The sequence below is a fragment of the Homo sapiens genome, chromosome 10 (genome assembly GCF_000001405.40).
Source record: "Homo sapiens chromosome 10, GRCh38.p14 Primary Assembly".
In the NCBI taxonomy this organism is placed as follows: Eukaryota; Metazoa; Chordata; class Mammalia; order Primates; family Hominidae; genus Homo; species Homo sapiens.
The window spans coordinates 44,087,156-44,159,244 of record NC_000010.11 but is presented as its reverse complement, the minus strand read 5'-3'; the positions used below and the strand labels follow the sequence as shown (position 1 = coordinate 44,159,244).

The 72,089-nt window shown below is 40.0% G+C and overlaps 1 long non-coding RNA gene across 1 annotated transcript, besides 3 other annotated features; it reads right to left on the bottom strand.

Annotated features, from left to right (window-relative positions):
- Positions 25,257-25,426: an enhancer, noted in NCBI's record as "experimental_12804 CRE fragment used in MPRA reporter constructs". NCBI's record gives its function as "activates a minimal promoter by MPRAs in K562 erythroleukemia cells, with activity observed for both the introgressed and non-introgressed 10:44629352 variant alleles {active_cell/tissue: K562}" and the evidence as "EXISTENCE:reporter gene assay evidence [ECO:0000049][PMID:34662402]".
- Positions 25,714-25,883: an enhancer, noted in NCBI's record as "experimental_12798 CRE fragment used in MPRA reporter constructs". NCBI's record gives its function as "activates a minimal promoter by MPRAs in K562 erythroleukemia cells, with activity observed for the non-introgressed 10:44628895 variant allele {active_cell/tissue: K562}" and the evidence as "EXISTENCE:reporter gene assay evidence [ECO:0000049][PMID:34662402]".
- Positions 28,792-53,660, bottom strand: LOC124902543 (uncharacterized). The gene is made up of 3 exons (XR_007062368.1): positions 53,378-53,660; positions 38,461-38,504; positions 28,792-35,349 (listed from the first exon to the last, which is right to left on the bottom strand). It is a non-coding gene; the product is annotated as an uncharacterized LOC124902543 (long non-coding RNA).
- Positions 46,536-47,101: an enhancer, noted in NCBI's record as "OCT4-NANOG-H3K27ac hESC enhancer chr10:44607592-44608157 (GRCh37/hg19 assembly coordinates)". NCBI's record gives its function as "activates a minimal SCP1, AML or CMV promoter by ChIP-STARR-seq in primed H9 embryonic stem cells {active_cell/tissue: H9 hESC(primed)}" and the evidence as "EXISTENCE:reporter gene assay evidence [ECO:0000049][PMID:30033119]".
- Positions 53,661-72,089: the final 18,429 nt, after the last annotated feature.

Here is a 72,089-nt window from a genome sequence, read left to right as displayed (position 1 = left end):
TATACCTTGGTAACTATTTCATAGGCCCTTGAAAACTTGTGTATGCTGCTACTGTTGGGTGGAGTGTTCTGTGTGTGTCAGTTGGGTCCTGTCGATTGAGTTGTTCAGCTCTTCCCTACACTGACTGATTTTCTGTCTTGCTGAGAGGGAGATATTAAAGTACTTGACTATAAATGTGAATGTGCTTATTTCCCCTTTAAGCTCTGTCAGTTTTTGTTTCATATATTTTGGGACTTTGTTGTTCAACACATGCATACTTAGGATTGTCAGGTCTCCCTGATAGATTAATCATTTCTCATTATGTGATGTCTCTGCCTTTAGTAATTTTTTTTCTCTGAAGGCTATAAGTGGTTATGTTAATATCAGATATTAATATAGCTACTTCTGTTTTTTAAAAAATTAATATTTCCATGATATATTTTTTATCCCGTTATTTTCAACCTACTCATGTCATGGAATTTTAAGTGAGTTTCTATTAAGTAGTGTAGTTGAATGACATTTTTGCTCCACTCTGGCAAACTCTGACTTTTGATTATGAATTAGACCATTTATATTTAAGATGTTATTAATATTTAATATTTAAGTGTGCCATTTTATTTTTGTTTTCTATTTGTTTCCTCAGCTACTTGTTTCCTTTTTCTTGCCTTCTGTGGGTTAGTTGAACATTTTTTAGGGTTTCCATCTTGAGTTATTTCCAGTGATTTCCAGTGTGTCTTTGCTATAATTTTTGCAGTGATTTCTCTGGGAATTACAAGATAAGTATGTGACTTATAACTGTTATATATACTGATATTATCATCTTACCACTTTGAATAACATGTGGAATCCTCACTTCCATTTAGTTTCCTTCATTCTCCCACTGTATTTTGGGTAGCAGATGGTGACTTATACTTTTTGCTTTAATTATCAAATATAATTTATAATTCTCACATGAAAAAGATAGTCTATTGTATGTGTGCACATTTCTGCCATTTCTGCTATTTTTTCTTCCTTCCTGAGGGTCCAAGATTCCTTCTTTTATCAATTTCTTTCTGTTTGAGGAACTTTTAGCTAGTCTTTATAGATAGATCTACTAATAAGTTTCTTTTAGTTTTTCTTCATCTAAGAGTGTTTTTATTTCCTTTTTATTCCTGAAGGATAGTTTTGCTAATATAGAACTTATTATGGTTGACGTTTCTTTTCTTTAAGAACTTGGAAAATATTGGGCACTTCCTTCTGAATTCTGTCATTTGAATTGGTGTTTCCCTATGTGTAATGTGTTGCTTTTCTTTGGCTACTTTCAAGAGATTTTTCTTTATGTTTAGTTTTTCAAAGTTTAATTATGATGCTTATCCTGTTTCAGGTTTGCACAGCTTCTTGGACCTGTAACATTATATCTTTCACCAAAGTTGGCAAGTTTTTTGGCCATTATTTCTCCAAGTAGCCTTTCAGGCCCACTCTCTTTCCTTCTTGCACTCCAATTATACAAATGCTGGACCTTTTATTATTGTCCCACAGGTCCCTGAGGCTCTGTTCATTTTCTATAAGCCTAGTATTTCTCTGTTATTCAGATTGGGTAAATTCTATTGTCCTGTCCTCAAATTCATTGATTCTGTACTCTGTCATCTCCACTCTACTATCGAGCCTATTCAGCACCAAGTTCTACATGTTTTATCATACTTTTTAATTATATAATTTCCATTTGGTTCTTAATAATATCTATTTTTGTTGAAATTTCATACTGTTTCATTTGTTTCAAGAGAATTTGTCATTGATGATTGAAGCATTCTTGTGTTCACTGCTTTAAAATTTTTGTCAGAGAATTCCAACATCTGGTTCATCTTGGTATCAGATGTCTTTTCTTTTCTCATTCAAGTTGTCGTTTTCTTGGCTCTTGGTGTTATGGGTGATATTTTTATTGTATTCTGGAATTGGGTCTGTCAGGAGACTCTGGGTCCTATTTAAATTTTTTTTTTTTAAGCAGGCAGTCACCTTGTTTAGATTAACACCTAGGTTCTAGCCTATTTTCATTAGCTGCAGTTCCAGTGGAAGTTTAGTTTTCAGAGCCTATGAGTGCTGTTTTGGTCTGCTTGGTTATCTGGAGCCCCCCCAGGATCTTGCTGTTCCCTATAGATACTGCCTGAGAAGGTGGGAGGGGTTTCCCCACGCCAGCCCCTGGGGGTCTTTTGGGAGGCAGAGTGTGGTAGGATCCCTCTGTTGTTGCTTCCACAGCTATTTCTGGCAGGGAGAAGATAGTCTCAGGCCTGCAGAACAGAGGGGCTTCCTGGGCCAGGCAGCTTACTATGCCAGGGTCCCTTGCTGTCTCTGGGTGCAGGAGGCTGACACTCTCAGGTTCTCAGAGATAAGAAGGTTTTCTGAACCAGAGATCTGCTGTGCCTGGGTACCTTTCTCCAGTGTAATCTGTCAAGTCCATGTCTCCGGGTGGGGAAGGGGTCTCCTCCTACAGGGATAAAGGGGCTTGTTGAGCAAGCTGCCTGGTGTAGCCAGGACTCTCTCAACAGTTTTGCCCTCCAGCAGCCTCAGGGCCTCTGGTGAAGGGAGCCTCGGGCCTGACAGGAAAGGAGAGGGCCTCCCTGGCTGCTAATTTATTCAGGGATCCAGGTCAATCTTCCTCATCAGCAGCATCATATTTGCCTGATATTACTAGAGCAGGGGTCCCCAGTTCCCAGGCCACACAGCAGGAGGTGAGTGACCACCTCTCCTATACCCCATAAATATATAAACCTACTATGTACCCACACAAATTAAACATTTTTTTTTAAATTGCTTACTTCACAGAGCTTCATGGTACTTAAATGAGATCATCCACATAATGTCCTTGACACATAGAAGGGCTCAAAAAATATCTTTAGTCATTATTATTTCTGCATATAATCAACCATTAAAAGCCTTGATTTCCTTATGCATAAGTTAGGGATAATAGTAGTACCTGCCTCATAGCACTGTGAAAGATTTTGATTACCTATTACTATATAACAAACCCATCACAGCTTAGTAGCATAAAATATACAGCATTTTAAGTGTTCCCAGGAGATGCAGATCAGGAATTCAGAAAAGGCACAGCAGATAGGGCCTCAGCTAGGGAGACTTGAATGGCTGGGGCTAAAAAATTCTGAAGGTATCTTTGCTTACAGGACTGGCACCTACACTTTGGTTACTCAAAGGGTGGGCACAGATTCAGCTGTCCAGTAGAGCAGGGGTCCCCAGGCCATGGACCAGTACTGGTCCTCCGTGGCCTATTAGGAACCAGGTTGCACAGCAGGAGGTGAGCGGTGGGCAAGTGAGCATTACCACCTGACCTCTGCCTCCTGTCAGATCAGTGACAGCATCAGATTCTCAGGAGAGCAAACCCTATTGTGAACTGTGCATGTGAGGGATGTAAGTTGTATGCTTCTTATGAAAATCTGATGCCTGATGATCTGAAGTAGAACAGTTTCATCCCAAAACCATTTCCCACCTCCACAGTCCATGGAAAAATTGTCTTCCATGAAACTGGTCCCTGGTGCAAAGAAGGTTGGGGACCACTGTGCTGGAGGGACTTCCATTGGATCTAAGAAAGATCCTTCTGTGCGTCTGGGAACATGGCATCTGGGTGGCCTTCTAGTGTTCAGTGAGGGTTGCAGGGTGCCCTGTGCAGTGCTGCCTCCAGGCCTAGGCCCACACAGCTCGGGGCCTTCTATCCACTATCTTTCAGAGTCCTCATCAGCTTGTCTCTTCGGCCATGTCCAGGGTTTATAGTGGTGCTTAGCAAGAAGGAACAGGAAGAAAAAAGTCTTTATCATCTCTCAAAGACCAAAACTCCGCCCTCAGTTACCTTGAAGAGTGAATTTTCGTTTCTACTTTGAATTTTCCTGGTAGTTTCATTATTGTTTTTTTCTACCACCAATGCCCATTTCCCCACCCCACCCACCCCTCCTCTGGCTTTGTTTGGTCAGTTGAGAGATTCGCTGGGGTTTCTTGGCTTTTCAAAGATATGCTATTATTTAGGGATTTTTTTGGACATAGAGAAGTCTGCAGGGCTTGGGTATTCTAAATATAGAAATGCACTCGGCTACTTTTTATGTTATCACTAGTCATAACTGTCACACAAATATCTTGTGTGAGTGTTTATAAATTATGGCATGAATGTCAAACCACAACATAAAATCACTGCAACCCAAACTTGAAGGCTTTATAGACTTTTCACCATGACCTCTGGTAACAGTGGAACTCTAAATACCCAAACTCTTATGGTAGATTCTTCCTTACCTTCATGCTTTACTGTCTTATATCTCTGAAGCCTTCATCAGTACCTTGACCTACAGGCCATGTACTCTTCAAATCAAGTACAGCTTTAGGGCCGGCTAGTGATGTGTCCTCTAAAAATATTTACTCTGCAGATTTTTAAATAAAAGCTAATGTAAAAGGTTCCTTGGACCCCTGTTCTAGTGAAGTCATCTCCAAGGGAGAGTACACAAGATTCTCCACCAAGGAAAATAAAACTATGCCTTTTCTTTTTTTAAGAAAGAAATAAAAGTTCACTAATGTTTAATAAATTGACATGGCAGCCCTCTCAGCCTGTTAGGCCATCAGCTGGAGAATCCCTTCTTGCTTGGAAACGCTTTTTGTTCTTCTCAGGTCTTCAGCCGATCAGATGAGGCCCACCCACATTATGGTAGGCATGTGTCAGGTGCCATGTGTGCCATGTACAGGGCCTGCTGGGGAAAGACTGGGAGGAGCTCCACAATGCAGAGAGCATAACCACAGTGCTCTCATCTGCTCACATCCTCCAAGCAATTGTCTTGCATTGACCTTGTGTGCACTTCATTCAGGGTGTTTTGGGTGTTTTTTAAAGGATAAACTCATTACTTTCATAAAAATAAACAACAACCACATGTCAAAGCTTTTATTTAACTTATAATTTAATGAGGACCATAAGTGAGATGATAGAACTAATTCAAAGGAGAATACAAAAAACACACACATATAAACCATCAGCATAATTTGATGAAACAAATGAACAATAGATGAAGCCCTTGTCCACAGGGCAATAATCAATTACATTTTACTGTACATAATCATTTGCATTTCTATGAAATGGAGACTTTCATCCTTACCAACTTTTTATGACTCACAGAGTTGTAAAATAGTGCGATGGTAATAAAATGTTGCATAGGCAAGACACTCAATAATCTTTTCTTGCCTATTTCAAAGTCTTTCACAATATTTCCTGGCAAGTAGAATTACAAATTAAATTATCTGGTTTTTAACGAACTAATGCTTACATGAAGAAAAACCCTGTGCTTTCGAGATACCAAGCAAACAAGAAGAAAATGTCAGAGCTGAAATTTCTTTTTTTTTTTTTTTGACATTGTCACCAATGGGAAGTATTGGTATACTGAAATCACATTACCTTGTTGTACGTATCTCAGAATAATGTTTATGCTCATTACTACTTGAAAATTACAGAACTTATTAGACCTACTATTAGGTCTTGTTATTCAAGGCATCAATTAAGCACACTTATCACTATGGCACAAATTCACTTAGAAAAATATTCTGATAACTATATAAACTATAATGATTTTCACTGTAGTCCTCTGTGTTTTAACCTGTACATTTTTTTTTAACTTTAAGTTCTGGGATACAAGTGCAGAATATGTAGATTTCTCACACAGGTATACGTATGTCATGTTGGTTTGCTGCACCTCTCAACCCGTCATCTAAGTTTTAAGTTTCATGTGCATTAGGTATTCATCCTAATGCTCTCCCTCCTCTCGCCCCCCACTCCCAGACTGGCCCCAGTGTGTGTTGTTCCCCTCCCTGTGTTCATGTGTTCTTATTGTTCAACTCCCACTTGAGTGACAGCATACAGTGTTTGGTTTTCTGTTCCTGTGTTAGTTTGCTGAGGATGGTGGCTTTCAGTTTCATCCACGTCCCTGCAAAGGACATAATCTCATTCTTTTTATGGCTACATAGTATTCCATGGTGTATTTGTACCACAGTTTCTTTTTCCAGTCTATCATTGATGGACGTTTGGATTGGTTCCATGTCTTTCCTGTTGTAAATAGTGCTGCAATAAACATACATGTGCATGTGTCTTTATAGTAGAATGATTTATAATCCTTTGGGTATATACCCAGTAATGGGATTGCGGGGTCAAATGGTATTTCTGGTTCTAGATCCTTGAGAAATCACGACACTGTCTTCCACAAGGGTTGAACTAATTTACATTTTCACCAACCATGTAAAAGTGTTCCTGTTTCTCCACAGCCTCGCCAGCATCTATTGCTTTTTGACTTTTTACTAATCACCTTTCTGACTGGTGTGAGATGGTATCTCATTGTGGTTTTGATTTGAATTTCTTTAATGAACAGTGATGTTGAGGTTTTTTACATACGTTTGTTGGCTGCATAAAAGTCTTTTGAGAAGTGTCTGTTCATATCCTTTGCCCACTTTTTGATGGGGTTGTTTGATTTTTTCCTGGTAAATTTATTTAAGTTCCTTGTAGATTTTGGATATTAGGCCTTTGCCAGACAGGTAGATTGCAAAAATTTTCTCCCATTCTGCAGGTTGCCTCTTCACTCTGATGACAGTTTCCTTTGCTGTGCAGAAGCTCTTTAGTTTAATTAGATCCCATTTGTCAATTTTGGCTTTTGTTGCCATTGTTTTTGGTGTTTTCATCATGAAGCCTTTGCCGATGCTTATGTCCTGAATAGTATTGCCTAGGTTTTCTTCCAGGGTTTTTATGATTTTTGGATTTTACATTTAAGTCTTTAATCCATCTTGAGTTAATTTTGGTATGAGGTGTAAGGAAGGGGTCCAGTTTCAGTTTTCTGAATATAGCTAGCAAGTTTTCTCAGCACCACTTACTGAATAGGAGATCTTTTCTCCATTTATTGTTTTTGTCGGGTTTGTCAAAGATCAGATGGTGGTTGGGGTGGTTCCAAGATGGCTGAATAGGAAGAGCTGCAGTCTACAGCTCCCAGCATGAGCGATGCAGAAGATGGGTGATTTCTGCATTTCCAACTGAGCAAACAGCACACCAGGAGATTATATCCTTTGCCTGGCTCGGAGGATCCCACACACATGGAGCCTCGCTCATTGCTTGCACAGCAGTCTGAGATTGAACTGCAAGGCGGCAGTGAGGCTGGGGTGGGGCGCCTGCAATTGCTGAGGCTTGAGTAGGTAAACAAAGCAGCCGGGAAGCTCAAACTCGGTGGAGCCCACCACAGCTCAAGGAGGCCTGCCTGCCTCTGTAGGCTCCACCTCTGGGGGCAGGGCATAGCCAAACAAAAGGCAGCAGAAACCTCTGCAGACTTAAATGTCACTGTCTGACACCTTTGAAAAGAGTAGTGGTTCTCCCAGCACGGAGTTTGAGATCTGAGAACAGACAGGATGCCTTCTCAAGAGGGTCCCTGACCACCGAGTAGCCTTACTGGGAGGCACCCCCCAGTAGGGGCAGACTGACACCTCACACAGCTGGGTACCCCTCTGAGATGAAGCTTCCAGAGGAACAATCAGGCAGCAACATTTGCTGTTCAGCAATATTCGCTCTTCTGCAGCCTCCGCTGCTGATAACCAGGCAAACAGGGTCAGAGTGGACCTCCAGCAAACTCCAACAGACCTGCAGGTGAGGGTCTTGACTGTTAGAAGGAAAACAAACACAAAGGACATCCACACCAAAACCCCATCTGTATGTCACCATCATCAAAGACCAAAGTTAGATAAAACCACAAAGATGGGGGAAAAACAGAGCAGAATAGCTGAAAATTCTAAAACTCAGAGCGCCTCTCTTCCTCCAAAGGAACGCAGCTCCTTACCAGCAATGAAATGAAGCTGGACGGAGAATGACTTTGATGAGTTGAGAGAAGAAGGCTTCAGACTATCAAACTTCTCTGAGCTAAAGGAGGAAGTTTGAACTCATCGTAAAGAAGCTAAAACCTTGAAAAAAGAATAGACAAACGGCTAACTAGAATAACCAGTGTAGAGAAGTCCTTAAATGACCTGATGGAGCTGAAAACTGTGGCATGAGAACCACATGATGAATGCACAACCTTCAGTAGCCAATTCGATCAACTGGAAGAAAGGGCATCAGTGATTGAAGATCAAATGAATGAAATGAAGTGAGAAGAGAAGTTTAGAGAAAAAAAGAGTAAAAAGAAACGAACAAAGCCTCCAACAAATATGGGACTATGGGAAAAGACCAAATCTACATTTGATTGGTGTACATGAAAGTGATGGGGAGACTAGAACCAAGTTGGAAAACACTCTGCAGGGTATTATCCAGGAGAACTTCCCCAATCTAGCAAGGCAGGCCAACGTTCAAATTCAGGAAATACAGAGAATGCCACAAAGATACTCCTCAAGAAGAGCAACTCCAAGACACATAATTGTCAGATTCACCAAAGTTGAAATGAAGGCAAAAATGTTAAGAGCAGCCAGAGAGAAAGGTTGGGTTACCCACAAAGGGAAGCCCATCAGACTAACAGGGGATCTCTCGGCAGAAACTCTACAAGCCAGAAGAGAGTGGAGACCAATATTCAACATTCTTAAAGAAAAGAATTTTCAACCCAGAATTTCATGTCCAGCCAAACTAAACTTCCTACATGAAGGAGAAATAAAATCCTTTACAGTCAAGCAAATGCTGAGAGATTTTGTCACCATCAGGCCTTCCCTAAAAGAGCTCCTGAAGGAAGCACTAAACATGGAAAGGAAAAATCAGTACCAGCCACTGCAAAAACATGCCAAGTTGTAAAGACCATCGATGCTAGGAAGAAACTGCATCAACTAACGAGCAAAATAACCAGCTAAGATCATAATGACAGGATAAAATTCACACATAACAATATTAACCTTAAATGTAAATGGGCTAAATGCTCCAATTAAAAGACACAGACTGGCAAATTGGATAAAGAGTCAAGACCCATCAGTGTGCTGTATTCAGGAGACCCATCTCACACGCAGAGACACATACAGGCTGAAAATAAAGGGATGGAGGAAGATCTGCCAAGCAAATAGAAAACAAAAAAAAAGCAGAGGTTGCAATCCTAGTCTCTGATAAAATAGACTTTAAACCAACAAAGATCAAAAGAGACAAAGAAGGCCATTACATAATGGTAAAGGGATCAATGCAAGAAGAGCTAACTATCCTAAATATATATGCACCCAATACAGGAGCAACCGGATTCATAAAGCAAGTCCTTAGAGACCTACAAAGAGACTTAGACTCCCACACAATAATACTGGGAGACTTTAACACCCGACTGTCAACATTAGACAGATCAATGAGACAGAAAGTTAACAAGGATATCCAGGAATTGAACTCAGCTCTGCACCAAGCGGACCTATTAGATATCTACAGAACTCTCCACCCCAAGTCAACAGAATATACATTCTTTTCAGCACCACATCACACGAATTCAAAAATTGACCACATAGTTGGAAGTAAAGCACTCCTCAGCAAATGTAAAAGAACAGAAATGATAACAAACTGTCTCTCAGACCACAGTGCAAACAAACTAGAACTCAGGATTAAGAAACTCACTCAAAACCACTCAACTACATGGAAACTGAACAACCTGCTCCTGCGTGACTACTGGGTAAATAACAAAATGAAGGCAGAAATAAAGATGTTCTTTGAAGCGAATGAGAACAAAGACACAACATACCAGAATCTCTGGGACACATAAAGCAGTGTGTAGAGGGAAATTTATAGCACTAAATGCCCACAAGAGAAAGCAGGAAAGATCTAAAATTGACACCATAACATCATAATTAAAAGAACTAGAGAAGCAAGAGCAAACACATTCAAAAGCTAGTAGAAGGCAAGAGATAACTAAGATCAGAGCAGAACTGAAGGAGACAGAGACACAAAAAACCCTTCAAAAAATCAATGAATCCAGGAGCTGGTTTTTTGAAAAAATCAACAAAATTGATACACCCGCTAGCAAGACTAATAAAGAAGAAAAGAGAGAAGAATCAAATAGATGCAAAAAAAAATGATAAAGGGGATATCACCGCCAATCCCACAGCAATACAAACTACCATCAGAGAATACTGTAAACACCCCTATGCAAATAAACTAGAAAATCTACAAGAAATAGATAAATTCCTGGACATATACACCCTCCCAAGACTAAACCAGGAAGAAGTTGAATCTCTGAATAGACCAATAACAGGATCTGAAATTTAGGCAACAATTAATACCCTACCAACCAAAAAAAGTCGAGGACCAGACGGATTTGCAGCAGAATTCTACCAGAGGTACAAGGAAGAGCTGGTACCATTCCTTCTGAAACTATTCCAATAAACAGAAAAAGAGAGAATCCTCCCTAACTCATTTTATGAGGCCAGCATCATCCTGATACCAAAGCCTGGCAGAGACACAACAAAAAAAGAGAATTTTAGACCAATACCCCTGATGAACATCGATGCAAAAATCCTCAATAAAATACTGGCAAACCGAATCCAGCAGCATATCAAAAAGCTTATCCACCATGTTCAAGTGGGCTTCATCTCTGGTATGCAAGGCTGGTTCAACATACACAAATCAATAAATGTAATCCAGCATATAAACAGAACCAAAGACAAAAACCACATGATTATCTCAATAGAGGCAGAAAAAGCCCTTGACAAAATTCAACAGCCCTTCATGCTAAAAACTCTCAGTAAATTAGGTATTGATGGGATGTATCTCAAAATAATAAGAGCTATCTATGACAAACCCACAGCCAATATCATACTGAATGGGCAAAAACTGGAAGCATTCCCTTTGAAAATGGGCACAAGACAGGGATGCCCTCTCTCACCACTGCTATTCAACATAGTGTTAGAAGTTCTGTCCAGGGCAATCAGGCAGGAGAAGGAAATAAAGGGTATTCAATTAGGTAAAGGGGAAGTCAAATTGTCCCTGTTTGCAGATGACATGATTGCATATCTAGAAAACCCCATCGTCTCAGCCCAAAATCTCCTCAAGCTGATAAGCAACTTCAGCACTCTCAGGATACAAAATCAATGTACAAAAATCACAAGCATTCTTATACACAAAAAACAGACAGAGAGCCAAATCATGAGTGAACTCCCATTCACAATTGCTTCAAAGAGAATAAAATACCTAGGAATCCAACTTACAAGGGATGTGAAGGACCTCTTCAAGGAGAACTACAAACCACTGCTCAATGAAATAAAAGAGGATACAAACAAATGGAAGAACATTCCATACTCATGGGTAGGAAGAATCAATATCGTGAAAATGGCCATACTGCCTAAGGTAATTTATAGATTCAATACCATCCCCATCAAGCTACCAATGACTTTCTTCACAGAATTGGAAAAACTACTTTAAAGTTCATATGGAAGCAAAAAAGAGCCCACATCACCAAGTCAATCGTAAGCCAAAAGAACAAAGCTGGAGGCATCACGCTACCTGACTTCAAACTATATTACAAGGCTACAGTAACCCAAACAGCATGATACTGGTACCAAAACAGAGATATAGACCAATGGAACAGAACAGAGCCCTCAGAAATAATGCTGCATATCTACAACTATCTGATATTTGACAAACCTGACAAAAACAAGCAATGGGGAAACGATTCCCTATTTCATAAATGGTGCTGGGAAAACTGGCTAGCCATATGTAGAAAGCGGAAACTGGATCCCTTCCTTACACCTTATACAAAAATTAATTTAAGATGGATTAAAGACTTAAATGTTAGACCTAAAACCATAAAAACCCTAGAAGAAAACCTAGGCAATACCATTTAGGACACAGGCATGGGCAAGGACTTCATGTCTAAAACAATGGCAACAAAAGCCAAAATTGACAAATGGGATCTAATTAAACTAAAGAGCTTCTGCACAGCAAAAGAAACTACCATCAGAGTGAACAGGAAACTTACAGAATGGGAGAACATTTTTAAAATCTACTCTCTGACAAAGGGCTAATATCCAGAATCTACAAAGTACTCAAACAAATTTACAAGAAAAAACAGGTTGGGCACGATGGCTCATGCCTGTAATCCCAGCACTTTGGGAGGCTGAGGCAGGCAGATCAGAAGGTCAGGAGATCGAGACCATCCTGGCTAACATGGTGAAACCCTGTCTCTACTAAAAATACAAAAAAATTAGCTGGATGTGGTGGCGGGTGACTGTAGTCCCAGCTACTCGGGAGGCTGAGGCAGGAGAATGGCATGAACCTGGGAGGCGGAGTTTGCAGTGAGCAGAGATCACGCCACTGCACTCCAGCCTGTGCAACAGAGCTAGACTCCATCTCAAAAAAACAACAAAAAAGAAAAGAAAAGAAAAAAACAAACCACCCCATCAAAAAATGGGTGAAGGATATGAACAGACACTTCTCAAAAGAAGACATTTATGCAGCCAAAAAACACATGAAAACATGTTCATCATCACTGGCCATCAGAGAAATGCAAATCAAAACCACAATGAGATACCATCTCACACCAGTTAGAATGGCAATCATTAAAAAGTCAGGAAACAACAGGTGCTGGAGAGGATGTGGAGAAATAGGAACACTTTTATGCTGTTGGTGGGACTGTAAACTAGTTCAACCATTGTGGAAGTCAGTGTGGCGATTCCTCAGGGATCTAGAACTAGAAATACCGTTTGACCCAGCCATCCCATTACTGGGTATATACCCAAAGGATTATAAATCATGCTGCTATAAAGACGCATGCACACATATGTTTATTGCAGCACTATTCACAGTAGCAAAGATTTGGAACCAACCCAAATGTCCAACAATGATAGACTGGATTAAGAAAATGTGGCACATATACACCATGGAATACTGTGCAGCCATAAAAAAGGATGAGTTCATGTCCTTTTTAGGGGCATGGATGAAGCTGGGAACCATCATTCTCAGCAAACTATCTCAAGGACAAAAAACCAAACACCTCGTGCTCACTCATAGGTGGGAATTGAACAGTGAGAACACCTGGACACAGGAAGGGGAACATCACACACTGGGGCCTGCAGTGGGGTTGGGGGAGGTTGGAGGGATAGCATTAGGAGATATACCTAATGCTAAATGACGAGTTAATGGGTGCAGCACACCAACATGGCACATGTATACATATGTAACAAACCTGCCCATTGTGCACATGTACCCTAGAACTTAAAGTATAATAAAAAATTTAAAAATTTAAAAAAATTTAAAAAAAGAATGAGCTATGAGGAATCAAGTTTTCTCTGAAAGCCAGCAGTCTTTTTTTTTTTTTTTTTTTTTTTTGAGATGGGGTTTCCCTCTGGACCCCAGGCTGAAGGGCAGTGGTACGATCTCCGCTCACCGCAAGCTCCAACTCCCGGGTTCATGCCATTCTCCTGCCTCAGCCTCCGGAGTAACTGGGACTACAGGCGCCTGCCAGGATGCCCGACTAATTTTTTGTATTTTTTAGTACAGACAGGGTTTCACTGTGTTAGCCAGAATGGTCTCGATCTCCTGTCCTTGTGATCCGTCTGCTTCGGCCTCCCAAAGTGCTGGTATTACAGGGGTGAGCCACCACCCCTGGCCTGAATGCAAACAGTCTTTACAGAGGAGACAGACACCTGTGCAACTAAGCAGGACCTCTGATGGAGTTAAATGCCAATGTTTCATTAATCATAGAGTTCAATTTAGCTGACTTACGGATGCTCAGGTATGGCAGGAAGCTGAAAGAGAGAACTGCAATTTTCTCCGGGGTCAACAATTAAAAAGAAGTTCTCTGATGTGAAAAGGGTAAAAGTTTTAGAGAAAGAAACATTCAGAGTTAAATCTCAATTCTGCCTTTTTTCTGGTGTGTGGTTTCTAGTAAGTTACCCAACTTCTTTTAAGTAGTTTAGTCTGCAGTAAAATGGACAATAACACTTAAAAGCTTTTGTGAGGAGGGGAGATAATATTAGTAAAGTAACAGGGATATAGTAGACAATCAGTAAGTGAAATCATTCTCTGTTAGTTATTACATTAAATAATACTATCAGTCAACATCAGAATATGTTTTTGAATGTCCGCTCCTGCCAAGTGTGTGTGTGTGTGTGTGTGTGTGTGTGTGTGAAAAAGATCAGATGGTTGTAGATGTGTGGTGTTATTTCTGAGGTCTCCGTTCTGTTCCATTGGTCTATATGTTTGTTTTGGTACCAGTACCATGCTGTTTTGGTTACTGTAGCCTTGCAGTATAGTTTGAAGGCAGGTAGCATGATGCCTCCAGCTTTGTTCTTTTTGCTTAGGATTATCTTGGCAATATGGGCTCTTTTTTGGTTCCATATGAAATTTAAAGTAGTTTTTTCTAATTCTGTGAAGAATGTCAATGGTGGTTTGATGGGGATGGCATTGAATCTATATATTACTTTGGGCAGTATGGCCATTTTCATGATATTAAGGCTTCCTATCCATGGGGATGGAATGTTTCACCATAGTTTGTGTCCTCTCTTATTTCCTTGAGCAGTGGTTTGTAGTTCTCCTTGAAGAGGTCCTTCACATCCCTTGTAAGCTATATTCCCAGGTATTTTATTTTCTTTGTAGCAATTGTGAATGGAAATCCATTCATGATTTGGCTCTCTTCTTGTCTATTGTCAGTGTATAGAAATGCTTGTGATGTTTGCACATTGATTTTGTATCCTGAGACTTTGCTGAAGTTGCTCATCAGAGCTGACATTTCTCATACTCGTCAGAAGAGCTCATTATGAGCCATGTTAGGAAGACTATAAAGATATAATCATGGGTGACATAAAGTTAGCCAAAAAGTCATTTAAGATCATCAAGAGGTGGATTTGAAATATCATTAAGATACTATAGCAATAACCCTCTAGCCAAGTGTGTACTGACCTTAAGATAAAGCCATCAAAATGTGACATTTAGGAAGACTGTCTCTTTCCTTGTTTTTCTATTTTATGTATGCCTTATGATGTTTCATTGTGGGGTCTAATTTATAAATTTCCAAATATTAGGAGAGCACACTCCGAAACTTTTTATTGCTATTGATGAGGAATCAGAAAGTTTGGAGACCACGGATCTAAGTGACCTTAGCAGTCTAGCACAGAAAGTCACATATTTTAGAAGAAAAAAAGACATTCAGAGGAGAGAGTCAGACTAGTGGGTGTGGGAGTAAGGAAAGAAGTAATAACACCTGCTTTGTGGAGCAACCCGTGGTTGTCAAATTTTGTCCCAGGGAGGTGCTTCTGGATTGTTGCATACCATGAAATGCTTTCTACTGAACAGCATTTGAACCATCTCTGGGACCCCTTTATTACCACGACCTGGTGTGGTGGTTAATTCTATGTGTCAACTTGGAGGGTGTTTTTGGAAGATATTAACATTTAAATCAGTAAATTTTTAGTAAAGCAATTGCCCCTCCATAATGTACATAATGAGGGTTGGCCTCCTGCAATTGCAAACTGAATAGAACAAACAGAATGGCCTCCTCAGGCAAGAGGGAATTCTCCACAGATAGCCTTGGGACTTTATCCACAGGCTCTGAGCCAGACTGTATATGTTAGCATCATGGCTCATTACAGGCTGGCTGGCTCTGTGTGTCCTAGGGCAAGCCAGATCACTTCTCTTTGCTTCAGTTTCCTCAACTCTCAGTTGCAAATGACAACAGTATTCTATTTCATTGAATTGTTACAAAGATGAAATCAGTTCATTAGTGAAAAGAGTTATTACAGTACCCCTGGCATATAGTGTGCAGAATATATTATCTCTTATGATTATAATGGGATTTCCCCTAAAATTTTGTTTTATAAAGATTAGTCACTACGAAAAATGTGTGCAAACCACTGGAATAATCCATTTACTCAGGCTGCCGTTTTTAATTTATGCTTTCCACTAACCAATGTCGCAAGTATTTAGTGGCCAAAAAAACAAGAGGATGTTGTTCTAAACATACAGAGTAATAACTACTTCATGTTTGTGAATCAATTCAGTCAGTGAACCAAAAAGTTTCATTAGCCACCTTACTCAGAATTAGAATTCAAAATGGTGATTCTCGAGATTGTGGGTGTCCCTTTGCAAGTCATTTTAAGACCAATGGTTCTCCACTCATCAAAAGATCCCCTTCAGGTCTACATGATGAGCAGGATCCTAGCCCTGCCTACTGGCTGCTTGCAGTCTAACACAGGGCTGAGAAGACACATACCTAGTTGCTATGACAGATAGCAAATGAGTGTATACAGAGTACGTAGCCCTGTATGTTCCAAAATGATGAACTGAATTAATGAAACTATCAAGTGACTTACTGAACAAAGTGGCAAGGGCTCGCTCTCTTATACACAACCAAAAGTTTCACTTGTACTTGCAATCGGTTCAGTTTACCTCCAAACAAATATTAGTCCATTCTCTCTTAGAGGGTCACTAGATTTCTGCTTCACACCTGCCTCCTTTATCACATGGCCTATCCTGAAATAATCCAACTTGTATATATATATATATATATTTTTACTTTCAATTTTTTTTATTATTCTACTTTAAGTTTTAGGGTACATGTGCACAACGTGCAGGTTTGTTACATATGTATACATGTGCCATGTTGGTGTGCTGCACCCATTAACTTGTCATTTAGCATTAGGTATATCTCCTAATGCTATCCCTCCCCCCTCCCCCCACCCCACAACAGTCCCCGGTGTGTGATGTTCCCCTTCCTGTGTCCATGTGTTCTCATTGTTCAGTTCCCACCTATGAGTGAGAACATGCAGTGTTTGGTTTTTTGTCCTTGCCATAGTTTGCTGAGAATGATGGTTTCCAGATTCATCCATGTCCCTACAAAGGACATGAACTCATCATTTTTTATGGCTGCATAGTATTCCATGGTGTATATGTGCCACATTTTCTTTAACTAGGCTATCGTTGTTGGACATTTGGGTTGGTTCCAAGTCTTTGCTATTGTGAATAGTGCCGCAATAAACATATGTGTGCATGTGTCTTTATAGCAGAATGATTTATAATCCTTTGGATATATACCCAGTAATGGGATCACTGGGTCAAATGGTATTTCTCGTTCTAGATCCCTGAGGAATGGCCACACTGACTTCCACAATGGTTGAACTAGTTTACAGTCCCACCAACAGTGTAAAAGTGTTCCTATTTCTCCATATCCTCTCCAGCACCCGTTGTTTCCTAACTTTTTAATGATCACCATTCTAACTGGTGTGAGATGGTATCTCATTGTGGTTTTGATTTGCATTTCTCTGATGGCCAGTGATGATGAACATGTTTTCATGTGTTTTTTGGCTGCATAAATGTCTTCTTTTGAGAAGTGTCTGTTCATGTCCTATGCCCACTTTTTGATGGGGTTGTTTGTTTTTTTCTTGTAAATTTGTTTGAGTTCATTGTAGATTCTGGATATTAGCCCTTTGTCTGATGAGTAGGTTGCAAAAATTTTTTCCCATTCTGTAGGTTGCCTGTTCACCATGATGGTAGTTTCTTTTGCTGTGCAGAAGCTCTTTAATTAGATCCCATTTGTCAATTTTGGCTTTTGTTGCCATTGTTTTTGGTGTTTTAGACATGAAGTCCTTGCCCATGCCTATGTCCTGAATGGTATTGCCCAGGTTTTCTTCTAGGGTTTTTATGGTTTTAGGTCTAACATTTAAGTCTTTAATCCATCTTGAATTAATTTTTGTATAAGGTGTAAGGAAGGGATCCAGTTTCAGCTTTCTACATATGGCTAGCCAGTTTTCCCAGCACCATTTATGAAATAGGGAATCGTTTCCCCATTGCTTGTTTTTGTCAGGTTTGTCAAATATCAGATAGTTGTAGATATGTGGCGTTATTTCTGAGGGCTCTGTTCTGTTCCATTGGTCTATATCTCTGTTTTGGTACCAGTATCATGCTGTTTGGGTTACTGTAGCCTTGTAGTATAGTTTGAAGTCAGGTAGCGTGATGCCTCCAGCTTTGTTCTTTTGGCTTACGATTGACTTGGCGATGTGGGCTCTTTTTTGCTTCCATATGAACTTTAAAGTAGTTTTTCCAATTCTGTGAAGAAAGTCATTGGTAGCTTGATGGGGATGGCATTGAATCTATAAATTACCTTAGGCAGTATGGCCATTTTCACGATATTGATTCTTCCTACCCATGAGTATGGAATGTTCTTCCATTTGTTTGTATCCTCTTTTATTTCATTGAGCAGTGGTTTGTAGTTCTCCTTGAAGAGGTCCTTCACATCCCTTGTAAGTTGGATTCCTAGGTATTTTATTCTCTTTGAAGCAATTGTGAATGGGAGTTCACTCATGATTTGGCTCTCTGTCTGTTTTTTGTGTATAAGAATGCTTGTGATTTTTGTACATTGATTTTGTATCCTGAGAGTGCTGAAGTTGCTTATCAGCTTGAGGAGATTTTGGGCTGAGACGATGGGGTTTTCTAGATATGCAATCATGTCATCTGCAAACAGGGACAATTTGACTTCCCCTTTACCTAATTGAATACCCTTTATTTCCTTCTCCTGCCTGATTGCCCTGGACAGAACTTCTAACACTACGTTGAATAGCAGTGGTGAGAGAGGGCATCCCTGTCTTGTGCCCATTTTCAAAGGGAATGCTTCCAGTTTTTGCCCATTCAGTATGATATTGGCTGTGGGTTTGTCATAGATAGCTCTTATTATTTTGAGATATGTCCCATAAATACCTAATTTATTGAGAGTTTTTAGCATGAAGGTTTGTTGAATTTTGTCAAAGGCCTTTTCTGCCTCTAATGAGATAATCATGTGGTTTTTGTCTTTGGTTCTGTTTATATGCTGGATTACATTTACTGATTTGTGTATGTTGAACCAGCCTTGCATCCTAGAGATGAAGCCCACTTGATCATGGTGGATAAGCTTTTTGATATGCTGCTGGATTCGGTTTGCCAGTATTTTATTGAGGATTTTTTGCATCGATGTTCATCAGGGATATTGGTCTAAAATTCTCTTTTTTTGTTGTGTCTCTGCCAGGCTTTGGTATCAGAATGATGCTGGCCTCATAAAATGAGTTAGAGAGGATTCCCTCTTTTTCTATTGATTGGAATAGTTTCAGAAGGAATGGTACCAGCTCTTCCTTGTACCTCTGGTAGAATTTGGCTGTGAATCCATCTGGTCCTGGACTTTTTTTGGTTGGTAAGCTATTGATAATTGCCTCAATTTCAGATCCTGTTATTGGTCTATTCAGAGATTCAACTTCTTCCTGGTTTAGTCTTGTGAGGATGTATGTGTTGAGGAATTTATCCATTTCTTCTAGATTTTCTAGTTTATTTGCATAGAGGTGTTTATAGTATTCTCTGATGGTACTTTGTATTCCTGTGGGATCAGTGGTGATATCCTCTTTATCCTTTTTTATTGCATCTATTTGATTCTTCTCTTTTCTTCTTTATTAGTCTTGCTAGCGGTCTATCATTTTGTTGATCTTTTCAAAAAACCAGCTCCTGCATTCATTGATTTTTTGAAGGGTTTTTTGTGTCTCTATCTCCTTCAGTTCTGCGCTGATCTTAGTTATTTGTTGCCATCTGCTAGCTTTTGAATGTGTTTGCTCTTGCTTTTCTAGTTCCCTTAATTGTGATGTTATGGTGTCAATTTTAGATCTTTCCTGCTTTCTCTTGTGGGCATTTAGTGCTGTAAATTTCCCTCTACACACTGCTTTGAATGTGTCCCAGAGATTCTGGTATGTTGGTCTTTGTTCTCGTTGATTTCAAAGAACATCTTTATTTCTGCCTTCATTTCCTTATGTACCCAGTAGTCATTCAGGAGCAGGTTGTTCAGTTTCCATGTAGTTGAGCGGTTTTGAGTGAGTTTCTTAATCCTGAATTCTAGTTTGATTGCACTGTGGTCTGAGAGTTTGTTATAATTTCTGTTCTTTTACTTTTGCTAAGGTGTGCTTTACTTCCAACTATGTGGTCAATTTTGGAGTAGATGTGGTGTGGTGATGAAAAGAATGTATATTCTCTTCATTTGGGGTGGAGAGTTCTGTAGATGTCTATTAGGTCCGCTTGGTGCAGAGCTGAGTTCAATTCCTGGATATCCTTGTTAACTTTCCATCTCGTTGATCTGTCTAATGTTGACTGTGGGGTGTTAAATTCTCCCATTATTACTGTGTGGGAGTCTAAATCTCTTTGTAGGTCTCTAAGGACTTGCTTTATGAATCTGGTTGCTCCTGTATTGGGTGTATATATATTAAGGATAGTTAACTCTTCTTGTTGAATTGATCCCTTCATCATTATGTAATGGCCTTCTTTGTCTCTTTTGATCTTTGTTGGTTTAAAGTCTGTTTTATTAGAGACTAGGATTGCAACCCCTGCATTTTTTTGTTTTCCATTTGCTTGGTAGATCTTCCTCCATCCCTTTATTTTGAGCCTATGTGCGTCTCTGCACATGAGATGGGTTTCCTGAATACAGCACACTGATGGGTCTTGACTCTTTATCCAATTTGCCAGTCTGTGTCTTTTAATTGGAGCATTTTCTGTATTTCCTGAATCTGAATGTTGGCCTGCCTTGCTAGGTTGGGGAAGTTCTCCTGGATAATATCCTGCAGAGTGTTTTCCAACTTGGTTTCATTCTCCCCATCACTTTCAGGTACACCAATCAGACATAGATTTGGTCTTTTCACGTAGTCCCATATTTCTTGGAGGCTTTGTTCGTTTCTTTTTATTCTTTTTTCTTTAAACTTCTCTTATCACTTCATTTCTTTCATTTTGTCTTCCATCACTGATACCCTTTCTTCCAGTTGATTGCATTGGCTACTGAGGCTTCTGCATTCGTCATGTAGCTCTCGTACCTTGGTTTTCAGCTCCATCAGGTCCTTTAAGGACTTCTCTGCATTGGTTATTCTAGTTATCCATTCGTCTAATTTTTTTTCAAAGCTTTTAACTTCTTTGCCATTGGTTCGAATTTCCTCCTGTAGCTCGGAGAAGTTTGATCGTCTGAAGCCTTCATCTCTCAATTCATCAAAGTCGTCATCCGTCCAGCTTTGTTCCATTGCTTGTAAGGAGCTGCGTTCCTCTGGAGGAGGAGAGGTGCTCTGATTTTTAGAGTTTCCAGTTTTTCTGCTCTGTTTTTTTCCCATCTTTGTGGTTTTGTCTACCTTTGGTCTTTGATGATAGTGACGTACAGATGGGTTTTTGGTGTGGCTGTCCTTTCTGTTTATTAGTTTTCCTTCTAACAGACAGGACCCTCAGCTGCAGGTCTGTTGGAGTTTGCTAGAGGTCCACTCCAGACCCTTTTTGCCTGGGTATCAGCAGTGGTGGCTACAGAACAGCGGATATTGGTGAACTGCAAATGCTGCTGTCTGATCGTTCCTCTGGAAGTTTTGTCTCAGAGGAGTACCCAGCCGTGTGAGGTGTCAGTCTGCCCCTACTGTGGGGTGCCTCCCAGTTAGGCTACTCAGGGGTGAGGGACCCACTTGAGGAGGCAGTCTGCCCATTCTTAAATCTCAAGCTGTGTGCTGGGAGAACCACTACTCTCTTCAAAGCTGTCAGAGAGGGACATTTAAGTCTGCAGAGGTTACTGCTGTCTTTTTGTTTGTCTGTGCCCTGCCCCCAGAGGTGGAGCCTACAGAGGCAGGCAGGCCTCCTTGAGCTGTGGTGGGCTCCACCCAGTTGGAGCTTCCCAGCTGCTTTGTTAACTAATCAAACAACTAACTGGGCAATGGTAGGTGCCCATCCCCCAGCCTTGCTGCCGCCTTGCAGTTTGATCTCAGACTGCTGTGCTAGCAGTGAGTGAGACTCTGTGGGCATAGGACCCTCCAAGCCAAGTGCAGAATATAATCTCCTGGTGTGCCATTTTTTAAGCCCATTGGGAAAGCGCAGTATTAGGGTGGGAGTGACCAGATTTTCCAGATGCCGTCTGTCACCCCTTTCTTTGACTAGGAAAGGGAATTCCCTGACCCCTTGCACTTTCCAGGTGAGGTGATGCCTCGCCCTGCTTCTGCTCACTCACGGTGCACTGCACCCACTGTCCTGCACCTACTGTCTGGCACTCCCCAGTGAGATGAACCCAGTACCTCAGTTGGAAATGCAGAAATCACCCATCTTCTACGTCACTCACGCTGGGAGCTGTAGACCAGAGCTGTTCCTATTCGGCCATCTTGGCTCCTCCCTCCCAACCTGTATTAATAATGCCTGGTGGGTTTCCTCATCCATGAACTGCTTGTTTGCCTGTCAGTTTCATGCATCCCCTGGATTTTTTCCTTGAACGTGCCTCAGCTTTTCCACCAGATTATGATCTTCATGAGGGTAGGGATGAGAATCTTTCTAGACGTAATTCACACACAGTGGATGCTGAATCTTTGCTATTCATCCAGCTAGTTAATGGAGCTCTGTACTGGAATTTTGAATGTCTTTCAGCAAAGTATGTTTCTTACCCTGAGAACTGGGGTTTTGGGATGCAAATCCTATAAGAGAATGGGCATCTTGAAAAAATATTTTATTCACAATCCTTGGTAATCAACTCCAGTCACTGTCTCAGTGACATGTGTCATTCACATATTGGTGAAAAACCAAAAACAAGTTCTATTGAGAAGGATTTACCAAGATCACAGCAGCATTTGCACCATTTTTAATCAATTAGCCATCAATGCAGGGTAGAACATGGTTCCTGTTGTAAGAAACTCATAGGTGACATACACAGCTTTCATTTTCCCAGAGTCCTTCCCAAGATAGTTGAAATAACTGGAGACATTCAGAATAAAATGATGCAGGAGACAGTGGGTGTAGCAGGCAGTTCTCTCAGGAAGAAGATCCCACTTGTCTCCAACAACAGGCTGGGAAGGAATCCTCTTGGGCAAGTCCTGGAAACTGGAAATCATGGTCCAAGCAGCCTCGCCACTCACAATCCTGAGTAAAGGAACTTGTTCACATGCTTTCCCAAGTGCCTTCTGAGGAAGGGGGAGCTCACGAGGAAGTAGTGTCAGTTCATCTAAATCCCATTGTTGTACTAATTTGCCCAAGGACCAGAATACATGTTTTTGCCTTAAGGGAAAAGATAGTTAAGAACCTAACAAAATAAATATTCTTATTCACTCATGCACATCCACCAAAAGTTGTTTTTAAACTAGTTCAGATGACTGAATAAATACTAAGAAGTGCATTTTGGCTAATGCGGCCACCCACGGTATGCTTACCTGGCTGAAATCACATACTAAGTTACAGGAGAATGGAGGCAAGCAAGCACCATCAGATAACAAAGCTTTTAGAAAAATTCATGGGCAAGCTATGTCAAATTAAGAAAATTCTATTCATTAACAGAGCTTTGTTTCTTTTCCAAGTTGACAAAATACCAGTGGTGTTTGGTTCTAGCCCATAGAGTTTCTGTGCTCTAGAGGATTTACATAGATCAGGTAGGATGAGACACCATCCTTTTTTTTAATGGGAAATTCACTTTTCAAAAGAGAAGGTCCAAGAAGGAGGAACCAAGTCAAGGTGTTTTATTCCCTTAATGTTTGCTGTAGCTTCCTGTTCCAGAGGTTTCCCATTCCTCTAGTGTCCTTCCTTATTTTTGTCCTTACTGTTGATTTGGGCTTCCCAAAGAACACCTTTGATAGAGTGTGAACCTTGCAGTTTCTTTAGCTGTTGTTACACTAGAGCCTTGTTGGTGTGGTTGTAAGGTGTGTATGTTAGGGGATGGGGTACTTTCTGTAATTACAGGATTAAATCTCAGTCTGTTGTGTGCCTGTGTCCCTGGCCTGTGGCCTTCACAAGTGTTTTTTTTAGCTTCTACCCTACTCTTAAGAGATACAGGAAAGCTGGGAGGGGCAGTGGAGTTGGAGAAATGTCCTTTCCCCCAGTGGGAGAAGGCCCTGGTAAGTCTTTTACCCTGGAGAAAGCTTTGTTTTGGAGAACTCACCGGGCATACTTCTAAACAAGTACTCTTTTCTTGCCTCTACCACAGCCAGGAGGAGATAATTCTTGGCTCTTTACCATGAGAATCTGGTTGGATTATGAAAGATAAAGCCAGTAAAAGTGTGAAGACCACCCCTTCCCCAAGACTGTGCCCCCAGGAATTTCCCACTCATGCTAGTCCACATTGTTTCCAGCAATCCATCAAAATTACCACTGCAGTGCTCCCACAAGTGTATGGCCCCAGTAGCCTCAGGTCTGGGTGAGCAGACCTTGGCTATGACCCTCTGGATTTGCTGGTCCCTCCAGCACATTTCAGGATGGCAGTTTGCCCTATGACCTCCATTCCATGATAGATGTAAGAAAAGCTGTTGATTTTCAATTTGTACAGCTTTTTCTTGCTATAAGAATAGAGGGGATGATTTCCAAACTTTTCACTTGCTGGATGTCCCACATTCTCTTTGTACATTAACTATTTACACACACATGCACAGATGCACCTATATTAATATAGGTAAATAAAGTCTTATTAAAAGGAAAACAGGGTATTAATAAACACCAGGTACAGGAAGATGGTTAAACTAGGTGGGTTCAGGGTCAACTTATCTGTTAAACACAATAAGCACAACAATGCATAGGGTCCATGATAATGTTAAGGTCCCACACAAATGTTTTAATTTTAGTTACATTTAGAATCATAAAGAAAAAATAATATAATGATAATTATGCATATAAATATAATTTTTAATAAAGGAAGGGACTCACAAAGACAAAGTGCTTAGAGCCCAGCAAAGTCAGAATGAGATGAGTGGAAAGGATGGGGTGGAATACAGTTGTGGGCTATTGGTAAGGTCCCAGTTTTTGTGGTGGACAGTATCTCGTAGGTGTTACATTATCAAAAATATATAGCTAATTACATACATGAACACATGAATAAAAGAGGGTTATGCATTGACCAAAGATGATAGTGCAATGAGCCAAAAATTATGTTGTGCACTGGAGGTGAAGGAGTGAGGGGAAGAGAGAAAGAAAGGCTCAGACCCTGAGGCGCATCAACTGAGTGTGGGGAAAAGCTACAGATCATAATGGAAGAGAAGAAGACAGTGTTTTAATTTTGTTCCTGTTTGCTGTGGCCAGTTGCAGCCCACCATAATATGTTAAGAAGGCTGTCCCACAGGGCAGCCCACTCTGAGCTCAACCTGGAGCCAACTGAACATTGGAAACCATGCATCTCATCTGTGGCTCCCTCATTACCCCCATCTTGATTTCTGAGTTTACTCATCTATCGTCGGTCTGTTCCTCCTCCTCGTTACTTCAGCACTGTGCATGTGTGTTTCTGTTGTCTTGGTGTTTGACACTCTCCTGATCACACCTTTGCCCTGTATCTCAGCTCAGGGGCTCTTATCTTTTGGAACCTACACCTCATACAGGATTGGAGCTTTTCTTAAGAACACTCAGGTTTCAGGGTTCTGAGTTCTACTCCCAACTCAGTCCACTGAAGGAAGGACACAAATAGGCAAGGCTTAAAAATGTGCTTCAGTCTAAGTCTCAAGGATGAGATAAAGGTGTTAAATGCCATTTGATGTTAAAGTTTTATATATATGCCTGGACATTATCAGAAACACATAATTTTTAAAATTGTGCTTCAAAGACCACAACACTGCTTCAGTTGAGACATGTGATAATTCCACACAACAAAGAAACCATGGCATTAGCTGAGAGGGACCTTGGCACATCCGGATAGGCACTGCTTCATGGAAGGAAAGAGGAAGTTTAGACCAGGTTGCATGCTGGGACCAGTCTGTCCAGATTTGAATCATGGCTCTGCCACTTATTGGTGGTAAGTTGAGCCCCTGTTCACCTAAGTCTCCTTATCTACCAGATGGTGACACTAACAACCCAGGATTGTTGTAAGAGTGACCAAGATCATAGTCAGGGTGCATACAGCCATCAGAACAGTGCATTGCTTAAAGTGAGTGTGGCATACACATTGCTGTTATAATTGTTTGCGGAGCTGTCTCAGTCCTTTCAATTACAGGTCATCTGACCTGTCTCATTTCAGCTCTTTTATTCCTAGTTTCCCCTAAATGAGGGCCTTTGGAGTAGAGACTACTCCAATGTCTGTGCTTCAGGAGGAAGAAAGTGGTTGATTCTGCAGGTCTTTGCTGCTCTACCAGAGCCTGTCTACTGTTTTCTCAAATCTGATCGAACTTGTATGCGCTGCAGGGCCTAGGCAGGGCCCTTTGGAGACAAGATTTGTCCTGCCTGTGCTGCTCTCTGTGCTGTGCCTTCTGGGTGCTCAGGGGCTCACAGCAGACCCCTCAAGAGAGGTTCTACCCAGTAACCTCACAGCTTCTCCACTGGGCTGCCTGTGGTGAGTAGCAGATGTTCTGTTCCCATAGAGCAATGCCTGAGCAAGGCTTGAGGTGCCTCGGATTATGCCCAAACACTGACCAAACATGGGAGAAATCAGCCCTCAGATGTGAAATCAGCCAGACCACCCCCAATCTTTGCTACTGTCACTGCACATTTCAGTGTGTCAAAAACAGCCACCTGTACCAAGGTTTCTGAAAGGGCTGGTAAGCCTCTGCATTGGGCTACGGATAAGGCTGAGATCCATGCAGTGACATCTGGCATGAACAAGTGGCTCAGAGTGTTTTCAAAAACATCTTGTTCTTCACAAGGACCGCTTCTGCCAACCAGATCTCCTTCCTGAGATGAGAATGGACCTTCAGTCCATTCTATGTGGTTCTGACTCCTTTATCCTGGGCTCCATCCAGGTTGAGCAATGGCCATGGGATTATCTCATGTCTGAGAACTTTTAACTCCATGCTGCCCCCAAACTTTCATAATCCTCCCAAGTGGGTTGCATAGCATGGCGCAGCCCCTCTCACCTACCCGAAATGGACACTTTCCCAAGGTCAGTCACACCGCTGGCCAGTGCAGTTTCCCAATTCATGGTGTCATGACCTCCCATGTGTGCCCCAACTGCCCTCTCTATGAGTCCCCTGATACACTCTTGGTGCTTGGCAAGCATGAAATCACGAACGGAACTGGAATTCATGCAGTCAGCTCAAAGGGGATTTCCTCGATGTGAATTCTTTTCTAAGACCTCATTGATTGTTCTCCTGAGGCTGATTGTGGAAAAAAACTCTGAACTCACATGAATTTGGTGGACCAAGGACCTCCTTTAGGGGAAATTAGCAAACAAAAAAAAAAAAAAAAAGAGAGAGAGAAAGCTGAGAAGAGACAAGTCAAATGACCTGCAGTGGAAAGTACTCTGAGACAGCTCTGCAGTTGTTGGGAGATAAAGAGATTTTAAGATGAGAAAAGAGAAAATGACAGCCAGGTTACGGGGCTTCCAGGGTAGAGTCCATGGGGCAAGAGAGCTGACATTTATGCTGGATGTTTCTCAGGCCTGCAACCAGGATACTTATATTTAATCACATTATAATCAAGGTAATGCATGTACATAATTAAAAATCAAATTACTCTGCCCTCCAAAAAAGGCTTAAGATTTTATATATATATATATATATATATATGGAGAGACAGAGAGAGAGATTTCTTGTCCTTGTCTCATTCCCCAGGGAATAACCTTTGGGTCGTTTTATAGATGGTTGTCACCATTTATAAAATGAATTTGGACGTGTTCTCCCCTCTTCTATTTTATGAAAGAGATTGAGTAAAATTGGTCTTATGTATTTCTTCTTAAAATATTTATTCAAATTTTCGAGTGAAATTATCTGGGCCTAGACAATTCTTTTTCAGAAGAGTTTCAACTACAAAGTCAACTTGTTTTATACAGATTGTCTATTTAATTTTGAGTGAGTTTTGATAATTTTTGGTATTCAAGGAATTGGTCCATTTTTTTTTATTTATGTATTTTTTGAGACAGCGTCTTGCTGTGTTGCCCAGGCTGGAGTGCAATAGTGTGATCCTTGGCTCACTGGAACCTCTACCTCCCACTCTCAAGCCCCTGAGTGGCTTGGACTACAGTTGCATGCCACCACCCCCCGGGAAAATTTTTTATATTTTTTGTAGAAATGGGATTTAACCATATTGCCCAGACTGGTCTCAAACTCCTGAGCTCAAGCCGTCCGCCCACCTCAGCCTCCCAAAGCACTGGAATTACAGGCATGAGCCACCATGCCCAGCTGGAATTGGTCCATTTCTTTTAAGTTGTCAAATTTATGAACATAAAATTGTTCATAATATTCTCTCATTATTATTTGAATGTCTGCAGTGTTTGTAGCAATATGCCTTCTTTCATTCGTATGCTAATAAGTTGTGCCTCTTCTCCTTTCATCTTCATCGATCTTTTAGAAGTTTATCTTTTTAAAGAACTAGCTTTTGGTTTTATCAATTTTTCTCTATTAGTTTTATATTTTAAATTTTATTTATTTCTGGTCTTATCTTCATTATTTTCTTGCTTCTGCTTGCTTTGGGATTATTTTATACTTCTTTTCCTAGAGTCTGGAGATAAAATCTTAGATTATTTATTTGAAATTTTTCTTCTTTTCCAACATTAGCCTTTAATTCCATAAATTTCCTCTCAGCACTCTACCCACGTTCTGTAGATATAATATGCTGTATTTTCATTTTTCCTCAGTTCAAAATATTTCCTGCCTTCCCCTGAAATGTACATCCCGCTTTGTTTAGGTGGAGAATTTTATAAATGTCCATTAAATTCATTTGGTTAAAGGTTCAGTTCAGATCTTCTCTATCCTTGCCGATTCCCTTTCCATTAGTTCTATCCATTACTGAGAGAGTTGAAGTCTCAAAACTATGCTTGCAAGTTTGTTTATTAATACTTTATTTCTGACAGTTTTTGCTTTATTTTTTTAAGCTCTGTTTTTAGTTTTTATACACCTTGAATGTTATGTCTTCTTGGTAAATTGACTCTTATGGTTATGGAATATCCCTCTTTGTCCCTGGTAATTTTCTTTGCTCTGAAGCCTATTTTGATATTAATATAATCATTCCAGCATTAGATTAAAGCTTGCATGGTCTATATTTTTCCATTCTTTTACTTTTAATCTGCTTGTATCATTATCATTATAGACAGCATATAATTGGGTCATATGTTTGTTTATTCATTCTGAAAATCTATGTGTCTTAATTGGATGCTTAGACACTTTACATTTGATGTAATTATTGATATGTTTGGATTTAGGTTTACCATTTTATATTTTATTTCTGTGTATTACCTCTGCTTTCCATTTCTTTGTTCCTCTTTCCAGCTTTCTTTTGGGATAGTTGAACATTTTTAAAATATTCCATTTTTATTTATCTGTTGTATTTTGACCATACCTCTTTGTTTTGTTTCAGTTTTGTTTCTCTGTTTGTTTGTTTTTGTGGTTGCTCTAAGGATTACAGTAGACATATTTAATGTTTAAAAATCTATTTTTAATCAATGTTGTACAACTTCAAGTGGGATGTATAGACCTTACAGGAATATACAGGAATCAAATAAACAAAAGAAGTGCAAACTTATACTCTGAAAACAACAAGCATTATTGAAAAAAATTTCCAAATCTCTAAATAAATGGGAAGACATCCTATGTTTATGGATTGCAAGATTTAATATTGTTAAGTTTTGTTAAGATACTACCAAAAACAATCTACAGATTCAATGCAATCCCCATTAAAATTCCAGTTGCCTATTTTGCAGAACTTGACAAGCTTCTAATAAAATCCATATCAAAATACCTGGAATGCAGGATAGCCAAAATAGTTTTTACAAAGGAGAAAAATGTTGGAGGACTCGCACTTCCCAACTTCACAACTTATTACAAAGCTATAATAATAAAGACAGTGTGGTACTAACATACAGATAGACATAAAGATCACTAGAACAGAACTGAGAGACCAGAAATAAACTCTCACCTTTATGTACAACTGATTTTCATCAAAGATGCTAAGACAATTTATTGTGAAAAGAATCGTCTCTTCAAATGGTGTTGGGACAACTAGATATCCACATGAAAAAGAATAAAGTTGGATCCCTATCTCACACCATATTCAAAATTTAACTCAAAATGAATGAAAGACCTAAACGTAAGGCTTAATTCTATAAAATGTTAGAAGAAAGCATAGACATCAATTTTTGTCACCTTGGATTAGGAAATGATTTCTTATGTAAGATACCAAACCACAAGCAACAAACTAAAAATAAGTAAATTGAACTCTAACAAACTTAGAAACTTTCGTGCTTCAAAGGGTAATATTAAAAAGTAAAAATGCAATCCACAGAATGACAGAAAATATTTGCAAATTATGTATATAATAGGTTACTTGTACCTGGAATAAACAAAGAACTCTTACAACTCAGTAATAAAAAAAGCCCAATTAAACGTGGTCAAAGAATCTTAATATAAATTTCTTTAAAGAAGATATATAAATAGGCAATAAACTTATGACAGTATGCTCAACATCATTAGTGATCAAGGAAATGCAAATCAAAACCACAATGAGATACTACTCCACATATTAGGATGGTTGTAATTTTAGAAAGTCGGAAAACAATGTGTTGATGAAGATGCGGAAAATTTTGAGCCTTCATACATTGCTGGTGGAAATGTAATACAGTGCAGCCACTTTTCAAAACAGTCTGGCAGCTCCTCAAATCGTTAAACATGAAGAGAAATAAAAACATATGATTACACAAAAACTTGTATTATACAGACATTTTTAATGGCAACTTTATTCACAATAGCCAAAAAGTAGAAACAATCCAAATGTCCATCAATTAATGAATAGATACATAAAATGTTAGATATCCATACAGTGAAATATTACTTGACAAAAAAAAAGAAATGACATACTGATACATGCAACAACATGGATGAACTTTAAAGCATTATGCTAAGTGGAAAAGTCAATTACAAAATATCATGTATTATATAATTCTATTTATTTATATGACATGTTCAGAATCCTCAAATCTAAAAAGATGGAAAGTAGATAAGTGGCTGCTTAAAGTAGGGGAGGGGGATGATGGAGCATGGCAATAGACATGAAGTTTCCTTTTGTGGTGAGGACAATGTTCAAGTTTGATTGTGGTCCTGTGTTAGCATTCTACAGAGAAACAGAACCAATAGGAGATATAGATGATAGAGATAGATGGATAGATGATAGATAGATAGATAGATGGATAGATAGATAGATAGATAGACAGGTAGATAGAGATTGATAGCTAGATGATTGATGATTGGTGTATTGATGATTGGTTGATTGACTGATTGATTGATGCCCCAGTGTTGTCAATTTTACTGTGCTTTCTGGGCTATGTTCACAACAGAAGAAAATGCTAACTTTCAGTAAAATGTTAGTAAAATTAATGGTATATGTTTTTTCCTATATATATCTGAATATAATAAATATTTATATATATATAAAGAGAGACAGAGATATAGAGATATTTATTGTGGGAATTGGCTCATAAGATTATGGAGGCTGAGAAGTCTCAGAATCTGCAGTATAACCTGGAGACTCAGAAAAGCTGACGTTTAATTCCATACTAATTTGAAGGCTTGAGAAGCAGGGTGGGGAGCTGGGGGATGGAAGGCCACTGTTGTAAGTCCAGGAGTCTGAAGGCCCCAGAGCCAGAGCTTAGATACTTGAGGGCAGAAGAAGATGGATGTCTCAGCTCACGAAGAAAATTTGATCTTTCTCTTTCTCTCTGTTTTTGTTCTATTTAAGCCCCAACAGATTCAAATGATGACTACCTATTATGGTGACAGTGAGTCTTCTTCACTTTGTCCACCAATTCAAAGTCTAATTTCTTCTGGAAACACCCCCACACACACCCAGAAATAAGGTTTTTACCAGCTATCTGGGCATTCCTTGGCTTAGTCAAGTTGACACACAAAATTAACCATTACAGGTGCTTAGTGCATAATTTTGTAATTGTATTAAAAACTATTGAATTATACATTTTAAATGGACGAATTGTATTATATGCAAATTATATCTGAATAAAGCTGCTATAAAAAGGTTTCTGTTGGCGAAAAAGCCCCAGTGCTGTCAATCCTACTGTGCTTTTCGGACTGTGTTCACAACAGAAGGAAATGCTAACTTTCAGTTAAATGGTGGTAAAAATAACGGTATATATTTTTTTCCCATTGGTTTCACAAATCCCTGAATTCAATTTAAGATCCTCTGCTTTAGAGCAATTGTTCTCAAACTTTAGCTTGCACTGGAAGAACTTGTTCTATAACAGATCTCTGGACCCCATACCCAGGCTTTCTGACTCAGTGGGTCTGGAATGGAGCCCAATAATTTGCAATGCCAGCAGGTTCCAGGTGATGCTGCTGCTGCAGCTGTTAAAAATCCACACCTCAAAAATCACTGCTGTAAAGGAAAGGTGGGGAAAAATTTTTAACCCTCATTTGCCATACAAAGCTCTTCAAACAGAACCATTCATTCTGAAATATTGGCTTTCTCTGGCTCTCTTCTCTCCAAGGGCTTTTCTGGATGGGTCTATTCTATTTACAGGACCATGAATACAGACTTCCAGAATGGACAAATTAGTCAATTGTGCTTTTTCTTGAAGCCAGAGAAAGTTTAGCCAGCTCTTCTAAACACAGGGGCATGCTGGTACTGTGAGGTTTTCACGCTTTCGTTAACTCAGATACGTTGATGATTGTCACAGCTCCTTTTCAGTCAAGACTTAGGTGACTTCTAGGCTTCACTCATCCTGCCTTGAGAGAGGAACAAAAGAAAAACCCACCTGCTCTACCTAGTGACTCCTGCAGAGAGCTCATCTCATCAACCACACAGACACAGCCTGCTGCTGCCTGGAGTTCCCTTTTGGCTTCATAATTCCCCAGCCGCAATCCACATGTCCAAAAGCAGGAACAATTTTGTCAAGGCAATGGCAGAGAAGTGTTACGTCATCCAACCCCATTGTGATAAAAAAAAGGAAAATCAGACATTGCTCTTTGGCCTTTTTCGATTTTCTGTCACTCCAGAGCCCTGTTGTTCTTAATCATGCCTTCCCACGCGGTTTGATTCTTCTCTCTCCACTTCCCTCCTGGACTTGTCTCTGTAGGAACATCACATTCCTCCCCTCCCATGTACTAGGCAGAGAAGCTTTTTTCTTCCTCATGAAAACTAGGCATGGGCCCAAAACCCAGGTCCTGGAAGCTCATTTCTATCCCCTCAATAGGCTTATTAAACCATTTCCCCAAAAAAGCCAAGTCCCTTCTGAATAAAGAATTCTTGTAACAATTGCTAAAAATGAGAAAACATTTCTTCCATTTATTTCTTCTGAGTCTCAGAAGAAACATGTGTTTTCAGGTTCCAGGGACATTTCACTCTGGCCTTCAGTGTTGAGTAAGAGGTAATAGCCCCAGATGGCTAAACCCACATGAGTGTGGAATTTGTGGTAAGTGTTGTTATTGCTCATAGATCTTTGGAGTTCCCTGTGGCCCCTCCTCCATCTATTAAGAAAGCATTATGCTGGTGGATGGTACGGGGTGGCAGGCCAGGCCCTCCTTCCCCATCTCCTCCAGGAGAACATCTTTGGGGCCAGTCATCCCCACCCCTTTAACTGAGTTAAACAGGGAATCTACACACCTTCAGCAACTGCCATATATGAGAGCTTGGAGGGCTGTACCCCAAATCACTCAATGGCAGTCAGTGGAGGGTTCCAGCACTCATTTCTGAGATGAATTAGGCAAATGGTCCCCAGAAAAAACATGTGCATACAGGGAAGAGCTCCAGCAGGGAACAGGCCCTGCACCTTGTTCTCTCAGAGCGTATCAGAGGCTGTGAGGATGATAGTAGAGGCAGCTCTCTGTGGAGAACAAGGGCGTTCCAGGCACAGTCAAGGAGATCCTGGCCTTGATGTGAGATGACAACTGTCACTCATTTATTTCACTGTTTGTATGCCACAGTCATCCAATAATTGTTACTATTTTCACTTTAAACAGATATCTTTTAGGCCAATTAAAATAAGAAAAATAAAAGATTTTCTTTTACCTTCATTTATTTCTTCTCCAACTCTCTTCCTTTCTTTATGTAGATTTGAGTTTCTCACCTATATAATTTTCCTTCCACCTGAGGAATTTGTTGGAGGACAGGTTTGCCAGTAATGAGTTGCTTTACTTTTTGTTTGAGAAAGTTTTTATTTCTCCTTAATTTCGAAGGATAATTTTACTGGATACAGATAAGAGGAGCTGTGCATCTCACTGTTGAAGTGGACCTTACAGATAAGCAAAGGAAGAGTGCAAATGACCCATGCGTGGTAGTATATTATGGTTGGAAAAATCAATATGAACTAATGTTTAACTTAATAAAGATGCAGATACAAAAATACAGACATATGAGGTCAAGCATGGTGGCTCACACCTATAATCCCAACACTTTGGGAGGCCAAGGCAGAAGGATCGCTTGAGGCCAGAAGTTTAAGACCAATCTGGACAACATAGCACAAACTTGTCTCTACTAAAAATAAAAAATTAACCAATCTTGGTGGAGTGCTTGCAGTCTCAGCTACTCAGGAGGCTGAGGTGGGAGGATTGCTTGATCCCAGGAGGTTGAGACTGCAGTGAGCTATGATTGCACCATTACACTTCAGCCTGAGTAACAGAGTGAGACCCTGTCTCAAAACAAGACATGAAAATATTTATAAATATATATGTGTGTATAAACATGTTATTATATACATATTTATATTTCCTTGCTGTGTCAGCTAAGAGCACTAGAAGCAAGGACATCTCAATTTCAACGAGCACAGCTCATACCCATATCTTGGTTTCTAAAACCATTCTCCAGTAAAAGGATTCATGATTTCTTAGGAAAATGGTTGATTCTAAGGCAGAAGAGCAATTACCTAAGAGGAGCCCAGAGCATCTTGTAGTGCCAGAAAGTAAGAAGGTGCTCAAACAAAACTACTGCAAGGGAGTGCAGCAAAGGGCACAAGAGCCAAACAAAAGAGCTCTGCACGGCCACAGCTGGAGCAATGAAATAGAGTCGCATTGAATTACAACCCAAAGTGCACAATAATTATACATGAGTGCATATTGATATAAATACATGACTGAATAAGTAAATAAATGGGGGAAAAGAAGCAAATCTACTGTACAGAAGAATTTCAAATAATTTCGGTAGATAGCTCTCAAAGAGGTGGAGCATAACTCCCACTCCTTAAGTGTGGGCTGTGGTAGTGTGGAAGTGTGGCAGTGACTTTCTTCCAAAAAACTACAGTACAAAAGAGAAAAATGAGTAAATTTACGTCACAGAAACCTGCGAAGTATCACCTCAACCAGGTGCTCAAGGTCAACATCAACAGTGACAAGTCATGTTGATAGCATGGATCCCTGACACAATGTCATTAAAATAGTCCTTACCCCTGTTGGGCTTCTCCCCAAAGCCCATCACCTCATCAGTCTAATCATGGGAGAAACTTCAGACAGACTCCCATAGAGGATTAGCCTACAACGTACCTGACTAGTACTCCTCAATATTGTCAAGATCATCAAAAACAAGGAAAGCCTGAGAAGCCATCACAGTCAAGGAGAGCCTAAGGAGATCCTGTGACTAAATGTAACACAGTATTCATCCGCAGTGGGATCCTGAACACATAAAGGACATTAGATAAAAACAAAGGAAATACGAACAAAGCATGGACTTTAGTTTACAATAATGAATCAATTTTGTTCACAATTTATTAATTGTTCAAACATGTCATATTAATATAGGATGTTAACAGTAGGAAAAACTGGGTAGGAAGTATATGGGAACTCTCAGTACCATCATCACAATATTTTTGTAAATATAAAATTGTGCTCATTTAAAATCTAAAATTTGAGGATGAAATTACTGAGCAGATGTGCAGTTAGCCCTGGCCTCCCTGCAGAGATTTGGCTCCTGGGGTCTGTTTTCCTCCTGGCCACTGACTGGCCTGATGTCCCCATGCACACCCACACTTAGCAGTTTCCCAGCAGGGCTCCGTCAGTTTCTCCTCTCCAGCCTGCTCCTCCTCGGGGCTATTGAACAACGTTAGTCACATCCCCAGTCTCCAGGTCCCACAGTTAGAAGGGCAGAGTCCTCCTAGTTCCTTCTTTCCTTATCTTCTTCATCCTTGTTCTCATAGATCTACCCCAGCCCAGGCCTCCCTGTTCCAGACTGCCCATCCCTTCTCTGTGCTAATTCACGTCATTCAACCTCCCCTGCATTTGAAGTCCTCAAGGTGTGGGCCTGCCTCCCTCTCCAGGCTTTTTCTCCAGTGTTCCTCCTGCTCATCTGGACCGCTGGCTCCTCTGCTGCATGGCCCATGGGGCCGTTTCCATTTCTTTGAATGCATACATTCTTCTGTCTGAAATTCCACATGACCACATCCACTGATCTTCACTGAAAGCTCCCTTTTCCACTTAATCTCCCCTACCTCCACACACTCAAAGTAGATGACCCCCTTCTGAAGCCCCAAAGGTCTGCATCTCTCTCTCTCTCCTCTAATAGCACATTTCATTTTCTTCCAGACTATGCATTGTATTGTGCATCTTATCTAAGCTGCCTTTGGGGCAGGTTCATCTCTGCACCCATATGTTCCCGAGGCCACACATTTTACATGGTGACACTCAGGAAGGAATGCACAGGTGAATGAATGAACAAATGAATCAATTGCATCCTAGAGCTAGAAGCAATCTCAGAGGTCATCAAGCCCAGCCCCAAGAACCCACATTTCATCCCAAAGGTGAGGGAGACTCTCAGAGAAAGGAAACGAGCCACTCAAGGTCACTTCCCTTATTTAGAGCAGTGTCAGCACTAGATGACAGCTGAGTTATTTCCAAAAGAATGTCAGGCTTGAAGTTGTAGAATCAGTTTGGAATCCCAAACTATGGGTCTCTGTGATTGATACATAAACAACAAATAACAGTTAATGTTGATTAAATTATTGTCAGGTGCAGGTGCTCTGCCAGGAGCTCTAGGTAAGCTATGTCATTTGATCCTCAAAACAGATTCTATAAGTTAGGGTTACTTTTGACCCCACTTTATAGATGACTCTGAGTCTTAGACTAAGCAGCTTTTCCAAGTCACACACTTGTTAAATGTATGAGAAAGGTTTGAGCCTAGGTAGTCACACATGAGATGCCATACTCTGGACCAGCACATTAAGTCACTCTATCCACCTCAATTTCACCCTCTGGAAAACAAGTGTAATAAGAGTATATGACCATCATGGGATACAACATATATGAAATAGAATGTGCTGAATTCTCTGTCATTCAATTAAGACTCTGGACACCTGAGTATCTGTCTCAGCTCTTGCACCTCAAGCAGTTTGGGAGGAAGTACAACCCTTTGCTTCTCTGTGCATCGGTTTCCACATCCATAAAGTGACGAGTTTGACCAGACTGTATTCAAAGTTCCTCTCTGCTGTGTCCCAGGCATCTTCATGCTGGGTCCTCTGGTTTGGACATGCTAATATTAAGTTGTTTGCTTTGTACTGGGTCATATGCTCACTGATATGTCATGCTATTTGCATGACATACAATGTTCACTGACATGCCAGGCTTGCTTCAAGTTTTATACATGAGACCAAAGCTTCTCATAAAATGTCTCTTCAGTGCTTATTATCATTTAAGGTAGGAGTCATTCTTGGAAATATTTTTTTCTGTTTTTTAATAAAAAATGTTATTTTGGGCTGGGTGCAGTGGCTTACGCCTATAATCCCAGCACTTTGGGAGGCTAAGGCAGGCAGATCACCTGAGGTCAGGAGTTCGAGATCAGCCTTGCCAACATGTTGAAAGCCCATCTCTACTAAAAATACAAAATTAGATGGGCATGGTGGCAGGCACCTATAACCCCAGCTACTCAGGAGGCTGAGGCAGGAGAATCACCTGAACCCGGGAGGCAGAGGTTGCAATGAGCAGAAATTGTGCCATTGCACTCCAACCTGGGCAAAAAGAGAGAAACTTTATCTCAAAAATTTAAAAAAAATGTTATTTTGCACAAAATTGCCCTTAGTTACTAACATTAGAACTAAAAAATATCTCTTTGAGATTGCTCCATGAAGTACAAATAAATATGCTTTATTAGTTTTAGTAACTAAATAGTACATATAATATTAATTTGCCTAAATTTTACTTTGTTTCTGCTACTTTTAGTTAAATATTGTTTGAAACATTTTTCTTGATTCAACATAGTTGTATAATTTAGTAGTTGCATAAAATTATATTGTACTGAAGTATCATAATTCATTAAACGTCAGTGTTGGGTATTTAGGTTATTTCCAATTCTCCGTGGAATTAAATACAAATTTGTAAAACATTGGCTTTCTGGGCTAGATTTGAGCATCTAAAATTGGCAACAATATGAAGTCTAATTTTTCAGATTCTGAAAGAAAGGACCCTATTATCATCCAGTCGTGAGGTTCCCATATATGGGTCTGTGTTAGACCCAAAAACTCAAACTTCATGGGCAATGAGTTGGTGTGTAATAATTTTTAATTTACTTCTTTATCATCCATCTATTCCATTTATCTAAATATTTATTTTAGGCATGCTGTCTTTTAAGCATTCTGCTGGGTTCCAATGATATGGGCAGAATATCTTCCCCTACATTATGGAACTTCTAATCTATTTGGGGAAACAGATAGTACTGCAGTAAAACACATATGCATGAGAGAGAGTGCATGCAGAAAGAGAGTCTAGCAATGTATGAATCAGTTAGTATGTACTTACCTTGGATAAGTTAGGTAACGTCTCCTGTACTTCAGTCTCCTCATCTGTAAATAAAAAATAATAATAGTTAATATGTATGAAATGTTTAGAAGAGTTCTTGGCACATATTATCACTCAATGCATGTTAGCTATTGTTGTTTGTATTAATTTTTCATTGCTGCACAACAAATTATCACAAAATGGCTTAAAACAGCAAGCATTTGCTATCTTCCATAGATCTGAGAGTAAGGAATCCAGAAACAGCTTAACTGGGTGGTGCCACTATCAGGGTCTTTTATGAAGCTGCAGTCAAGGTGTTGGCCCAGGGCTGCAGTCATCTGAAGGCTTGACTGGGACTAGATGGTGCACTCTATGGCTGTTGGCCGGAGGCCTCGGTTTCTTATCCTGGGGGTGTCTATGTAGGGCTGCTTGAGTGTCCTCACAACATGGCACCCACCTCCCCCTGGATCAGTGATGAGAGAGTAAGAGAGAAAAGAAGATGCAGTGGCTTGTATGACCTAGTTTTAAAAGTCACACACCATCACCTCTGCCCACATTTATTTGTTAAAAATGAGTCACTGAGTCCTGCTTTCATTTAACAAGAAGATAATTAGGGTTTACTTTTTGAAGACTGTCAAAGAGTTTGTGGACATTTGTGTTTGTAAAAGACCCAAAGATGCAGAAGGACCACTCACAGTGCCTGACTGTGAGAAAGTGTTTCCTCTCTCTACTTTTTTGTGCCCCTCCTGGTACAATAGTGCACGCCAAGAAGGCACTACAGAAAATTCATTTCTGTGATATCTTTGGTAAACCTCATGCTAGTTATACTAATCCAGATCATCTGTGTGCATCATCACCAGAAGCACATAGTAATTTTGGTTCCAGTTGTGTGTTAAATCAAAGCAAATAATAGATTGATGGCTTTAACTCTTTAAAACTCTTTTAAACCCAAGCCAGTTCAATTCCTTTTAGTACATCTCACTCAAATTTTTTTTATTTTACTCAAGAAGTATTTACATTTGAACCTAGAACAACACGGAACTGAGGGGCACCAACTCATCATGCAGTTGAAAATCCATGTTATAACTTTTGACTCCCCCAAAACTTAACTACTAAAAATCTGGCATTGACTTGAAGCCTTGCTGATGATATAGTCAATTAACACATATTTTATATGTATTATAGACTGTATTCTTCAATAAAAAAGGTAGAGAAAAGAAAAGTTCATTAAGAAAATCATAAGGAAGAAAAAATACATTTACAGTAGTGTACTGTATTTATCAATACCATAAGTTTATGTCATCTGTTTACAAGATGAATTATCTGCCTGAAGCGAAGAGCAACCACAGCTTCAGACCTCAGTCTATGGTATATATCAAGCAATTCGCCTTTTTCTTGTACTGTCAAGATTTTTTTCTGCTTCTTGGGAGCACTTCTAGCATCACTAGTGGCACTTCACGTGGGTCCCATGGTGTTATTGGTTTCCAGTATTGCACTAAACATGATGAAAAATACATGAGAACATCTAGAAATCACTTTTTTCTGCAATATGAAGTTTACTGGAGAGATGTCCTGCCCATGCTGAGATGATTAGTGTCACAGGGCATTATAAGCAGACACTGGCAACCCTTGAACTCACTGCAATAGCAACGGAAGATGGCTATGAAGTTATTATGGTGGTATAGTGTGTCCTACAGTTAATTTTATGCAGTTATGATTTAGTAATGCATCTTTACATTTGTTTACATTTCTCTGGACTAAGAATGGCACCATGTATGATCTGTAAGCATTTGTGTGCATGAGTTTTGACAAATTTTAACTTTTTATAAGATTTCCATAATTAATGGTAGTAAGTGATAAAATTGACTAGTATCTACATATATTTTGTGCATTCGTGACATACCTACCTTTTTCTTGTTTCGTCAATATTTTTAAGCTATGGAATTCAGCTGCATTTTTTAAAAAACTGTAGCAATTCTCCAAGTTTTCCAATGTATTTATTGAAAAAAAGTCCTCATGTAAGTGAACTTGCACAGTTCAAACCTGTGTCGTGCAAGGTTAAATTGCACAATGTCCTGAGAGACACAGGTAAGCCTGACAGTGAGAATCCACAGCAACAGGCTAGAGGCAACTTCCAAGTCCACTGGGCCAGGTTAGGAAGCACCTAGAACACCCTCTCCAGCTCTCCCCACAGCTGCATGGCTGACTTCACCTGGCCTTTAGTTTCCTCATAAACCTACTTCTTCAATCATGTTAGTCTTTTTGCGCAGGAGAATTCTGACCATTTTTATTATAATTTTTTCAATTTACATATTTACAAGGTTCCATATCCTTTGCATACTTTATCTTTAATCTTTATTTAAACTATCATAAACAAATATTACTAGCTCTCATTGGAAAGAAGACTGAGTCTCAGAGAAATCAAAGTAGTTGCACAAGATCACACAGCGACAGAACTAAGGTTCACGGTTAGGCTGGCTGGCCCCCTATCCCATGCTTCCACGAAGCTGCCATTTTTTGGAGCTTTATTTCAGAGCCACAAAACTACAGAATCCCACAGTCTTCTCTCAGGGATTACCCTCAGCTGTACCAGTTCCTTTTCCAAATCTTTCCCAGAAGCCCCCATGCACTACAGTAAGATGTCACCCATCACCCACACACAGAGTTGCCAGATAAAATAAAAATGTCCAGTTAAATTTGCATTTCATAAAAATCACAAATCATTTTGCTAGTATAACTGTCTAGGGCAATATTTTCACATCCTAGGACAGACTTAAGCTACAGAGTGGTTTCTTGTTTATCTGAAATGTAAATTGAACTGAGCACCCAGCAACAAACCCAGGCTTAACCCAGGCTAAGATGCATACGAGGCTCTTTCTCCTCACCAGCTGTGCAGATCCAAGCAGATTGTAACGTTTCTGATTTATTCACAAAATCACAGTGGATGTGGAGCCCAAAGTATGGAAGCCTCCAGTATTATGCCCCAACAATGAATAACTAAGTTGGATGTGCAGGAAGCTGGAGTTTCTGGTAACACTAAGAGAAATGTCCTTGGCTCCCCCATCTTGGGTAAAGGCAAGAGTAGAATGCTTCCCCTGTTCAGTTGGAGGCATTTCAAATGTGGAGACCAGGGTCTCTGTGGATTACTTGTAGCAAAGTCTTCGCCCCAAATTCACGTTCCTTTGTTACCCATATGGCCTGAAACAGCCCCACTGCCATTGGGTGTGCAATGACCTTGGATGGGAACCATGGGGTGTGCAACCCCATAGGACTCCTGATAAAGTGGACTCTGCCATAGGACCCCAGATAAAGTGAGTTTTCCCATAGGACCTCAGATAAAGAGAGCTCTTCCATATGACCCCAGATAAAGTGGGCTCTTCCATAGGACCCCAGAGAAAGTGGGCTCTTCCATAAGACTCCAGATAAAGCGGGCTCTGTGGCATTAGTTTGCTTTTGGTGTCAAACAAAGTTGGCCAGGACAGATGGAATGGCACCACCGCTATCCTACAATGTGCTTTGCCTGAATCCTGGCTGACCTTTCCATTGTCCCTTTTTTTGGTGAGCTGATAGCTGAAGAAATGGATGTGGCTCCACAGGCCTTCAGGCTGCTCCAGCCCTGTGTGACCCCTCTGCCTGCAGGTTCTATGCTAGCCCCTGCCTCTCTCCCCAGGGGTCTCTCAGATCTCCAAGGCTTCCTATACAGGATTTCCCTTCTGAGTCTGCTCTTCTTTCTTCTAGGGAACACCTACTGACATTTTGGGTATTTGCTGAAATGCTTTCTTATGGGAGGCCTGCACTAGGTTCTGCCCATTATGATTGGGTCAGCTTTGCCAACCATATGCTTTCATAGCCTCTGAGAGTATGCTTAATTAATTTTACATGACGGTGTATTTAACTTCTGGCTTTCCTGGTAGACTTTTAGTTCCTTGAGGGCAGATATCAGGTGTCTTTTGTTGTTGCTGCCTCCCTAGCACCAAGAACTATATAAAGGCCAATATGCTTACTAAGCATCAATGGAATGAAACAAATGGAAGCCTCTGTTGTTGGAGGCAGGCCACTCCAAACGCCCCTCTGCCTCCTCCCTTGCCTTCCCATCACCCTCGTGAGTCTCCCGTGTCTATGGCCCAGGGCACCGATGACCTCGTCTCTTCTCTCTTTGTCCTCTTGCACTGGAGAATAGCCTGGAGCCGCCCCTTTCTCAGCAGATGTTCAATACTCAGAGGGTTGTCACTCCCTAGTTTTGCTGTGTCCCTGGTCCTTGACCTCCTTAACGATTAGTAAAGGACATTGGATATGAAGAAAAGGGAACACATCTCACTTCAAAATCCCTGACTGTTCTTTTTTCTGTTAGTGCCACAAAGTTTCTTTGTCCCCTGAACTTTTCTCCTGATATCTGTACTCTGCCCTGTCTCTTCCAACCCATGGGCACACTTTGGCTCTCCCATAGCATTTTAAAACTTCAGCTAGAGCCCGTGACCCTAGGGTGAAGCAGCTTCTAGTGGTAATGAGATAACACCAATAGCACTTGACTTGTCAATAAGTCTGATTTGTTTGTTGTGCTTTTATTTTCTTTGTTTTTTTGCCTACAAATGAGATTATAGGGTTGTATATCAACAAATACACACTTTTAAAAAAATTTTACTCTCTTCTATTATAATAAGCTTCAAATCATTTTAATATTCATGAAGTCCTTTAGATCTGCCCTGGTCAATTTGGTGGCTATGAGCTACCTGCAGCCGTCTGAACTTAAATGCAAAGTAATTTAAATAAAAGTAAATTAAAAATCCAATTTTCCCAGGCTTACTAGCCACATTTCATATGGTCCCAGAACTGCTTCCACACTGGTGTGGGTCTGATGCATTCATTCATTGCCCTACAGATAGCCCTGAGTACTGGTTTTGGTGATCTGTTCAGTCCTCTCAGGGATAATTTCCATCAGGCAGCCCGAGCTCTTGCTTCTAATTGATTTACTCTTTCAAATTCAAAGCATGAGAGAAATGAGTCCACACAACGGTAGCTCTTTAACAATTTCCTGCAGACAAAGTTTGCTTATCCCAGAACAATCACCTTATTCTGGAAAAGAAAGGAGCTAGAAGCCGAGGACAGTGAGATCTCTTCTTCTTACAGGATGTGTGGTGATGCTAACAAGGAGTTTCCTGGAGATGTGGGCACCTCCTGTCCCTGCTGTGGTTTCGTATGCTGCCTCCACTTGACACCTCTCACCTGCACAGCAGACAGGGCTTTCCTCCTGGAAAGTGCCTCCTCGAAAAACTTTTCCTCCACTCTTTGGCTCTCAATCACGCTCCCTTGCCATAAATCAACTTCTGTCTCTCTAACAAAGAAAATTAAAAGCTATTTATTCTATGTGCTTATTAAGAGATAACTGATCTAGAATAAAGAAATTGAGAGATGAAGGAACAAATGAAATGAATGAATTTCCAGATTCCCTTCCCTGGCAGGTATTTCATCAGCAGTCAGTCTGTTCTCATATACGGGGTGACCACACACTGGGCTCCTCCCAAACCTTGATCATATATTGCACCAGAGAGAGAATCAAGCAGCATCCTGGCCAATCTTCTGACCTACGAAGGAAATACAAGAGGGCAGGGGTGCCATGCAGGTTGCAGCTTGTGTGCATCTCTGATAACAGATTTCTGGGGCTCTGGTCTATACTTGGACTTTCAGGCCAAACGGGAAACATATCCTCCAATTTTCCTATTCCCTAATGTTATTCAAAAGCAATCTGTTTAAAAGGAAGCAGGCTTGGGGACAGTCTCAGGGCTCCACTTGCATAGCATGTGAACTGTCTCCACTTGCAGGAGACAAGGCTGGCTGTTGGCCCTTCCCTACTTGCTGTCCCTACCTGTCTTTCCCAGTCTAGTGCTCAGACATATGGCGGGGGGAAGCAGAATCTCAGAGCAGCTCCTGACCCCTGTAAACATTGCACAGGTCTGGATGTGGAAAAAGACTCTTTGAAAGGAGACTGGGCAGAAACTGTTATCCCCATATGTCATGATTTTGAAGGCTGAGAATACTAGAGGGGATGTTATTGTAGGACAGGGAGGGTGATGATCATGGGTTAAAGGGCAGAGACCATGAGTTCAAGGGCAGTGACTGTAGTTCTAGACTAATGACCGTGGGCTCAAGAATAGTGATTATGAGTTCAAGGGTGGTAACCATGAGTTCAAGTATGGTGATCATGGCTTCAAAGCCAGTGACCATAGATTCAAGAGTAGTGACCATGAGTTCAAGGACAGTGACCATGGGTTCAAAGACAGTGAACATGGGTCCATGGCAATGACCATGGGTTCAAAGGTAGTGACCATAGGTTCAGGAATGGTGACCATGGATTCAAGGACAGTGATCATGGGTTCACTGGAAGAAGAGGGACACCTTCTAATATAGCTGGAGAGAAGAAAAAAAAAGATAAGCCAGACAGATTTTGAGTCTTCTCTAGATATTGGAAACCATAAATTTGTAGGGGGACCAGCCTAGGTAAATGGGTGCTCAGGAGCCTGTGGGCAATAGAGGGAAAGGAAGACATTTGTATGGGTTGAGTTATAGCATGCTCCCACATTCAAACCCACGCTGTAAGTCCTTGATTTTGTTGTTAGCTGAACTGGACTCCATGACCCTCAACTGCTGACCAGTGGGGAAAATGATAGTCTATGTTTTCAAGCATTCAAACTAATTGAAAGTTTATTCTAATCTTGTCATTTTAACAGTCCTTATGGGGGAAAGTGGAGGGCAAACCTTTTAGATAGCTTCCCCCTCCTTCATTCCCTGAGATGACTCCTGAGGATAGGAGGTGAGGTATGTGCAGAGAGGCCCCTAAGTGAAGATGGCCTTGATTTGTGATCCCAACACCCATATGCTAATGGTTCAGGCTTCTTGTTAATATTTTCTTCAAAAAAAGTTCCCATGATTTGGCTTTTGGTTTTGTCGACTAGTGGAAAAATGCTAGAGAGCTGTTCACTCTGTGATTGGAACAAAAGGATAAATTAAAATTCTGTTTGCTGGGGGGGGTAGGAGGCAGGTTACTGATCTGGTCTCTGTAAATGGTCAGGGTGCTGACAGCCTGGGGCTCCCAGGGAGATGTTAGGATGAGGGGTGCCGTCCTCTGCTGCAGCTGCTCTTATGTTCAGATTCCAGTTTGTGGCTCCCCTCTTTCTCATATCCTTGGATGTTCCTTGCTCCTTTCCATAACTGGGAAATTTGCTGAAACCTCATCAGCTTATGGCCTGACCTACCCAAGTCCATTCCATCCTCTTCTCTGGCAGATTTCTTCTCTTTGGGATTTCACTGATGAAATGAGAGGTAAAAACAAACAAAAAAAATGTATTCAGGCTTTCAGTTTTCATTATGTCTTACTAAAACTTTGAAAGTTGTAAAATATCTCCACAGATGCTCTGGCTCCAGCCCTCAAGTTTAGCCGTTTAGTGCTATAATTGCTGATTCTCAATTTCAATTTTTACTTTTGATTTAAACCATGAATGTGATATAAAGTTGTTTTAATTTTAAATGTCTATGTGGGGTTTTTTGTTTGCTTTGGAAGAGAATGAGAGATGGGAGTAGATTTTTTTTTAAAATGCTTTTCTAAATATATATAATTGTGTTGCAATGAAGGGATATGGATCAAAGTTCTCTGCCTTGGGGATTTATGGAGATGTCCTTTGTGTCCTAATCACAGTCTGTTTTATGACTATTCTTCAGGTATCTGAGAAGAATGTGTACTGATCTGTATATTTTACTGTGAAAAGCTTTCAAAATCCGCCCTTCAAGGGTTCTGCTTCTGGGGCCATGTTTGGAAATGCCACTCCCTCATGATTAGATAAAGATTCATTTATGTTGTTTTAGCACATACTGTTTTCAGGCTTTGTATTTAGAATTTTAATTAACTCTGCATTAGAGGTGGAGCCAAGATGGCCGAATAGGAAAAGCTCCAGTCTACAGCTCCCAGTTTGAGCAACGCAGAAGACGGGTGATTTGTGCATTTCCATCTGAGGTACCGGGTTCATCTCACTAGGGAGTGCCAGACAGTGGGTGCAGGACAGTGGGTGCAGCACACCGTGTGTGAGCTGAAGCAGGGCGAGGCATTGTCTCACTCGGGAAGCACAAGGGGTCAGGGAGTTCCCTTTCCTAGTCGAAGAAAGGGGTGACAGATGGCACCTGGAAAGTCGGGTCACCCCCACCCTAATACTGTACTTTTCCAATGGGCTTAAAAAATGGCACACCAGGAGATTACATCCCACACTGGGCTAGGAGGGTCCTACACCCACAGAGTCTCGCTGATTGCTAGCACAGCAGTCTGAGATCAAACTGCTAGGCGGCAGCTAGGCTGGGGGAGGGCCTCCTGCCATTGTCCAGGCTTGATTAGGTAAACAAAGCAGCCAGGAAGTTCCAACTGGGTGGAGCCCACCACAGCTCAAGGAGGCTTGCCTGCCTCTGTAGACTCCACCTCTGGGGGCAGGGCACAGACAAACAAAAAGACAGCAGTAACCTCTGCAGACTTAAATGTCCCTGTCTGACAGCTTTGAAGAGAGTAGTGGTTCTCCCAGCATGCAGCTGGAGATCTGAGAATGGGCAGACTGCCTCCTCAAGTGGGTCCTTGACCCACGAGAAGCCTAACTGGGAGGCACCCCCCAGTTGGGGCAGACTGACACCTCACATGGCCGGGTACTCCTCTGAGACAAAAGTTCCAGAGGAACAATCAGGCAGCAGCATTTGCAGTTCACCAAGATCCACTGTTCTGCAGCCACTGCTGTTCTGTAGCCATAGCTGCTGATACCCAGGCAAAAAAGGTCTGGAGTGGACCTCTATCAAACTCTAACAGACGTGCAGCTGAGGGTCCTGTCTGTCAGAAGGAAAACTGACAAACAGAAAGGACATCCACACCAAAAACCCTTCTGTACGTCACCATCATCAAAGACCAAAAGTAGATAAAACCACAAAGATAGGGAAAAAACAGAGCAGAAAAACTGGAAACTATAAAAAGCAGAGTGCCTCTCCTCCTCCAAAGGAATGCAGCTCATCACCAGCAAGGGAACAAAGCTGGACAGAGAATGACTTTCACGAGCTGAGAGAAGAAGGCTTCAGACAATCAAACTACTCTGAGCTACAGGAGGAAATTCAAACCAATGGCAAAGAAGTTAAAAACTGTGAAAAAAAATTAGATGAATGGATAACTAGAATAACCAATACAGAGAAGTCTTTAAAGGAGCTGATGGAGCTGAAAGCCAAGGCTCGAGAACTACGTGAAGAATGCAGAAGCCTCAGGAGCCAATGCAATCAACTGGAAGAAAGGATATCAGTGATAGAAGACGAAATGAATGAAATGAAGTGAGAAGGGAAGTTTAGACAAAAAAGAATAAAAAGAAACGAACAAAGCCTCCAAAAATATAGGACTATGTGAGAAGACCAAATCTACATCTGATTGGTGTACCTGAAAGTGACAGGGAGAATGGAACCAAGTTGGAAAACACTCTGCAGGTTATTATCCGGGAGAACTTCCCCAGTCTAGCAAAGCAGGCCAACATTCAGATTCAGGAAATACACAGAAAGCCACAGAGATACTCCTTGAGAAGAGCAACTCCAAGACACATAATTGTCACATTCACCAAAGTTGAAATGAAGGAAAAAATGTTAAGGGCAGCCAGAGAGAAAGGTCAGGTTACTCACAAAGGGAAGCCCATCAGACTAACAGCAGATCTGTCGTCAGAAACTCTACAAGCCAAAAGAGAGTGGGGGCCAATATTCAACATTCTTAAAGAAAAGAATTTTCAACCCAGAATTTCATATCCAGCCAAACTAAGCTTCCTAAGTGAAGAAGAAATAAAATCTTTTACAGACAAGCAAATGCTGAGAGATTTTGTCACCACCAGGCCTGCCGTACAACAGCTCCTGAAGGAAGCACTAAACATGGAAAGGAAAAACTGGAACCAGCCACTGCAAAAACATGCCAAAATGTAAAGACTGTCAAGGCCAGGAAGAAACTACATCAACTAACGAGCAAAGTAACCAACTAACATCATACTGACAGGACCAAACACACACATAACAATAATAATCTTAAATGTAAATGGGCTAAATGCTCCAATTAAAAGACACAGACTGGCAAATTGGATAAAGAGTCAAGACCCATCAGTGTGCTGTATTCAGGAAACCCATCTCATGTGCAGAGACGCACATAGGCTCAAAATAAAGGGATGGAGGAAGATCTACCAAGAAAATGGACAGCAAAAAAATGCAGTGGTTGCAATCCTAGTCTCTGATAAAACAGACTTTAAACCAACAAAGATCAAAAGAGACAAAGAAGGCTATTACATAATGGTAAAGGGATCAATTCAACAAGAAGAGGTGACTATCCTAAATATATATGCACCCAATACAGGAACAACCAGATTCATAAAGCAAGTCCTGAGTGACCTACAAAGAGACTTAGACTCCCACACAATAATAATGGGAGACTTTAACACCCCACTGTCAACATTAGACAGATCAACGAGACAGAAAGTTAACAAGGATACCCAGGAATTGAACTCAGCTCTGCACCAAGCGGACCTAATAGACATCTACAGAACTCTCCACCCCAAATCAACAGAATATACATTTTTTTCAGCACCACACCACACCTATTCCAAAATTGACCACATAGTTGGAAGTAAAGCACTCCTCAGCAAATGTAAAAGAACAGAAACGATAACAAACTGTCTCTCAGACTACAGTGCAATCAAACTAGAACTCAGGACTAAGAAACTCACTCAAAACCACTCAACTACATGGAAACTGAACAACCTGCTCCTGAATGACTACTGGGTACATAACGAAATGAAGGCAGAAATAAAGATGTTCTTTGAAACCAACGAGAACAAAGACACAACATACCAGAATCTCTGGGACACATTCAAAGCAGTGTGTAGAGGGAAATTTATAGCACTAAATGCCCACAAGAGAAAACAAGGAAGATCCAAAATTGACACCCTAATGTCACAATTAAAAGAACTAGAAAAGCAAGAGCAAACACATTCAAAAGCTAGCAGAAGGCAAGAAATAACTAAAATCAGAGCAGAACTGAAGGAAATAGAGACACAGAAAACCCTTCAAAAAATTAATGAATCCAGGAGCTGGTTTTTTTGAAAAGATCAACAAAATCGATAGACTGCTAGCAAGACTAATAAAGAGAAAAAGAGAGAAGAATCAAATAGACACAATAAAAAAAGGATAAAAAGGATATCACCACTGATTCCACAGAAATACAAACTACCATCAGAGAATACTACAAACACCTCTACGCAAATAAACTAGAAAATCTAGAAGAAATGTTCCTCGACACATACACCCTCCCAAGACTAAACCAGGAAGAAGTTGAATCTCTGAATAGACCAATAACAGGCTCTGAAATTGTGGCAATAATCAATAGCTTACCAACCAAAAAAATTCCAGGACCAGATGGATTCACAGCCGAATTCTACCAGAGGTACAAGGAGAAGATGGTACCATTCCTTCTGAAACTATTCCAATCAATAGAAAAAGAGGGAATCCTCCCTAACTTATTTTATGAGGCCAGCATCATCGTGATACCAAAGCCTGGCAGAGACACAACCAAAAAAGAGAATTTTAGACCAATATCCTTGATGAACATTGATGCAAAAATCCTCAATAAAATACTGGCAAACCAAATCCAGCAGCGCATCAAAAAGCTTATCCACCATGATCAAGTAGGCTTCATCCCTGCGATACAAGGCTGGTTCAACATACACAAATCAATAAATGTAATCCAGCATATAAACAGAACCAAAGACAAAAACCACAAGATTATCTCAATAGATGCAGAAAAGGCCTTTGACAAAATTCAACAACCCTTCATGCCAAAAACTCTCAATAAATTAGGTATTTATGGGACATATCTCAAAATAATAAGAGCTATGTATGACAAACCCACAGCCAATATCATACTGAATGGGCAAAAACTGGAAGCATTCCCTTTGAAAACGGGCACAAGACAGGGATGCCCTCTCTCACCACTCCTATTCAACATAGTGTTGGAAGTTCTGGCCAGGGCAATCAGGCAGGAGAAGGAAATATAGGTTATTCAATTAGGAAAAGAGGAAGTCAAATTGTCCCTGTTTGCAGGTGACATGATTGTATATCCAGAAAACCCCATCATCTCAGTCCAAAATCTCCTTAAGCTGATAGTCAACTTCAGCAAAGTCTCGGGATACAAAATCAATGTGCAAAAATCACGAGCATTCTTATACACCAATAACAGACAAACAGAGAGCCAAATCATGAGTGAACTCCCATTCATAATTGCTTCAAAGAGAGTAAAATACCTAGGAATCCAACTTACAAGGGAAGTGAAGGACCTCTTCAAGGAGAACTACAAACCACTGCTTAATGAAATAAAAGACGACACAAACAAATGGAAGAATATCCCATGCTTATGGATAGGAAGAATCAATGTCATGAAAATGGCCATACTGCCCAAGGTAATTTATAGATTCAATGCCATCCTCATCAAGCTACCAATGACTTTCTTCACAGAATTGGAAAAAACTACTTTAAAGTCCATATGGAAGCAAAAAGAAAGCCTGCATCGCCAAGTCAATCCTAAGCCAAAAGAACAAAGCTGGAGACATCACGCTACCTGACTTCAAACTATACTACAAGGCTACAGTAACCAAAACAGCATGATACTGGTACCAAAACAGAGATATAGACCAATGGAACAGAACAGAGCCCTCAGAAATAATGCCACATATCTACAACCATCTGATCTTTGACAAAGCTGACAAAAACAAGCAATGGGGAAAGGATTCCCTATTTCATAAATGGTGCTGGGAAAACTGGCTAGCCATATGTAGAAAGCGGAAACTGGATCCCTTCCTTACACTTTATACAAAAATTAATTCAAGATGGATTAACGACTTACATGTTAGACCTAAAACCATAAAAACCCTAGAAGAAAACCTAGGCAATACCATTCAGGACATAGGCATGGGCAAGGACTTCATGTCTAAACACCAAAAGCAATGGCAACAAAAGCCAAAATTGACAAATGGGATCTAATTAAACTAAAGAGCTTCTGCACAGCAAAAGAAACTACCGTCAGGGTGAACAGGCAACCTACAGAATGGGAGAAAATTTTTGCAACCTACTCATCTGACAAAGGGCTAATATCCAGAATCTATAATGAACTCAAACAAATTTACAAGAAAAAAACAAACAACCCCATCAAAAAGTGGGCGAAGGATATGAACAAACACTTCTCAAAAGAAGACATTTATGCAGCCAAAAGACACATGGAAAAATGCTCATCATCACTGGCCATCAGAGAAATGCAAATCAAAACCACAATGAGATACCATCTCACACCAGTTAGAATGGCAATCATTAAAAAGTCAGGGAACAACAGGTACTGGAGAGGATGTGGAGAAATAGGAACACTTTTACACTGTTGGTGGGACTGTAAACTCATTCAACCATTGTGGAAGTCAGTGTGGCAATTCCTCAGGGATCTAGAACTAGAAATACCATTTGACCCAGTTATCCCATTACTGGGTATATACCCAAAGGACTATAAATCATGCTGCTATAAAGACACATGCACACGTATGTTTATTGTGGCACTATTCACAATAGCAAAGACTTGGAACCAACCTAAATGTCCAACAACGATAGACTGGATTAAGAAAACGTGGCACATATACAACATGGAATACTATGCAGCCATAAAAAATAATGAGTTCATGTCCTTTGTAGGGGCATGGATGAAGCTGGAAACCATCATTCTCAGCAAACTATTGCAAGGACAAAAAACCAAACACCGCATGTTCTCACTCGTAGGTGCGAATTGAACAATGAGAACACATGGACACAGGAACGGGAACATCACACTCCAGGGACTGTTGTGGGGTAGGGGGAGGGGGGAGGGATAGTATTAGGAGATATACCTAATGCTAAATGATGAGTTAATGGGTGCAGCACACCAACATGGCACAGGTATACATATGTAACAAACCTGCGCATTGTGCACATGTACCCTAAAACTTAAAGTATAATAATAATAAAATAAAATAAAGTAAAAATTAACTCTGAATTAAATCTGGCATGAGATAGGGGTCCGCATTCATTTTTCTTTCCAAATGGTTATCCAGTCAATTGGGACTTCTAAATGATCAAGCCATCTTCACCTTTCACCCAATTTCTTGCAAGAATAAATTCTGTCAACACACGTGTGTCTATTTCTGAATGATACAATGTATTTTATCTCTGTTAATAATATACTTCCTCATTACTCTTATATAACAATTTCTTAACTGGTAACATTTGTGTTTTTATTTTTTGTTAGGTTTTAAAAAAGTAGTCATGAGACACATTTGGTTGGAATTGTTTTAAATATATGGAAAAATAAGGAGAATCAACACCCTCAATAATATCTTTCCTTTGAGACATTTAATCGCAAGTCCCTAATCACTGATGCTTATACATAACACTGACCAGTGTCCCTGAAAAAATGTGTTCTACGGAAATATTAATTATAGATAGTGATAAAAGAGGAATGTGTCCTATACATACTGCTTTCACCTTACATTTTACCTAAGCCCATTTTAGATAAACTGGAACTATTTTCTCATTAATAGTCATAAATTAGAAGTAAGCCCAAAAGACCAGTGGACCTGGTATCCAATTTCAAACCAAAAGAATGAATTAAGATCAACTTCTCTAAACTCCAGATTAGCCACCTGCCAACATTTAATTGACTTAGATCTAACACTTGTGTTCTGCAGGTCAACTCATTTAGTTACCAGAATGTACATTTTTGCAACCAATTTATCTTGGAAGTTTCATTAGGAAATGGCATTGCTTAAAATTAATCATTTTCTGGATGAGTTATCGGAAGGTTTTATGGCCACGGTGAGTGACCGTAAATACTTACTCAGAATGTTTCCAACATGACTGCAGCCACACTTCACGGTTCTGAACTCTGAAGCCCCAGCCCCTATTTGTCCTGTGTTTCAAGCATATCCAAGCTGTTTTCTTAGTCCTGCTCAAATGTGGTTCTTTGTTCCACTGCTGAATAAGGACTGAATGGTCTTTTTCTCAGGAACAAATCTTTTCAGGCACTATAATTTTCTTAAGACAACCCACCATTTGTGTTTTTGAACATTTGGATCTAATATCCTTTGGGACACACATCCATTTCGCTCCAAGTTTTTCCATATTATCGCTTTAAACTGCTTCTCAAAATGTGCCCCAAATGCTATGGTGAGACATGTTTCCTGGGCCTCTGTTGTCTTTTATGATACCTTTGTGCAAATTAGACAAAAGAGACCCTCTGGATGGTCTCCACAAAAGCATGGCTTGGAGAGCTGACTATACATTTTTTTAAATTGTGGTAAAATACTGATAACATTTATCATCTTAACCATTTTTTAGTGTACAGTTCTTAGTGTTAAGTATAACCACATTGTTGTGCAACCAATCTCCACATCATTTTCATCTTGCAAAACCAAAACCCTGTATCCATTAAAGAACTCCCCACTTTGCCTCTACCCAGCCCCTGGCAACCACCATTCTACTTTTTATGAATGTGACCACTCTAGGTACCTTATTATAAGTGGACTCATACAGCATTTGTCTTTTTGTGATTGTCTTATTTAATTTAGCAAGATGTCCTCAAGGTTCATCCATAACATAGCGTATGTCAGAATTCCCTTCCTTTTTAAGAATAAATAATATTCTATTCTGTGTATATACCACATTTTGTTTTTCTGTTCATCCGACAATTGCTTCCACCCTTTCGCCATTGTGGATAATGCTTTATGGACGTTAATGTACAAATATCTCTTTAAGACCATGCTTTCAAATCTTTTGAGATCCTGCTTTGAATCTTTTAGCTGTATATTCAGAAGCAGTATTGCTGGATCCCATGATATTTCTGTTTTTAATTTTTTGATAAACCACCATACTGTTTCCACAGCAGCTGCACCATTTTACATTCCCGCCAAGAGTGCACAAACGAAGGTTCCAATTTCTCTGCATCCTCAGCAACACTTCTTATTTTCTGTATTTGTTGTTGCTGTTTGTTATTTTATAGTAGCCAGGGTGTGAGGTGACATCTCATTGTGGTTTTGTTTTGCATTTCCCTAATGATCAGTGACATTGAGCATCTTTTCATAGGCTTGTTGGCCATTTTGTATCTGCTTTTAATAATGTCTATTCAAGTTCTTTGAACATTTCTTAATCAGATTGGTTGTCTTCTTTATCATTGAGTTGTAGGAATTCTTTGTATGTTCTGGATATTAACTTCTTATTAGGTGTATGGTTTACAAACATTTTCTCTCATCCCATTAATTACTTTTTTACTCTATTGATTGTGTCCTTTGGTGAACAGAAGTTTTTAATTTTGATGTAGTCCAGTTTATCTATTTTTGCTCTCTATTTGCCTGTCTTTTCGGTGTCATACCCAAGAAGTCATTGCCAAATTCAACAACATGATGCATTTGCTATTTCTTCTAAGAGTTTTGTAGTTTTAGCATTATGTTTAGGTCTTTAATCCCTTTTGATTTAATTTTTGTATATGGCATGAGGTAAGAGTTCAACTTCATTCTTTTGCATATGAATATGCATTTTTCCAATAAACATCATTTGTTGGGAAAACTGTCCCTTCTTTCATCAAATAATCTTGGCTCCCTTTTCAAAAATTATTTAACCATATATGTGAGGGTTTATTTCTGGACTTTCTACTCTAGCCTATTGATCTACACCAGTTTGATGTACCACACCACTTTGATTACTGTAGTTTTGTGATAAGTTTTGAAATCAGGAAGTATGAGACCTCCAACTTTGTTCATTTTCAATATTGTTTTGGCTAGAAGGGGGAGACTGCATTTCTAGCAAGCGAGAAAAATGCAGGCCTTCCCTCTGGGATGCAGCCCTGCACTGGAGCACCCAGCACACTTAGCAGAGCTGGCCCCTCACCTGAGAAATCGGGGAAGAGGGCCGCCTGCACTTCCAGATATGGAGGCCCTGCCACTCAGCAAATGCTGCTTGAAGATGAAGGACTCATTCATTCTTCTAAATCTGGTCAACTCTTCCCTTTACTGATGCCAGATTATCAGAGCTCTTACCGTTCTGATTAGACATTGAAATATACAGAGTTGCTTTGACGTTGTATAGATGGGCTTTAATTTCTCTTGCTTTTGTCTGGCTCCTGTAGTTTATGTCGAGGTGGGCTGCAGAGAGCAACTGGCAGCATTTGTTAATTATTCTTGCTGTAGGAGGTTAGCAAGGAGGTGGTCTCCTTACCACGACCCAAGGAGAAACTTCTCTCTGACATTAGTGCCCTGGAACAAATACCATCCCCAAGTACTGTTTGTATTCATGAACACAACAACTGATCCTCTTTTGCCGATCTTGTAACAAATGCTCTTTATCTGTTTTGATCAGCTCTTGAAAGACTTCTAGGTAAATGTGCAACCCAGCTTTAGCAAACGTGCAGGACTTTCTGGATTATCTCTTTGAATGCCAACTTTAGTTAGCCCTATTATATTTATAAGTGGCATCCATACTCTTTAGAGTGACGAGAGGCTTACACATATACTTCATTTCTTAAAATAGCTTATTTGACAATTAAAAGAAAAAATGTATTATTAAGGGTCATTTGGTCGCATGTAACAAAACCAGATTCCAACCACTTTAAGTAAGAAATGGGGTTTTATTGGCTCATAAAACTGGGAGAAATGGATGGAGGCAGGGCCTCAAAAGATGTTATCAGGGGTGTCTCTCTCATTTCCTGTCTCTGACTCTAGCTTTTGTTTCCTCTGTGCTGGCTGAATTCTCAGTAGGCTTTTCCATCAGGTGGCAAATTGGGCCCAGCAGGATTAATTTGTAGGCCACCTTCTTAGCAATCCCAGTAAGCTTGAAGCGTCTGCTCCCCAGTGGCTCCAGCCTAAGCCCTAGTGAGGTCTCTTGCTGTCCTATCTTGGTCCATGTGTCACCCCGGGCCAGTCCTGTAGCAAGAGGAGGCAGTGTTCTGGGTAGCCGAGTCTGAGGCACATGGCTCCCACAGGTAGGGGCAGGGTCATGACACTAAAGTTCATAGGTTGGACATGAGGGCTGGGAAATTGGGATGCTATTGACAAAAATTGTAGAGAGGGATCTGAGCAGGAAAAGATTAATTACTGATTTTCTTTACAACATACTTAAAAGATTCCTCAAGAAGAGCAACCTCATTCCCCTTAATACAGGGAACTCTTCTACAGTGTTCTTAGCAGATGTTTTATCCAGTTTCTCTTTGAACACGTTCCAGAATGGAGACCTCAGCACCTCCAGTTGTCTTCTATTCCAATGTTAGAGCTGTTTGTCAGAAAATATTCCTTATCTCAACAAATCTGAGTTTTCCTGTAATTTCTAAGGAATTGTCCTAACTCACTAGCCCATCAGAACCCTATAAAATAAAATTATAATCTCATCTTCCCAAAAGGGTAATCAAACATTTGAGTTCAATTTCAACATGTCTTTTACATTTCATATTCTACTTTCCCAGTGCCTTCTGAAGATTCCTGATACAATCTCCATCCCCACCAAGGCTATTCTTTCACCTTCAATGGACTGTAATGGTCTTTTGCATTTCACCTGCCATGAAGGCTTCCTCCCTGTATTTATTATAACATTAAATTATTTCATGTCTCAAATATTGGAAATAGTTTTAAGATACTGATTATAATCTGCTTCTCACTCCCATAGTAAATCCAAAAGGAGGGTTGTTTTTACCAGTCACATTACAATTTTGGTTAATATTAAGCTTAAAACAGTAGTAGCTACCATTTATCGATTGCCAGATTCTTTATAAAATGTATCTATAGTCCCCACAATAATTCCAACATTTATTATTATCATTATTATTATTATTATTGCTATCCCATTTTATAGACAAGGAAGCTGAAACTCAGTTTAAGTAACTTAGAAAGTCAAATTAAGTCAGTGGTCAAATTGATATTTGAGCTCAAATATCTATGACTGCAAAACTAAGTTCTTTCCATCATACTCCCTGCTCCATGGTTGATGTCAATGGAGACCATCAGATCTGTTTCCTGTGAAGTGCTGCCAATTACTTCATTCATACCCTTTGCTTGTGCAATGAAGCTGGTGCTCACCATAATATGGGCTGTGCAGAAAAGGGTTAACAGAGTAGGCCTGAGACTGCATTCCTTAGGAAGCCTTGTTTGCAAGGCTGGCCCTTGACAGGCACCTGGGGTCTTGGATTTCAGGAGAATTTCCATTATTCCCTGATTAGAATGGCTCACTGTGCTTAAACTGTTTGTTCAAACAATATGGTTAATGCTGAATATGTGCTTTCCTTCCCGGTGTGTGGAATTTTGGTATGTGTTAGACAGAGGGGTACCTATATGACAAGCCCACAATCAAAACCCCAGGCACTGAGCCTCTAATGAGCTCCTCTGGTAGATGTCTGGCAGATATTGAACAAGTGTTGTCATATATCAGGGCTTGAGGAATTAAGCACATACTGTGTGACTCCTCTGGGATAACACTCCTGAAAGCATGTGCCTAGCTTCCTCCAGATTTCACCCCATATGTCTTTTGTCTTTACTGATTTTACTTGGTACCCTTTTGCTGTAATAAATTACAGCCATGAATATGACTACATGCAGAGGCCTCTGCATCCTCCTAGGAAATCACTGAAACTGGAGGTAGTCTTGGAAACTCCCAACACAGGGACTTATATTTGTTCCTGTTAAGTTTAATCCTGATACAGTCATTTCAAAATCTCTCGATCTATTTTTTAAATATTTAGCTCTACATGTATTCCTTCAAAGTTTTAATTTTATTCCTTGATAAGAATATTGAATAAGAGAGTGGAAACACAGAATTATAGTTGTTTCCTGAAGCCTCCCTCTGTGTCAAGACTAAGCTATTAATCAGAGTGTTAGGACAGGGTTACACAAGCCAGTTACATACTTTTCCACAAGTACTATTAAAAAGAACATACTTCATTATATTGTTTTCTAGTATTCCTAAGACATTATGTCACTTAAAAAATTAAGACATATAGGCCAAAACATTCTTACTTCTTTTTCCTTACGTAGTTATGTTACATACATTATTGGAAAAAATAACTAGCCACTATTCCAATGTTACTTACTCTTAATGAGCTCATCATTTCCCTCTTGTAATAATCCCATTCTTACTGTAGATGATAATTAATTATTTCGTTAGTTATGTGCTAATTTTTTTTGGATTGTATCATGACAGAATTTCCATCTTACAGTTTTTAGACTATGTTGATTTTCCCCATTTTAATTCTCAAGTCATTTTCTCACCGCATCTTCTGCATTTTTTAAAGAAGTGCATTTTATCTAAGTTATCAAATTTGTGGTCATAGAGTTGTTCATAATATTCCTGTATCACTCTTTTTATATCCTTGGGATCAGTAGTCATTTCCCCTCTTTCATTTCTCACCCTACAAATGTGTGTCTCTCACTTTGATTCTTGTTTAGCCTGGCTAGAAGTTTATCCATTTTATTGATCTTTTCAAAGAATCCACTTTTGGTTTTGTTGGGTTCCTTATTGTTTTTCTGTTTTTAATTTCATTGAAGTTCTAATTTTTATTATTTCTTTTCTTTTGGTCACTTTAGAGTTATATTGCTCTTCTTGCTTTATTTTCCTATTTCCTCTATTGATTTCAGGTCCTCCTTCTATTCTAATATATGCATATATGCATTCAATGCTATAAATTTCTCTCTAACCATTCCTTTTGATGTATTCCCCAAATTTTGATAAGTTGTATCTTTATTTTCATTTAATTAAAAATATTTCTAATTTCTCTTGAGATTTCTCTTTTGACTCACGTGTTATTTGCAAGTATGTTGCTTAATCTCCAAATATTTGGTTCTTTTCCAGCTATCTTTCCATTATTGATTTCTAGCTAATTTCATTATGGTCCAAGAGCATACTTTTTATGAATTTTATTTTTAAAAATTTGTTCAATCTGTTTCAGTACCCAGAATGGAATCTATCTTGGTAAGTATCCCATATGAGCTTGAGAAAAATGTGTATTCTGCTTTTATTAGATGAAGTACAGATGGTCCCTGACTTACGATGATTCAACTTACAATTTTTCGACTTTAAGATGGTGTAAAAGCAAAACCCATTCAGTAGAAACCATACTTCAAACACCATACAGTCATTCTATTTCTCACTTCCAGCACAGTATTTAATAAATTATATGAGATATTCAACCCTTTATTAAATAGGCTTAGTTAGATAGTTTTGCCCAACTGTAAGATAACATAAGTTTTCTGAGAACATTTAAGTTAAGCTAAGTTATCATATTTGGTAAGTTAGGTGTAGTAAATGCATTTTTGACTTTGTGTATTTTCAACTTACAATGGGTTTATTAGGATGTAACTTCATAGTAAGTCAAGGAGGATGTGTAATCTATCAAGGTGACTAGAGCCAGTTAACTGATGGTGTTGTTACATTAAACGATGTTTTTACTGATTTTCTGCCTGCTGGATCTGTCCTTTTCTTATAGAGGGATGTTGAAGTCTTCAACTATAATAGTGGATTAATCTATTTCTCCTTGCAGTTATACCAAATTTTGCCCTATGTATTTTGATGTAGTGTTGTTAGACACATATACATTAAAAATTATTAGATCTTCTTAGAGAGCTGACCCTTTATCACTATGTAATATCCCCTTCTTTTTTTTTTTTTTTTTTTTTTTTGGAGACGGAGTCTCGCTCTGTCGCCCAGGCTGGAGTGCAGTGGCACAATCTCGGTTCACTGCAAGCTCTGCCTCCCGAGTTCGAGCCATTCTCCTGCTTAGCCTCCCGATTAGCTGGGACTACAGGAGCCCGCCACCATGCCCGGCTAATTTTCTGTGTTTTTAGTAGAAACGGGGTTTCACCATGTTGGCCAGGATGGTCTCGATATCCTGACCTTATGATCCGCCCGCCTCAGCCTCCCAAAGTGCTGGGATTACAGGCATAAGCCACTGCATCCGGCCTTGTAATGTCCTTCTTTATCCCTGGTGATAGCATGGTATATCTTCTCCATCCCTTTACTTTTAATGTTTCTGTGTCTGTATTTAAAATGGGTATCTTATAGACAACATATAGTTTAGTCTTTTTTGTTTTCATTCTATCAGTTTTTGTCTTCTGATTGGTATATTTATATTATTAACATTTAAAGTGATTATTAATATAATTGGACTAATATTTATCATATTTGTTATTGTTTTCTATTTGTTGCCCTTTTTTGTTTTTCTTTTATCTCTCACTTCTGCCTTCTCTCAGTGTTAACTGAGCATTTTATATGGTTTCAGTGTACCTCCTCTCGTAACATATTAATTATACTTCTTTCCCACCCTGTTTTTCAATGGTTACTCTTGAATTTGCAGTAATCTAAGTCCACTTTCAAATAACGCTATACTTCTTCACAGGTAGCATGTACCTTATAACAGAGTAGTCCCAATTTCTTTCTGGCATGCCTTCAAACATTTATACCACTTACCGCTAAGCTAGTCACCCAATGCACTGTTGCTATTACTATGTGAATAATTATTTATTAGAACTATTAAGAATAAAAAACAAAACCTTAAAATTTTACCCTTATTTATTCCTTTTCTAATGTTTTATTTCTTTCAGTAGAACAAAATTTCTGACTTTTTTTTTCTCTGAAGAACTTGTTTTAACATTTCAGGCAATGCAAGTCTACTGGAGACAAATTCTCTCAATTTTTGTTTGCCTGAAAATGTCTTTATTTCTCCTTTACTTTTGAGGAATAATTTTGCAGTACACAGGATTTTAGGTTGATGGGTTTTTTTTTTTTCTTTCAATAATTTAAATATTCCACTTCACCTCTTCTTGCTTGCATGGGAGGAAGAAATTGGGACTACTCTGTTATAAGTTACCCACTACCTGTGAAGATGTATATATCGGACTTCTGTAGAGAAGTCCGGTATAATTCTCTTCAGAAGTCTGATATAATTCTTATCTTTGGTCCTCTATAAGTAACGTGTTTTATTCTTTTGGCTTCTTTTAAGATTTTCTCTTTATCTTTAGTTTCCTACAGTTTGAATAGGGTGTCCCTAAGTGTCTAATTTTTTTTTTTTTTTTTTTTTTTTGGTATTTATCCTGCTTGGTGTTCCCTCAGTTTCCTGGACCTGTGGCTTGGCACATGTCATTAGTTTTTGAAAATTCTCAACCATTATTACTTCAAATATTTCTTCTGGTCCTTTCTTTCACAAATTCTGGAATTCTCATTGTGCATATATTACACCTTCTGTAATTGTATTACAGTTCTTGGATATCTTGCTCCTTTTTTCATTTTATTCTTATTTCCTTTCTCTTGCATTTCAGTTTGGGAAGATTCTATTGACACATTTTCATGCTCAGTGATTCTTTCCTCCCAGGGTCCCGTCTACTGGCAAGCCCATCAAAGGCATTTTTCTTTGCAACAATGTTTTTGATTTCCAAAATTTCCAGTGGATTCTTTCTGAGAACTTCCATTTTTCTGCTTTCACTACCCATTCGTTCTTACATATCAGTCACATTTTCCATTAGAGCCCTTAGCATATTAATCAGTCTTAATTTACATATCTGTTCTGATAATTCAAAAATCTGCATCATACTTGAGACTGGCTCCGTTCCTTGCTTTGGCTCTTGACACTATGTTCTTTCTTGCCTTTTAGCATGCTTTGTAATTTTTCTTTTCTTATTTATTTATTTTTTTATTATACTTTAAGTTCTAGGGTACATGTGCACAACGTGCAGGTTTGTTACATATGTATATATGTGCCATGTTGGTTTGCTGCACCCATTAACTCATCATTTACATTAGTTATTTCTCCTAATGCTATCCCTCCTTCATCCCCCCACCGCACGACAGGCCCCAGTGTGTGATGTTCCCCACCTTGTGTCTCATTGCTCAATTCTCATCTATGAGTGAGAACATGCAGTGTTTGGTTTTCTGTCCTTGTGATAGTTTGCTCAGAATGATGGTTTCCAGCTTCATCCATGTCGCTACAAAGGACATGAACTTATCCTTTTTTATGGCTGCATAGTATTCCATGGTGTATATGTGCTACATTTTCTTAATCCAGTCTATCATTGATGGACATTTGGTTTGGTTCCAAGTCTTTGCTATTGTGAATAGTGCTGCAATAAACATACTTGTGCATGTGTCTTTATTGTAGCATGATTTATAATCCTTTGAGTATATACCCAGTAATGGGATCGCTGGGTCAAATGGTATTTCTAGTTCTAGATCCTTGAAGTATCGCCACACTGTCTTCCACATGGTTGAACTAGTTTACAGTCCCACTAACAGTGTAAAAGTGTTCCTATTTCTCCACATCCTCTCCAGCACCTGTTGTTACCTGACTTTTTAACGATCACCATTCTAACTGGTGTGAGACGGTATCTCATTGTGGTTTTGATTTGCATTTCTCTGATGGCCAGTGATGATGGGCATTTTTTCATGTGTCTGTTGGATGGACAAATGTCTTCTTTTGAAAAGTGTGTGTTCATATCCTTTGCCCACTTTTTGATGGGGTTGTTTGCTTTTTTCTTGTAAATTTGTTTAATTTATTTGTAGATTCTGGATATTAGCCCTTTGTCAGATGGGTAGATTGCGAAAATTTTCTCCCATTCTGTAGGCTGCCTGTTTACTCTGATAGCAGTTTCTTTTGCTGTGCAGAAGCTCTTTAGTTTAATTAGATCCCATTTGTCAATTTTGGCTTTTGTTGCCATTGTTTTTGGTGTTTTAGACATGAAGTCTTTGTCCATGCCTATGTCCTGAATGGTATTGCCTAGGTTTTCTTCTAGGGTTTTTATGGTTTTAGATCTAACATTTAAGTCTTTAATCTGTCTTGAATTAATTTTTGTATAAGGTATAAGGAAGGGATCCAGTTTCAGCTTTCTACATATGGCTAGCCAGTTTTCCCAGCACCATTTATGAAATAGGGAATCCTTTCCCCATTTCTTGTTTTTGTCAGCTTTGTCAAAGATCAGATGGATGCAGATGTGTGGTGTTATTTCTGAGGCCTCTGTTTTATTCCACTGGTCTGTACCTCTGTTTTGGTACCAGTACCATGCTGTTTTGGTTACTGTAGCCTTGTAGTATAGTTTGAAGTCAAGTAGTATGATGCCTCCAGCTTTGTTCTTTTTGCTTAGGATTGTCTTGGCAATGCAGGCTCTTTTTTAGTTCCATATGAACTTTAAAGTAGTTTTTCCAATTCTGTGAAGAAAGTCATTGGTAGCTTGATGGGGATGGCATTGAATCCATAAATTGCCTTGGGCAGTATGGCCGTTTTCACGATATTGATTCTTCCTATCCATGAGCATGGGATGTTCTTCCATTTGTTTGTGTCTTCTTTTATTTCATTGAGCAGTGGTTTGTAGTTCTCCTCGAAGAGGTCCTTCATGTCCCTTGTAAATTTGATTCCTAAGTGTATTATTCTCTTTGTAGCAATTGTGAATGGGAGTTCACTCATGATTTGGCTCTCGGTTTGTCTGTTATTAGTGTATAGGAATGCTTGTGATTTTTGCACATTGATTTTGTATCCTGAGACTGCTGAAGTTGCTTATCAGCTTAAGGAGATTTTGGGCTGAGACAGTGGGGTTTTCTAGATATACAATCATGTCATCTGCAAACAGGGACAATTTGACTTCCTCTTTTCCTAATTGAATACCCTTTATTTCTTTCTCTTGTCTGATTGCCCTTGCCAGAACTTCCAACATTATGCTGAATAGGAGTGGTGAGAGAGGGCATCCCTGTCTTGTGCCAGTTTTCAAAGGGAATGCTTCCAGTTTTTACCCATTCAGTATGATACTGGCTGTGGGTTTGTCATAAATAGCTCTTATTATTTTGAGATACAGTCCATCAATACCTAGTTTCTTGAGAGCTTTTAGCATGAAGCGCTGTTGAATTTTGTCAAAGGCCTTTTCTGCATCTGTTGAGATAATCGTGTGGTTTGTGTGGTTGGTTCTGTTTATGTGATGGATTACATTTATTGATTTGTGTATGTCGAACCAGCCTTGCATCCCAGGGATGAAGCCACCTTGATCTTGGATGAGCTTTTGGATGTGCTGCTGGATTCGATTTGCCAGTATTTTACTGAGGATTTTTGCATCAATGTTCATCAGGGATATTGGTCTAAAATTCTCTTTTTTTATTGTATCTCTGCCAGGCTTTGCTATCAGGATGATCCTGGCCTCATAAAATGAGTTAGGGAGGATTCCCTCTTTTTCTGTTGGTTGGAATAGTTTCAGAAGGAATGGTGCTAGCTACTCTTTGTACTTCTGGTAGAATTCAGCTGTGAGTCCGTCTGGCCCTGGGCCTTTTTTGGTTGGTAAGCTGTTAATTATTGCCTCAATTTCAGGACCTGTTATTGATCTATTCAGGGATTCAACTTCTTCCTGGTTTAGTCTTGGGAGGGTGTATGTGTCCAGGAATTTATCCATGTCTTCTAGATTTTCTAGTTTATTTGTGTAGAGGTGTTTATAGTATTCTCTGATGGTAGTTTGTATTTCTGTGGGATCGGTGGTGAGATCCCCTTTTTCATTTTTTAATGCATCTATTTGATTCTTCTCTCTTTTCTTCTTTATTAGTCTTGCTAGCAGTCTATCAATTTTATTGATCTTTTCAAAACACCAGCTCCTGAATTCATTGATTTTTTGAAGGGTTGTGTCTCTATCTCCTTCATTTCTGCTCTGATCTTAGTTATTTCTTGCCTTCTGCTAGCTTTTGAATTTGTTTGCTCTTGCTTATCTAGTTCTTTTAATTGTGATATTAGGGTGTCAATTTCACAACTTTCCTGCTTTCTCTTACGGACATTTAGTGCTATAAATTTCCCTCTACACACTGCTGTAAATGTGTCTCAGAGATTCTGGTACATTGTGTCTCTGCTTTCATTGATTTCAAAAAACATCTTTATTTCTGCCTTCATTTCGTTATTTACCCAGTAGTCATTCAGGAGCAGATTGTTCAGTTTCCATGTAGTTGTGCAGTTTTGAGTGAGTTTCTTAATCCTGAGTTCTAATTTGATTGCACTGTGGTCTGAGAGGCAGTTTGTTGTGATTTCTGTTCTTTTACATTTACTGAGGAGTGCTTTACTTCCAACTATGTGGTCAATTTTGGAATTTGTGTGATATGATGCTGGGAAGAATGTATATTCTGATAATTTGGGGTGGGGAGTTCTGCAGATATCTATTAGGTCTACTTGGTGCAGAGCTGAGTTCAAGTCCTGGATATCCTTTTTAACCTTCTGTCTCGTTGATCTGTCTAATATTGACAGTGGGGCATGAAATTCTCCCATTATTATTGTGTGGGAGTCTAAGTCTCTTTGTAGGTCACTCAGGACTTGCTTTATGAATCTGGGTGCTCCTGTATTGGGTGCATATATATTTAGGATTGTTAGCTCTTCTTGTTGAATGGATCCCTTTACCATTATGTAATGGCCTTCTTTGTCTCTTTTGATCTTTGTTGCTTTAAAGTCTGTTTGGTCAGAGACTAGGATTGCAACCCCTGCCTTTTTTTTGCTTTCCATTTGCTTGGTGGCTCTTCCTCCATCCCTTTATTTTGAGCCTATGTGTGTCTCTGCACATGAGATGGGTTTCCTGAATACAGCACACTGCTGGATCTTGACTCTTTATCCAATTTGCCAGTCTGTGTCTTTTAATTGGGGCATTCAGCCCATTTACATTTAAGGTTAATATTGTTATGTGTGAATTTGATCCTGTCATGATATTAGCTGGTTATTTTGCTCGTTAGTTGATGCAGTTTCTTCCTAGCATCGATGGTCTTTACAATTTGGCATGTTTTTGCAGTGGCTGGTACTGGTTGTTCCTTTCCATGTTTAATGCTTCCTTCAGGAGCTCTTGTAAGGCAGGCCTGGTGGTCACAAAATCTCTCAGCATTTGCTTGTCTGTAAAGGATTTTATTTCTCCTTCACTTGTGAAGCTTAGTTTGGCTGGATATGAAATTCTGCATTGAAAATGCTTTTCTTCAAGAATGTTGAATATTGGCCCCCACTCTCTTCTGGCTTCTTGGGTTTCTGCCAAGAGATCCGCTGTTAGTCTGATGGGCTTCCCTTTGTGGGTAACCCGACCTTTCTTTCTGGCTGCCCTTAGCATTTTTCCCTTCATTTCAACCTTGGTGAATCTGACAATTACGTGTTTTGGGGTTGCTCTTCTTGAGGAGTATCTTTGTGGTGTTCTCTGTATTTCCTGAATTTGAATATTGGCCTGCCTTGCTAGGTTTAGGAAGGTCTCCTGGATAATATCCTTAAGAGTGTTTTCCAACTTGGTTCCATTATCCTCATCACTTTCAGGTACACCAATCAAACGTAGATTTGGTCTTTTCACATTGTCCTGTATTTCTTGGAGGCTTTGTTCGTTTCTTTTTACTCTTTTTTCTCTAAACATCTCTTCCCACTTCATTTCATTAGTTTGATCTTCAATCACTGATACCCTTTCTTCCACTTGATCAAATCGGCTACTGAAGCTTGTGCATGTGTACGTAGTTCTCATGCCATGGTTTTCAGCTCCATCAGGTTATTTAAGGTCTTCTCTACACTGTTTATTCTAATTAGCCATTTGTCTAATCTTTTTTCAAGGTTTTGAGCTTCCTTGCAATGGGTTCAAACATCCTCCTTTAGTTCAGAGAAATTTGTTATTACCAACTTTCTGAAGCCTATTTCTGTCAACTCGTCAGAGTCATTCTCTATCCTGCTTTGTTCCATTGCTGGCGAGGAGGAGCTGTGATCCTTTGGAGAAGGGGCACTGTGGTTCTTAGAATTTTCAGTTTTCCTTCTCTGGTTTCTCCCCATCTTTGTAGTTTTATCTACCTTTGGTCTTTGATGATGGTGACCTACAGATGGGGTTTTTGTGTTGGTGTCCTTTTTGTTGATGTTGATGCTATTCCTTTCTGTTTGTTAGTTTTCCTTTTACCAGTCAAGTCCCTCGACTGCAGGTCTGTTGGGAGTTTGCTGGAGGTCCACTCAAGAACCTGTTTGCCTCGGTATCACCAGCGGAGGCTGCAGAACAGCAAATATTGCAGAACAGCAAATATTGCTGCCTGATGCTTCCTCTAGAAGCTTCATCTCAGAGGGGCATCCAGCTGTATGAGGTGTCAGTTGACCCCTACAGGAAGGTGCCTCCAAGTTAGGCTACATGGGGGTCAGGGACCCACTTGAGGAGGCAGTCTGTCCATTCTCAGAGCTCAAACATCATGCTGGGAGAATCACTGCTCTCTTCAGAGCTGTCAGACAGGGACATTTAAGTCTGCAGAAGTTTCTGCTGCCTTTTGTTCAGGTATGCCCTGGTCCTAGACCTGGAGTCTACAGAGGCAGGTGGGCCTCGTTGAGCTGCAGTGGACTCCACCCAGTTTGAGCTTTCTGGCTGCTTTGTTTACCTACTCAAGCCTCAGCAATGGCAGACACCCCTCCCCCAGCCAGGCTTGCTGCCTTGCAGTTTGATCTCGGACTAGCAGTGAGCAAGGCTCCGTGGGTGTGGGACCCACTGAGCCAGGTGCAGGATATAATCTCCTGGTGTGCCATTTGCTAAGACCATGGAAAAAGCGCAGTGTTTAGGTGGCAGTGTCCTGATTTTCCCGGTACAGTCTGTCATGGCTTCCCTTGGCTAGGAAAGGGAAACCCCCGGACCCCTTGTGCTTCCTGGGTGAGGGGATGCTCTGTTTTGCTTTGGCTCACCCTCTGTGAGCTGCACCCACTTTCAGACCAGTCACATTGAGATGAAACGCGTACCTCAGTTGGAAATGCAGAAACCACCCGTCTTCTGTTTAGATCACACAGGGAGCTGCAGACCGGAGCTGTTCCTATTCGGCCATCTAGGAACCGCCTTTCATGCTTTGTAATTTTTCACTGAGAAACATTTGTTGCATATTGAAGAATAGAAGTTCAGGTTAGTAGGCTTTTAGTGTGTGGCTTTATCTTCATCTGGTTAGGAATTATTGTGTCTGTGTTTACTCCTTGTTTTAGCTGTAGGTGTCTGAGGCTTTAATTTCTTCTGGTGTCCTTCTTTTCATTTCCTGTTATATCTGAGCTTCTTTCTTAAATGAGCATTAGTGTTGTGGCTCTTTTAATTGTAACCCCCGTGTTATTATATGGAATCCTTGTTTCCTGCTTCAGCAGCTTACGGTCCCAGCAAGCTGTGATTCTTTGCATTCGCCTGCTTCTTCAATTTGGGGAACATCATTTTGCTCTGTGAGCTCAATTATCTGATGAATCTAAAAAGATATGTTGATTTCATTTGGCCATCATTTTTCATTATGAATCTTCAGGTGACAATAGGCAAAACTTTGCTCTAAGGTCATGCCTGTAGTATTTTACTACACTTTCAAAAACATTTACTTTGTCTTAAGGTATATGCAAGGTAATTATATATATCCCCTCTATGTTATTGCCATAGACTAAAAGGTACCCTTTATGCCCCTTGCTCTACCATTTCCAGGTTGTCAGATAGCCTATGACTGTCATTGAATGGGTGGGGACTTAGGAAACAAATGACAGAAAAACAGGTTATAGGAAAAGAAATTTGGCGGAAGTGATGGATCCTGGGGGGGCTTTTTATTTAGTGCCTGTCATCCCTACTGACCTATAGAGTTACTCATCAAATCTGAGGCCCACTCCTAACTTTAGTAACTATACTTTAAGCAATGTTTTTTAAGCAATGTTTTTAGAATCAGAAACCCAGCTAGAAACCCTTGACAAATTTGGGTGGGTTCTGGTATCTAAGAGTATGCTATTGGCTGTAATTCCTACTTTTCATTAGTAAGAATCCATTTCTTGTAAAAATGATTAGATTGCTGAGATGTCCAGCCACAGCCTGGAGCAAAGCCTTGAAGACAATGCTGGCCAAACAATTTGGCACAATGAGATAGAAAGCCCAGGCTGCCCGGACATGTCTTCCTGATCCTGACTCCTTTCCCAGCCTATGGGAGGCAACCAGAGTGGGATGTAAGTTTCAGCAGATATGGAAGCTGGGCCTGTGCTCATCTCAATGAAAGAAGCTGATGACCATGAGATAATTAGCTCATAAAGCAATCAATTAACACATTTGGTTGTTGGCTGAAAGTCTGGAATCCACCCAGGGGTGAGAATTTGGCCTTTCCTTCTCTGACATTTGGCATGTCTCTGCTTCTGCCTCTTGGCCCGGGCTGTTCTCTCTGCTTGGGATGCCTGGTCTTCACTCTCTCTTACATACTTTCTCCTTCAAGACTGTGCCCAACACCCATGGGCCTGTGACACCCTTTCTGGCCACTCAAGCCTGATGTTAACCTTCCCCAGGTAAGGACAGCAACCCTCTCGACCAGGGCTGTTTCTCCTGTGTCTAAAACAATGCTCAACCTTTTTCTAATCAGCCGTGTTCTTTGGATGAACTAATGAAGTATATATCTTTGAGCTTACAATTCTGAGAGAAATATTTGCCCATCTGTCCCACTAGATGACAAACTCTTTGAGAACAAGGACTGTGTCTCTTATCTCAGTTTTTCCACAGCCTAGCCCAGAACCTGGCATGTAACAAAGGCTCAATACAAATTCGTGGAATAAATACAAAACGAATGAATGAGACAGTGCTGGGGTACTTTGCAGAAAACCTCATTTCATAGGCCAGACTTGGAGACATCTCACTGCTGCCCTGCTACTTCTACCTCTTCATCAGGACCAGGAAGCAGTGATCCTCACTGTCTTGTTTGTCAACAAAGAGCCAGTGGCCAAGACCATATTTCCAAGAGCTTAGAAAGAACAAGAAGTCATTGCTGATGGTGTGGCCTCCATCACCAAGGAGGGAATCACCAAAACAGGCAGTTTCTCTATTTAAGCTAAGCACACAGGAAGAAAGAGAGGACAAGCTTAGAGTAGTCTGTGAACCACAAGCAGCATCTTCTTTGCTCAGGTGCCATCTTGGCTGTGGTTGCGCCCCTCATAGCTGATGGGGCCCTGTGCTGTGCTGTGGGAGTGCTGTCTCCTTGCATTAGTCAGTTCTCACTCTGCTAATAAAGACATATCCAAGGCTGAGTAGTTTATACAGAAAAAGAGGTTTAATGGACTTATAGTTCCACATGGCTGGGAAGGCCTCACAAGCATGGCAGAAGACAAAGGAGAAGAAAGTCATGTCTTACATGGCAGTAGGCAAGAGAGCTTGTTCAGGGGAACTCGCATTTATAAAATCATCAGATCTCATGAGACTTATTCACTATCACAAGAACAGTATGGGGGAAACCACCCCCATGATTCAATTATCTCCACCTGGCCCCTCGCTTGACGTGTGGGGATTGTTACCATTCATGGTGAGATTTGGGTGGGGATGCAAAGCCAAACCATATCACTCCTGGGTGCCCCATGAGAAATGTGAATGTGTCTAGACCAGAGCAGCTCATCCATGGCTCCAAGCAGACATGCACACAGGGCGAGAGCCTGGGGATGCCTGTTCATGCTTGTAATGTGGCACCACATTATTCCCCAGTGTTCCAGTTTGGATGATAAATTACATGGCCACCCTAAGTACCTCCCATAGATTCTTTTTACCACCCCTGTTATGCACTGGAACATTTTAAAACAAATCCCAGATACCATATTTTATCAGAAACTGCTTCCTCTTTTAATGTCTAGTAGATAAGGACACAATAAGTAACAGTAATGTCTTCATCCTGTTTAACAAAATAATCAATAATTCCATCATATCATCAAATATCTACTCAGTGTTCAAATTTCTCCAATTGTCTCTAAATGATTTTTATCAGTTGGGATTCAAACAAGGCCACATATTGCATTTGATGAATATGTCTATTAAATCCCACCTGCCCCTTTTCTATTTTTTAGTTTACCTCTTTCTTTTGCCATTTATTTATTGAAGAAAGCAGGTCAATTTTCCTGTAAATTTTCCCACACCCTAGATTTGACATCCTTTGGTGATATTTAACACACTATTCTACTCTCTGATCTCCTGTAAATGGTAGCTAGCTCTAGACCCTTAATCAGGTACAGGTTCATGTTTTTTGAAACAATATTTCATGTGCACTTTTCCTTATTGTATCACATCAGGAAACATTGAATGTCTGATTGCCTTTCTTTTTATGATGTTAGAGCTGCTGAGTGGGTTCAGGTGTTGGTATCCTTATCCATCTATCAGATGACTCCCCACTAAAATGTCACTTAGAGATTTCTACAGCCATTGGATCATTGCCTAAACCCATTATCTTATGAAGGGTTACAAATATGTGATTTTCTGTGGATCTCATTTCTTCTACTTGCATTAGCCAGTGTCTTCTATAAAGAAGCAATTATTTGGCCATAGTTTGTATAGGAAATGCAGGATAAATCTTTAATTTTTTCTTTTAATTATACATTTTCAAAATAATGAATTGATTATATAGCAGTATTGAAACATGACCAATAAAGGTTTTGCTTTTTTTTACTATAATTAGAACTCATAAAAACGTTAAATCTATGTATTGTATTTCAATTAATTGCATCATCATTACTTTGGGTGTCAAATCATTCCATCTCAGGCCAAGAGTCCTTCAACTTAAAGGCACATAAAACTTATCTTTAACATTTTCTGTTTCAAACCTGGAATCAATCATTTCTGCAAGAAGCC